This window comes from Triturus cristatus, chromosome 10 (genome assembly GCF_964204655.1).
Source record: "Triturus cristatus chromosome 10, aTriCri1.1, whole genome shotgun sequence".
Taxonomy (NCBI): domain Eukaryota; kingdom Metazoa; phylum Chordata; class Amphibia; order Caudata; family Salamandridae; genus Triturus; species Triturus cristatus.
The window spans coordinates 179095434-179167522 of NC_140593.1; positions in this window are offsets into that span (position 1 = coordinate 179095434).

Sequence of the window (72089 nt, forward strand, 5' to 3'; positions counted from 1 at the left end):
GCATTAAAAATGTGGTTTGTAAACTAGCGCTTTGACGTTATTCACACTATTTATGCAAAGCAAACAGAGTTACACTTTGAGACAGGTTATCCAATCACGTTTTTAGAGAAGATTTTTAGAGCTGGAGGGTCCTGATATTAAACCAGTTTCTCAAATGAGCAGCATCGCCTGTAGAACATGAAGCATCACACACTCTCAGATATGGTGTGGTCAGACCGAGGCAACATATTCGCAACATCAAATGGTCGTTTTCATTTCAATTCTGTTGTGTTTTAGAAATTATTTTAATGGAGATGATTCAAATAATTAAAACTAATATACAAGTTCGGATGAAACCTAAATTTAGCAACTAGCTTAGGTCTAGTACTTTTCCCCAAGTTATTCTCTGAATAAGACACAGTTGATGAAGCTCTCCCATTGTCCTTACTCCTGCAGCTAAAAGGTACCTAATTGAGGGGCATATCAGCAACAACCGGCGATAATTATCGCTAAGCGCACTTAGCGCTAGGATAATTATCGCCGGCTAGCGTGGATTTTTATCGCTGAATTAGCGTGTTATTAGCAACGCTTATCTCAAAAGCGATAAAAATCCTAGCGCTAACTGCCAAACGTGAGATTATCGCTGGAAACCCAGCGATAATCCCACGAAGAATGGCGATAGCTTGCTGATAGGGCCTCACATACTTAGCCATGATATCCACCTTCCATAGGATATCATGGCTAAGTCAGTTTCCAAGCAGGCGTAAGGAAAGTAGCGATAACAGAGGTTATCGCTACTTTTCTTGTTGCTATGCTGCTTTGCGTGAGGCTTGATAATAGTTGAAATGTCGCTTAGTGACATTTCTCCCATTATCCTGGGGAGGAACGCCCACTTTGCATCTCATTAGAGATGCAAAGTTGGGCGTTAAGGGAAACGGCGATAAGGCAAGGTTTCACGCGATAGCGTGACCTTGCTGATAAGGCGATAAAATTATCGCTGCTTTTCGTCCGAAAACGGACCCAAAAGCAGCGATAATTTTCTATCGCCTGCTTGCTGATATGCCCCTTAGTACGATGTAAATTGCTATTTCATTTATGTGTCCACTGACCTACACAACGCCTGGCAGAAAGAGTGTTGCCCCAAGCCCCTTCTACCTTCGATGTCAGCATACAAGGGCACTCATAGAAATGTCCATAGTATGTATGTCCTCTAAGCATTGGTGAGGTTGCTCATCAATACTTACAAGACATACTCGCTTTAGAAATCTCTAGTGTGGTTGTAATGGAGCCGTGCGTTATAGCTGGATCATCTCACCTCTCTAACTCCTTCAGGCAAATGAAGAAAAAAACCTCTCAATTTCTAAGCTTAAATCCAATCCTTAGGCTAAGCTATCTTATTTCCAGATGTGTTAGTTTCTTGAGCGGGTATTTGTGGTTGTCTGCTTTAGCTGTAATATCTTCATCTTATGAATTTTAATGAAATTAAAAGAGCTTTTGTCTACGGCAAACCGATTTTTCAGGAGCCTTGCTATTGCTTCATAAATTAAGATGCTCAAATCAAGTTGGAGTTAGATAATCATGGCGGGAGACAACAGTGTAATCGGAATAAAAGTTGCTTTGAAGAGCGCTGTCAAGGCCTGGACATTGCAGATAACTTAATGTAATTACCATTATGGTATTTTCATTATTCAGCCCCAGGAGTGCTGGGTGGTACAATAATTCCTTGCTTCGTTCATTCCTCACTGCACGGAATGAGGAATTCTTGCTCTGCAGTCATCACACCTTCATTTAATCTTTTTTAATGTGGGGCAAGTGGATGCGAAACCATGGGAAATGGGGCATTACCCTCAGTTCCTCACCTGAATTTTTATTCGTCAACTGCTGCATGTCATGTTCTTCTTATATTGCCAGTTCAAGATCTTATGTCTCACCCTGAACAAAGAGATTACCTGATGTAACTGGAAAAATAACTCATCCAGTGTATCTGTGACTGCAGCTTTAAAAAAAAATGCATAAACAAAATATTGCTATTACAATATGGATGGATTGCTGCCATCTTTTGGTCATTCGGGGAAAAACACCGACAAGCTTCCAGTTGCAGAACACTACAGCATTAAACTCATTTTCATATGTAACTGTACACCTACGCTTTCCATGTGTGGTTTGCTTTTATAGGTTTCTTAAGCATTCTTCCCAGCTCATTTATTTTCCCATTTAGCTGCTAAGAGGCACAGTCCTATTTCTGCATCTAAACAAGCAGAACAGAAGCACTTATTTTACTCACGATAAAGTGTCCAGGACAGCAGATTCTTTTCAGCTTCCCCAAGAAGCTGGAAATGCATTTATCATCGCAATTAAACACTCCCGGCGGCCGTATTCTGGCATTCTAAACATGCTCCCGGAAAGAAACGGTATATTTCTATTTGGTGTGTAAGAGGAAAGTGGGCAGATTTCTAGGGCAAGTTGCAATCGACAGATGGAAAGAGCTCAGTGGGTTAAGAGCTGTCAGCAAACATTTTACTTGACCTGCAAGCTGGAAGTTCAAAGCTGGCAGGGCAAATGAAGCACTACACGCAAACGAAGCATTGCTGTTGAAATGCAGCTAATAGCAATAAAATCAGAACTGTAGCGTCTTTAATTCGACACATAATCGTACACTATGACCCCAATTCTCAAAGTTTTTTTTATATGACTCACTCTTATAAGACTCTTGACTTTCTGATAACTTTCAGGAGCAAACCAGGAGAACACCTGGCTTACAACTGGAATTCAGTATTTAGGCAGACGTACCACAAAAGTAAGTCACACCTATTGATAGCCGAATCTTTGTGAATCGGACCCATGTAGGTGAACTGTGGACTTCCATCTTAAAGTGGCCATGGTCGTTCGCTGATTTAAGGACTGCAAATGGCATGTACCTCTCAAGATACGTCACAGATAACACGACAATATTCTTTTCAGCAGATTAGTGCTGATGTCTGCCGGAGGGGCTTATGCAACCATCTGAAATGTTAGCAAGCACGCTTCATCGAACTATTCATTCATTAATAACCCCCTCTAATGATCTGGAGAGAAAAGGACTAATCTTAGGGCAACTTTAGTATGAAGAAAGCCAGACTGGTAATAGTGGTGGTGTTAACTGGGCAATATAGCAGATGCTAAAGTAGTACAAAGCTTAACTACCACCAAGCTCTACATTTCACTCCACTACATTACCACTCATTATAAAACCCAGCAAGCACAGCTCCAAACGCCACCACCCGAGCACCTGCGCAAGCCTTATTAATAATATGTCACAGCAGAGCTGTTGCTTTGAAATGTGTGGTAGAAACATTAACACTGAGGTGATGAAGGAAGACAGGTTCGTGCTGCTGAGACACCCACATCGTTGCAATATTCAAATATGAAACTTGTGGTATATATATACCTCACACAGTATTTGTTTAACTGCTGGAAAGACAATCTGCCAGCTGCACATCAATACTATGATCATTTATATAATTTATTCAGAGGTAAATATACTCAACAGAAAAATGTGTCTGTCAACACATGCAGAATTATAAAAACAGGTTCCAAGTTAAATTGCAGAACTTTAAGGTCTGATGATTATGAGTTCAGTCGTCCCAAGAAGACTGCCGCAGTCTCCTGCCCGCCGTATTACAATATCACCGCTAGGCCAATGGCAGTGTTTCTGATGGCGGGCAATATTTTTTCTTGTGTGACAATTCATGTGTGTATATTTTGACTTCACAAGTGTTAAATGTACACATATGCATGACGGATGAAAAATACCTACTATTATTATTATTATTTTTACTTATAAGGCACACAAATCATCCCCAGGGGGATCTCTCGGCGCCTGGGCGGCAGGCTTCTACAGTAACATGTCTCAGTTGAATAGCCAGGTTTATAAAAGTTTCTTAAAACTGGTTAGCGAGGGGCAGGAGCGCAGTTCTAGAGGTAATGCATTCCAATGTTTTGGAGCCATATAGGAAAAGGCACGGCCCCCTGTCTTTGCTTTTTTTATTTTGGGCACTAGGAGAAGCTTTTGGCTGCTAGACCTTAAGAATCGCGATGGAGTGTACCATTCCAGCTTTTCCAAAAGGTATTTAGGTCCCTGTCCATGGAGTGCCTTAAATACTATGCACAGAAGTTTGAAGAGTGCCCTTTTTCTGATGGGCAGCCAATGTAGCTCTTTTAGTAGTGGCATGGATGCCGTCCGTGGAGGTTTAAGGTTAAACGGCGGCCATGTTTTGCACTACTTGTAGCCTGGAAAGTAGGTCTTCCCTAGCCCCCACCAGGAGAGCATTCCCATAGTCCAGTCTGCTTACTAGAAGTGCCTGGATCAGGGCCCTTCTGGAGGAAATGGGAATCCATGGGAAGACCTTCCTTAACATACGCATCAGTCCAAAACATTTACCCGAGAGGGTTTTAGTCTGTTCTTCCATGGATAGATTGTTATCCATTAAGATACCTAGGTTTTTTACACTGTTTTTGGGGAGGAGGGCTGATCCTAGTTCCTCTGGCCACCACTCATCTGTCCAAATCTCTGCTGCTTTGCCAAACAATAAGATCTCCGATTTGTTGGAATTGAGCTGCAGATAGTTGTTTTTCATCCATGCCGAGATTTTCATCATGCAGCTCTTAAATCTGTCTCTGGTCACCCTGGGGTCCTTCTCTATGGGAATTATCACCTGGGTGTCATCCGCATAGGAGATGGTTTGGAACCCACAAGATTTTATAATGGTGGCCAGGGAGGAGACATAGATATTGAACAGGGTGGGCTTAAAATTGAGCTCTGAGGAACCCCCTTATCTACCTCCGAGGTCTGTGAGACGTAGGCGTCCAATTGAACACATTGCGATCTGTCCGATAGGAAACTCTGCAGCCACTCTAAAGCCCTTCCCATGACACCAATCTCTCGCAGTCTCTTCAACAGAATTTTGTGAGAGATGGTGTCAAAGGCTGCTGACAGATCTAGGAGTACTAGAATCACAGGGGTCCCTTCGTCAAGCAGTATTTACGAGAGTACGAGTACTTTCCCATTGTTGGAGTCTGCATCATATGTGCCCAGTCCAGTCAATGGTTAAAAACTGCAAAACAGACTTACCTGGATTTCAGCACCAACAGGGTACATTTGTGGGGGTCTAGATGCTGCTGTGAAAGGGGGACCTCGAGGAAGGGATCCATGTGAGAGACTAAAGGTAAGAAAAGTAAATGGGTGAGTATGCATCCAAATTCCTTTGATTCCACCGACTTAAATCAGGCAGTCTTTCCACCATGGTCGGATCTATGGAAAGCCAACTCATAATTCCGACTGCAATTAACTTGTCAGTACCGCCCTCTGACAGTTGCTTTGCACATGCAGCTATCGAGGTGGTCGGCAGCTGGTTGAAGGGGGCAGCGGTGCGCTAGTGGTCTTTCATTGTCCAAACTGGCAAAGTCATAATACAGCAGGTGGACCGCCAACTAGGTGGTGGGGTTTCCGAAGCTATTTCAATGGCGGTTCCCTTACCGACAAACTCATAATCAGGCGCCTAATATTGTCCAGTGAGAACTAAAATGTATTTGCTATAGAATGATGCGCCCATCCAATGTTAAAATGCACTATTTGATTTTACATATGTTTCTTACTACTGACACAAAATTTGCAATACACAAACAATACAAATTACAACTAATATTAACCTTCATTGGTCTATGGTCCATTATATATTAAACCGACATTCCTTTTCCAAAAACATGTGGCATGTAGCAAGCACTGGACAACTGCACAAAAATTACTTCTATGTTGCACAATATTGAAATAACATTTCCAAACAAAACAAGAATGTACCAACGCCAGAGGTTGAGCCTTGCCCAACCCTCTACCAAAGCCATGCATGGGCAGAAATATACCTATCATACTAATGTACACATTATAAATTTAATATATTTTCACTTCAATTGGTTCCTCTCTTCTATGAGCCTTCTTAAATGTTAATGTATTCAAAATGTATTACATTTGTGCCTTAGCACTCTCATTCCACAACTACCCACAAGATATCAGAAATTCCCACAATTGCCACAGTGCCTGCGATGAAGCTATCTTATAAGATAATCTAAAGATAAAGCACCCTATGCAGGATCAGGGTGATGTTGTCCTCAAGAACATTAGAGTTAATGTGCCCAATCATAGATTAGATTGTCAGCAAATCAAATGGCATAAACCTTCTATAGACAAGATATAAGTTCCAAACCATAATGGTGTCCTACGCTACACTCTTTTGTGGCTGTCTTCCCATTGGGTACACGCTATTGGGCACCGGCATCTACCTTCCCTCTGTAATATACACGTGGGCACCCTCCTCAATACATAGTGATATCTCATCTGCCATCTCGGAACCAAACCCTCTGTGTCGTGTCCATGAATTTTAATGGCCTGTCCAGTTTTGTTAAACATAAAAGGATCCTTAATTACTTCCACCACCACAATTCTAATTGGGCATTCCTACAGGAATTGCACCTGCCCACAGGAGAGGGGGAAAAGTTACACAGGGACTGGGTGGGAAAGCGGTGGGGAGTAGCCGCACTATAGCTTTGGATACTGGGTCCCCTACTCGCTAGACTTCTTCCCGATAATACAGAAAACATGGGGTTCCTATCTTGATACATAAATTACTTCCACATATCCTATTGAAAACCTTGACAGATCCTGCTGGCAGATACATATTTGCGAAATTGAAACTAAGAACACACATCATTGTCTTGGGTTTAGCATATGAAACTGCAAGCAAAGGGGCTGCTGACTTTAGCCGCCTGACCGTCTGACCGTTCGGCATGGTGAAACTGATAGTGGAGGTTGACTGGAATGTGACACCTGATACTATCCTCAATAGGACTGGTCTAACTGACCGACACAATGCCTTCGACAGGGCTCAGCTCATGGACTTGCTGGCTGACTGTGGCCTAGTGGATGTTTGGCACCTTGCCCACGCCTCAGATGAGGACTACATTTACACTTCGACGATCCATAATGCTTCCTCTAGGCTTGATTATTTCCTACTGAACCACTCAATTCTCTCCCACCCACTTTACTCTAAGATCCTATCAGGGGGCCTCTCAGATCATAGCCTAATAGTACTGGAGGTGAGGTTAGGTTCTAGGCTGCTGGCAACCGGTTTCTGGTATATGCAGGGCTCCAGATATAACGTTCTGGAGGACAAGCAGCGCTGAATGCTCCTGTTAGAATCTACTGAGTGGAAAATGAGTACTCAGTAGCCTCGCCCCAGGTGGTTTGGGCAGCAGGGAAGGCCACTCGGAGTGGCCTCTTGATGAGAGACAGTGCATTGACGAAGCACCGCGGAGCTGGCAATAGTACTTGTCTGGGAATGCTGGTGTCCTCCCATATGTCATCCCAAAACAAGACACCCTCGCTTGTCAATCGTCACAGGCCAGAGGCTGCTAAATTTGAATTTACTACACTCTACAGCTCGGCGATGGATAAGGCGCTCACTAAACTCAAATGAAAGCACAACGAGAGGGGAGAAAAGGCAGGCCACATTTTAGTCTTTGAATTGCACCAATGAGAGGCCCAACTCTCCATACCGATTATTCACTACCCTCAAGGGCTACCTTCTTATGCACCCCGTGGACATTACAGAGGCATTTGCCTCCTTTTATGACCATCTCTCTTACTCTGAAAGTCACTATCTCACTTCCATGGCAGACCGGTTCCTAAACTCCATTCAGTTGCTGGTGTTGTAGGACAAAGTCAGAGCTCTTTTGGCAGGGGACATCACCCTCAATGAAGTTGAAGATGCTATAGACAGTTTGCCAACATGCGAATCACCGGGTGAAGATACCTTCCTTGTGGAATTTTATAAGACATGTTCACTTCAACACTCCATCCATCATCCCCTTTGGTTTTGCTTTGTTCACCCTAAGTTGGCAGGATATGCCCAGACGTGGGTCCCTTGCTCACTTTGTCACTGGATTCAAGTTAGCCTGGCTGATGACGGCTGATTAGCCAGAAACTGGTCCCAGGATGCTTGTTTCCGGTCCAGGGAAGACATGGCTTGGCAGTTCGGGCTGGGCTGTTCCCATGGGGCACAGAGTCAGACTGATTTGCATAGGGCCATGTCTGAACTGGGGTGGCGGAGTGAGCTAAAGAATGATGATGGATTAAACCTAGATCAGTTGACTGGGGGTGAGTGCTTGCAATGTTCAACACTCCGTCCATCATCCCCTTCGGTTTTGCTTTGTTCGCCCTAAGTTGGCAGGGTATGCCCAGACGTGGGTCCCTTGCTCACTTTGCCACTGGATTCAAGCTAGCCTGGCTGATGATGGCTGATTAGCCAGAAACCGGTCCCAGGATGCTTGTTTCTGGTCCAGGGAAGACATGGCTTGGCAATTCGGGCTGGACTTTTCCCATGAGGCACAGGGTCAGACTGATTTGCATATGGCCATGTCTGAACTGGGGTGGCAGAGTGAGCTAAAAAATGATGATGGATTCAACCCAGATCAGTTGACTGGGGGTGAATGCTTGCAATGTTCAACACTCCGTCCATCATCCCCTTTGGTTTTGCTATGTTCACTTCAACTGGCACAGATGTTACACCAAGCGTTTCAGGAGGCATCCACATCTGGTATCATGGGCCCCCCTTTCCAATAAGGCTCTCATCAGGGTACTTTTTAAAGACGGGAAGGACCCTCCCGCCTGTGGTTGCCGTTGCTCTATCTCTCTTTTGAATGTTTCCAAGTAGATTCTGGCCAAGGTCCTTGCTAACCAACTACGAAGGTTTATACTATCCCTGACCCACATGTTACACGGGGGCTTCGGGCCTTGACACTCCTCTCTGAATCATATGTGCATATTGGCCCACCTTCTCTGAGACTTGTAAAATGCTGATGCTGAACAGGTGGTGCTGTTGCTGGACGTATAGAAGGCATTCAACTGTGTTGAATGGAGTTATTTTCCATATACAGGTACCCTAATATAGGCCCGGGTAATATCATACACCTTTACCTACAAAACCTCCCCTACACTACACAGTAACAAGCCTTTTAGGATTGAACCTTTACCTAATTCTAGTCCTGGGCGTAGAAGGAGGGTTTTCCCTGAACATTACCGCCCTATAACTCCATCAATAGACTCACACAGTATGAATGAAAATTCATAAGGGTTCTTGGAAACCAGGCAGGGGCTACACCACTTGCATAATATCTACGTGCAATATTCCTCCCATACGTCATCCTCAAATCGAACAATGTCTAATTTAAAGAAACAAGGGACAAAGAAACCCTAGATACTTTCTGTATAAATACAGCACTTCGTACTAGTGTTACTTAGCAGTAAATGAGACTTCCAGGCCGACACACTGACCAGAGATGCTGAGGCTCCTGCATGCAGATGCTCCAGCTGACAGTGGTCTGACACATCCCTAGTGGGGTGTCCAACTCGAGACTAAGATGGGGTTCCACACTTTCACTTCAGGTAATGGGGTTAGACTAAATCCTAGAGGGATTCTTGGCTTCACACCTACTTACATTGCTAAGTGCACTAAGGTACATCTAGATAGGCATCGAAGGAGTACGCGCTTTCCTTTTATCATGCATTTTATATTCATGTATGTATTCATGATAATTGCAAGATGGTAGAACTGTACTATCCTTTTATATTCACTGTACTGCTGATCATATATATCTGCTACTGTCTAACGGTTGTTGCAGCACATCTGTTTTATACTAGAAGAACAACTGTGCAATAAATTCTTATTGTAACACGCCCGACTATTTCTTCTGTATAACTCTCTGAGACCGAATAAGTGAGCACAAGTGACTGAGCGAAAGGTAGTACAATGTTTCACGATTCTGAGGGATCAAGGTTATCATGTTCTAAGCTTGCCAGAAACTATTCTCTCCCAGATAAAAGGTGATTCTAGTGGCACTGTGAGCTAGCTAATGCAAACAGGGTAACATTCTCGGTGGGGGTGCTCGGAACCAGTACGCCACCAAACCCACAGTTTATGTTATCCGAACGCGCAGATTCTGTATAGGAATATATAGGAACTACACGACAATGGTTCTACGTGCTTTGGGTTATGAGGCACTTTGGCATCTACCGGAACTTTATTTCTAAAGTTAAATGTCTCAGTGAAGGGCAGACTGAGCAGGTTAACTGTAGATGCCACATATCTTGTACTATTTGCATCAAGAGGAGCACATGGCAGGGTTGTCTGCTCTCCCCCTTACTTTTTATTTTGGCCCTTGAGCCTTTAGCTATTGCCATCAGGATATCACCCCTTATACATGGCATTCCAACTGTGGCGGGACCCCCAACCAAGGACGTCCATACTGCCTCTAATGTCATCAGGCTTTTTCAGTTACAGGGTGAATTTGGGGAAATTGCATACGGGGTGTGGGAGGGAATGGATTCTGAAAGACCTGAAATATCTAGGCATTTATCTATCCAGGGGACTGCACCGTCTAGAACAAGACAACCTATCCACTATGTTGGCTTCCTCCCAACTAGACTTTGCGAAATAGACCAACCCCCATTTATCTCTCTGGGGCAGAGTGCAGGCCATAAAGATGGTGACAGCACCACAGTTCAACTATGTACTTGGGGTGCTACCGATTCGCGTTCCCTGTTTCCTCTTGACCTCCATCGATTCTCTGAGCAAAGATTTCATATGGGGGGCCAATAAACCCCAGATTCGAATGCCCAAACTTTATACTTATACGGGAGAGGAGGGTTATGCCTACCCCACATTGGTACGTACTATGTGGCCAACTACCTCATGCAAATGGCCAGCTGGTTGGAAACGAATGCGGACCCACCAATCTGGCGTAGGATCAAAAGTATTATAATGCAGTGCAGGGCCACTCTCAATGCCCTTTATGCTACACAATCAGAGACTCGATGGATTGACCACTCCATCCTTACCCACGTTTTCATTACTTGGAACCAGACCCATGAGTCCTTGAAGGTGAATTTGTGGATCCATACAGCTGCTTCTATATAGAACAATGCTAGGGTGCGTGTTGGTGGCCGGATGATCAACTGGAAGGTGTGGAGAGAGTAAGATATCCTCACGCTTGACCATTTGCTTGCTAATGCTCCTTTAAGTCCTTTGATGATCTTTCCCAGGAATATGGTCTCCTGAACATATCTTGCTGGCAATTCCTTCAGCTTCACCCCAGCCTCTGGGGAATACCTGGTAGGGATCTGATTCCCTTAGACACTTCGCCAATCCAAGCGTATCTAACTAAGTGAGATATGGCCCCAGGAGCAATATCTCGACTTTAAATTCCGCTTTTAAACAATTTTCACTTTAGGCATCTCAGCTTTTCTGGCAAGGAATGGTGTGCCATGCTACACCCACCCACCCATGCCCCCACTGACTCTTCAAACTCAGAAGCAACAAGATCAGCCTCCATCTCACCAACATCCTCAATGCCTCCATAACCACAGCCACCTCCCTGATGCATGTAAGCATGTGGAGGTTACATCCCTCCTCAAGGAAAATCCGGCAGATCCCAGAGAGCTCCAGAACTACAGTCCCATCTCCCTCCTCCCATCCTCTATAAAAGTCCTTGAGAAGGTCATCCACTTCCAACTCAGCGACCATTTGGAAAGAAACAAACTGCGGAACCAATCCCAATCAGGGTTCAGAGCAAACCACAACCCCAAGACAGACCTTAATGCAGCAATAGATGACATCCGAGCCCTACTCAACACAGGAGTATCAGCCGCCCTCATCCTCCTGGATCTCTCTGCAAGTTACAACACCGTCTCCCACTACACACTTATTGACCGCCTGCACCAGACTAAAATCACAGACAATGCACTCAGATGGATGGCATCCTTCCTCACAGCTTCACCCAGAGAGTTTGCCTCCCTCCCTTCTCTTCGCAATCCAAACACACCATCTGCAGAATTCCCCAAGGCTCATCCCTCAGCCCCACCCTCTTCAACATCTACATGACGCCACTCATCGACACCGTCAAATAGCACGCCATCAAAATCATCTCCTACACCGGCGGCACTCAACTCGTCCTCTCACTCGACATGGATACAAGACAACTGCCTGACACTCAACACAGACAAAACAAAGTGCTGATTTTTGGCAGACACACTGCCCTTTGGAATGTCTACTGATGGCCAGGGGAGCACAGACCCACCCCCATGCCGAAAGACCATGACCGCATCCTCAGCATTATACTGGACAGTGAACTCTCCATGAAATGTCAGGTTAACGTTGTCACCTAAGCCTGCTTCAACATGACCTGTATGCTCCTCAAATTCTTCAGAGTGCACCCCATCAGCACAAGGAAAACTGTTATGCATGCCCTCATCTCCAGCCGGCTCCACTATGGCAACTCACTCTATGCTGGCACCTCCAACGAACTCTTGCAAAGACTCCAGATACACCACACCATAGCAGCAAGACTGATTCTCAACCTTCCCAAGAGAACACACATCACCCAGCACCTGAAAGTCCTCCACTAGCTCCCCATCCAGAAGAGATGCCAGTTCAAGCTCCTGACTCACGCATTCAAAGTCCTTCACAACCAAGGACCAGACTATATGAACCACCACCTGGTCTTCAGCCAACCCTCCAGAAACCTCAGCTCTGCACACATCACCCTTACTCAGACACCTAGGGCCTCATTACGATGGCGGAGGACCTCCACCGACATGCTGTTGGTGGCGGTCCCTCCGCCATCACAATGCAGTTTTCCCCAGCCATATAATGATGGTCAGGGGAACCATGGTGGTCTGAAAGACCGACTGCCACGGTCCAGACATGTGCAACTTATCCAACTGCCCATTGGACCTACTGCTAATCCCTGCATTGCGACGGTGCCTGGCAGGCACCGCCGTAAGGATTATGATATCCCTTTAACTCTGTCGTTCTGTGGCGGTCAACCCACCGCAAAACGGCTGATGGAAACGGATTTGGGTGTCTGTAGCGGGCCCCCCTTAATCCCTGGGTCAGGGACATGTACCCTAGGGGGCAGGGACATGTACCCTCGGGGGCATCTATGGTGCCCCCCACCTATTGTGCCCCCCTACATATCCCTGCACCATTTGGCAGGCACCACATGGTGCCTGACACATAGTACAGGGATATCCGTGCACCCTATTTTTTGTATTGCGGTGGGGGCTGCTGACTGCATCCCTGCCACAATACAAAATAAATGTATAGCGGCTGCCACGGTGTCGGGCGCTTCATAATTCAGATGGTAGGTAGGCTGCTTCGTAGACAGCCGGTCCCAAATCTGATACAATGGCAGATGGACTGAAGTCCGTCTGCCATCGTAATGACCCTTCAAGTATCTGTTGCAGCCACTCCAGAGGACGCTCCTTCTCCCATTTCACAGCCAAACTCTGGAACACCCTTCCCCTCCACTTTCGCACTTCTCCTCCACTGAACCACTTCAGGAAGGGACTAGAGACCTGGCTCTTCAACTGATACCTACAGACAGCACAGTGCCTGGATATCCCCCAGGGTGATCAGATGCACTATACAAATACTACTTGAACGATTGATTGATTGACTGATTGATTAATTGATTGAATGATTGACTGGTTATTCAATTCTAGATGATTTCTGGCATTCCTTTGTTTCCGTAACCTTCTAACATGCCAATAAAAGGATCAATGGCATAGACACAGCACACATCAATTACCCTATCATAGGCCATACCAGGGGTTATGGTAAACAAATATAGATTGTAAAATTTTGTGACATCATATTACCATGGTTTAAATATTGTGAGTGCCAAATTATTGTGGGATATATTATTGAAGGTAAGTGTATAGAGTTTTTATGATTTTTATTAATGTTATTGTTATTCACAAGAACGTGTGCTAAACATCACCAAAAAATGCTAACACAACTTTACACATCGCAGCCCATCGCGGGAAAATAACCCCGTGTTAACATAGAATTCACAACATGGCGGTAGCATGCGATAGTCCGCCGAAAACGTGGTCAATGTCCGCGATACAGCCACCCGGACAGAAATAAAAACACAAATCACAACACCAGAAAACGTGCGATGAGCCTATTCGCGGTGAGGAAAGCAGGGATAAGCACCGCCAGGACCGCAAAACACACGTCAGGCGGGAATAAGCACAGCAAAAGCCTTAAAAAGTAAGACAGACCAAACAGAAAACAACAGCCAACTACAATGGAGGCGACCATAGCCAGCAGACAACCCCACCAAACCCATTGGCAACAAAACATTGTACATGACAGGCCATCTTGGACAAGATGAATGCAGCCTGAGAGCGGAGGAGGACAATGGCAGAAAACCAGAACTCCTGCAATGATGCGAAAGGCACAAACAAGCAGAAACACGCCAACAACAAGAAGGCAGCAATGCACACCGGAGGTGGGAGTCCAGCGCCACACCGGAAGCTGGATGACATGGAGGAAATGGTGACCACCACATCAGTCTGGAGATGTTGCCAAGACTCGGGGACCGGAAACTGCTCCGAACAATAGACACAACAGCAACAGGGAGAGGAGCCAGCAGGGACTGAGGGACGAGGGGAGATGGGCACAATGGCACACATTAGTTTAGTTTAGTTTATAGTTTATAAAGCGCGTGAATCACCCCCGCAGGGGTCTCTCAGCGCTGGACACCGAGTGCAAAAGTGGTAAAGTATGGTCATTCTGAGAAGAGAGTGGTCTTAAGAGCCTTTCTGAAGCCGAGATAGTCGGGACATTGTCTGAGTGGGAGAGGCAATTGATTCCATACCGAAGGAGCTTGGTAGGAAAAAGATCTACCTCCCAAACGTATTCTCTTAATCCTCGGAACAAGAAGCAGCGCTTTGGATCCAGACCTCAAATCACGGTTTGGAATATACCTATGGAGCCTTTCAGTCAGGTAGAGAGGACCGGGACCCCACAGTGCTTTGTGGGTCAAGCAGCAAAGTTTGAACTTCACACGCTTCCTCACTGGCAGCCAGTGCAGTTGCCGGAGTAGCGGAATAGAAGCAGATCTGCTAGGAGCTTTCATAACCAGTCGTGCAGCGGTGTTTTGCACCACTTGCAGACGGTTAAAAGCAGATTCATTGGCAGCAACCAGTAATGCATTACAATAATCCAGCCTGTTCAATACCAAGGCCTGGACCAGAGTCCTACGAAAAGGGTCTGGAAGAAATGGCAAGGCTTTCTTCAGAAGGCGCAAGGTGAAGAAACATGTGCTGACGGTGTGAGAAACATGCTCCTTCATAGACAAGGCCTGATCCAGACGGATGCCCAGATTTTTTGCTGTCTGCTTAGGTAATGGAACAGGCCCCAACTCAGTAGGCCACCAGGTGGGAGACCACGAAATGGTAGCGTCTCCAAAGAGAATAATTTCTGTTTTACTGGTGTTGAGCTGTAAAAAATTACTACTCATCCACTCAGAGATGGCAAGCATACCATGTGAGAAACGGGTTTGAGCAGAAGATGAAAATTTGTCAAATGGAAAGATTAGTTGAGTATCATCCGCATAAGAAATGGGGATGAACCCAAGAGATCTTAGAAGAGAGGCAAGGGGAGCCACATAAATATTAAACAGTATAGGGCTCAAGCATGAGCCCTGCGGGACACCCTTGGACAGACACTCGGTGGGCGAACGAAAAGGGCCAAGGTTCAGCGTCTGAGTACGGTCAGTGAGGAAGCTGGCTACCCAGCTAAACGCCGTACCTCCAAGTCCTGCCCCTTTTAATCTTTCGAGCAAGGTCCGATGGTCTACCGTATCAAATGCGGCAGAGAGATCTAAAAGGACCAAGATAGCAGACTGTCCCCGATCTAACGTCCGTCTGATACAGTCGGTTACTGCAACCAAGGCCGTCTCAGTGCTATAGTTAGCACGGAATCCTGATTGTGACGGATCCAGATAGCCGGTGGATTCAATGTGGTTAGAGATATGTTTCTTCACATATTTCTCTAGGACCTTGCTCAAATGAGGGAGGAGGGAGATGGGTCGAAGGTTTGTAAGATCCTCCATGGGAAGCTTATTATTTTTTCGTAGAGGTATAACCTGAGCAGCTTTCCAAGAGAGGGGAACTAAGCCCGTACTTAGGGAAACGTTAAACAGCGTGGAAACAGAATCCGCAAGTGCGTGTGCCAGAGATGCTCCTAATTTTGCCGGCATAACATCAGCAGGAGAGCCAGAGGTAACATTATGTAATAATGTAATAGTCTCCTCTCGAAGGATAGGGGGAAAGGACATCAATGGTGCTGGATTAACGATGGAAGGTTTAACAGTGTCATCCGACATTGAGGGGTGGCGGATATTCGGAAATTTATCGTAGATAGTGTCAATTTTTTGAACAAGGAAAGAGCTAATTTTATTACAGAGGGCTTGAGAGTGCAGGTTGTCCAACTCGCAGGCTTTAGGGCAAGTGAAATCCTTCAGGATTTGATGCAGGATTTTTGGCGCATTACCCGCTGATCTCAATTGAGCAGCTATGTATAGTCTACGTGCTTGTTTAATTTCTTTGTGATAGAGCAAAAGTGCTGCTCTAAAATTTCCTTTCTCAGTGTCTAAGTTAGTTCGTCTCCACTTTCTTTCAAGATTTTTACATTTACTTTTCATTATTCGCAATTCAGGGGTAAACCACACCGCCAAATTTTTCCTAGGGGCTTTGGAGCAGAACTTTTCGGGGGCGATTAAGTTAATGGCTGATGAAACAGTAGTATTAAAAAGAGTGAGATTGTCTTCTATATTATTACTCGGAGGAAACTTAGGAGGTATAAAGGCTGATGCAAAAGACTCATGATTTATTTTCGCCCATTGTCTATAAGGGAATTGAATATGAGCAGCCATCTTCAAAGATGTAGAGGGGTACTGCACTTGAAAATTAATGAGGGCATGCACAAATAAGCACAGCACAACTGCAGACAAACCATGCCCAAAATTAACAACACCAACCAGGAGCCCAAGTCACACAACCCGGCAATGTAATAGCACTGAACAAGCACAGAAGTGAAAACAACACCGCCTGAGGGGGAGAAAGGTGAGCCAAATCAGAGCTGAAGGGTCATCTCACACACAATGCAGCACACACACATAGGAAGCAGAGCACCCCAACATCGAACAAAATGTGGTACAAACACTAACTTGTGCACAACAAAACACAGGACACAAGTGCACCTGCCTGTGGACGGTTAACGGCCATACGCAACTGGCAAAGCATGAAACAGGTACATGATAATGCACAAGTACAAACACACAGTCCTGATGGGGTAGCAATGCACGAATGGCAGGGAGCCAGAGAGTCCATGACACACACATTGGCATACAAATCATGTCCCAACACAGTTGGAGACAAGTGAAAGTGTGGAAACTTTATCAACGAGTGTGAGTCAGTACCGCCAAGAGAAGTGCCACGATATGCAGCAGCATGTCTGAATGAGGAACGTAGGAAAGTGCCCATGTCCACCTTGGGGGAGTCACTCACCAACACACGTCAGTGCCAATCTGCATTGGTTGTCCGCGCCTGGAACATGAGTCCTGGTCAATGCAGCCATGTCCACTGTTGTCTTGGGACAAGTGACCATAGCCACACAATGCAACCATGTGTCAGGACACGTGTAATGGCTCACGTCCAGTTGTGGCTGCAGGTATCTTGTCACTTGTCCATCAACACGAGTGCAGCTGCGTAGGCCAACATCTCCAATGAGCGATCGTCGTCCAGCACATCTGACATGTCATCGCCGTAATCCATCAGCTGAGCCGGACAGATGTGCTGACTCCAACCACTGGACCCAATGTGCACCAAAGCCCAATCGGGTAGAGGCTCAATGTGCTCTTTGCACACGACGACTCGTGCAATCTCCCAGGTCCAGTTTCCAGCCTGCATGCCAAACATCCATGCATGTCATAAGCGGTCATTCTGGTGGCACTCCTGGTTGTGGGCGCACACACACGCCGCAATCCAGGTCAGCTACCGTTACGTATGAGAGGCAGACATCCATGGACCACTCGACTATGCACGAGCGACAATGCAACACAGGCTGCATGCAGGTGACGTGCGCAAAGCGGAAGATCAGCCGGTAACTGATCCACAGCACTGCCAACGGCAGTGCCCCCAGTACATGCATGGTACAGCTCCACGTGACTGGAGTCGAGCATGTGTCCGGGATGGTCTGCCATTGCGTCAGTGGCTCTGCTTGAAGCGGCACTGGCTTGCCCTGAGACAGTCCGGTGGATGAAATGGCACAGCTCTGTGCAATGAGCAGTGTTTGTGTGCAACGGGTGCAGGCCTTGAGTGGGGTGGGAGTACATGTGAAGGGCATTTCATGCACGCCACCTACGACCAAGGACTACTGCATGTGGGATGTGTACACATTGGTCTCACGTCGGGCAGTGCATAGTGTGTGAGTCGCAAGCAAATGCTATCATATCTGTCAGGTGGTGCTGGACACATGCAAGTTCCTGCTCGGAGCTGCAGATGTGCTACCGCCTGATAGTACAGACAAAGGACCTTTCATCCCTACAGTAAATTCACCAGTTGCATCCATACAGGTGACGTACAGAGGCCGGTCGTGGGTGTGGTGTGAGGTCTGTGACCCCGGGAATCATGGATGATATGCCCAGCACGATGCACATGAGAGGACTCACTGTGTATCATGTTGCCACACAGCTGCTCCTCCCTGCCATGGGCCCCCACACTTGTGTGCGCTGCGCGGTTGCATCATGTGCACTCCTACGGGACACCATTCTAATGCCTGTCCGCGCATGTCCAGTGCCATGCCAACAACACCGCGATGCTGGCCTTCGAAGGTGTGCGACCACTTGGGTGTAGGCCAATGGTCCAGACAGGGCGGACACAGGTGTTCACCCCATGGCTGGCAGGGGTCGCGCTGCGAATTAGGCCAGGCAACAGACTCATGCATCCGCAAGACTGATACACATAACACCTGGCAAGCATTGTACCAAGACCATGAGAGTTCTTGCGCCCCTACATGTCCCTGTGGGCCCGTCCTCCTGGTACATGTCACTTTGCAACATCATGTACTGTGGCCCTGGTGGTGACAACACCCCAATACAGAGACACACTTACCGCACTTCCTGCACGGGGCCAGGTCTGGACCACGCCCTGCCCCCGCCGAACCAGTACATGCAGCCTGTGCATGCAGGGTGGTAGGTGCGGGGCTACATATCCAGGGTCACTGCCAATGCTGAGGTGACATGGCAACGTCCGCAGAAGACAGCACACTCTGATGTTGCAGGGCCCATGCCCATCATGCTGATACAATGAACACAAGGACACACTTCCTCAGATGGTGTAAATGGCTACGGGCAAGTGCTCATGACCATATTTATTATCAGGCACACTTACCGAGTAACACCTGTTTTGAAAGTGTGTGGGGTGTGTGCACACCAGCCGGCAAGGGCTGCCTGGTGCAGCCAGAAATCAACAACAGTGTACATCGTAAAGGACACAACCATTCAACCATAAAGGCCCCATGATTTATTTGTGCTGCACAGAGTTAGTGGTCCCAGATGCACTGCATCCTGCACAGACCTAACGTCACGGGCTTCCAACTTGTGGTGCACTGGGGCAGGGTGACAGGTGCAGAGCAGCACGTTCACGGTATGACAAGGGGCCTTGTCGCGGAGTGTCTCGATGGACTGTGAAAGGTGTACCCCCAGGGCAGGATGCAGAGGGCAGGCCCGCGCTGACAGTCACTATGGTGGAGATTAATGGAACAGACATATGTCGGATACCAAGTCTGGTCCAGCCAGAAGAAGATGCAGAAAACCACCGGGCCGTGGGCTCTGACGCCACCAAGGTCCAACCAGATGGTGCCCATGACTCATTGCGCAGAGAGTTAGTGGCACCAGTGCTGTTAGGGGGTGCCACCTACGATGAGGCGTGTCTAATGATGTGGATTCCTCCACATCTTACCCAAGACACAGTTCCACATGTGTGACCTACTGGACCGCAGTGTAGGCCTGAGGCAGCGGCCAGCAGGGGCTATTCACAGAGTGTCGCCGGCATAGGTTGGATGGCCCCACCAGCCTGCCTAGTTCAGGTTCAGTAGCACCACGGGACGCGGACTTGCGATGAACAGGGTTGCTGGCACCACGTCAGTTGTTGATAGTATTCGGTCACCTCCGTAACTGTGACCCGGCTTTCGTCCGGAGTGAGCCGCATCTTCCGCTTCCTCCTCTCTGTGCGACCACTGGAGTGGACTCTGCCATTTGTGATTCACGACTAGGTGCTGGATGTGAGACCTACTGGTCTGCAGGGTAGTCCTGGTCCCTCATCCATGTGTCGCTGGCTGGCGCTGAACAGGGTTAGTGGCACCACATGTCACCAGCTGGCGTTGAACAGGGTTAGTGGCACCAAATGTCGCAAAATGCCCATATGCAACTATGCCTCACTGATCAGGGGATCTGGTGCTGTGGCTGCTGCCCCGGCTTTGGGGTCACTGCCATTCAGGACTCAGGACACAGTTTCACATATGGGACCTACTGGGCCGAAGAGGATGCTGGTGTAGTATGTGAATGAGAAAGGAGTAATGTGGGCCAGCGTTGGGGTGCTAGCGATGGTCTGAGAGGCTGCCAGGGTCGCGGCCCTAGGGCTTGGAGCTTGCACCTGCACGTGGTGGGCCCTCCGTGACACATGCCAGTATTTGCAGGTGATCAGTGTGGCCTGGCTTCGCAGGGGCGGGCCTGACGGGTTTGGGGTTCAGCGGGCCAGGGTACTGCAGGTGCACAGGATTGCAGGCAACTCCACTCACAAGGACGGCGTCGGCCTCATGGCGTGGTGAGAGCCGCCAATCTGGCAGAGATGTTGGGCTTTCCGGAAGAGGACCATGCCCAGGGCTATGTGCTTTTTATTCACACTCCTAGGCTGGCCTGGCGTACGCCGGGCCATCTCACTCCACTCACGCTTGCGGGGGGGACATAACAGGCAACATTTCCATGAACTACCTGACTGGTCGGGGTGACATGGTTACTTCCACTGTCCACTACACTCCATACACCAGAGGTGTATGTCGCCACGGATATGGGTGTGTTCTGCATACTGCAGTTTGTCCAGCACATCTCTGCCACTCTTGGCATTGTGTACTTTTCCAATCATGGTTCTCCTGCCTCCTTCACACATGCCTGGTTGCCACCTCTCCCCACATTCGGCTAGTGTGTGGCAGAGGTGCCATGCCGTTGATGGCTCATGTTCAGGGCTTGCCCAGGCTACCATTGTGAGTTGGTCTGTCTTGTCTGGTGGGTGAGCATGTTGTTTTGCATGTTGGTTTGTGACGTGTGCATTGCCAGAGTTATGAGTTGCATGGTTGTGGAGTTGAGGTGAGTGGGGTGTTCATTTGGAACTTGCCAAGGGGCTGTGCATTTCCCTTGGTGCCATCCTGGGAACGCTGGTTGCTAATGGACTGTCGGAGGATGGAGGAATCATGCACACTGGCTGGGTATTTGGAGGCGACATTGGTGGAAATTCCACGGTGTTCGGTTGTTGCCTGCATATTGATGTGACACGTGTGCTTTCTGTTGTGGCGATTGTGTGCTGTGTCAGCAGGGGGCACAGGTATGACATGCGTGCTATGGATTGCCACCAACATGTGCGTGCATCCAGCTATGGTGTATGGTCCTTGCATGGTGTCCAGCGGATCCTGCGCATTGTGTTGGACGTATAGGGACTGGGGTACCAGGCTGATGGTGATGTCCAGGACAGGAGTGAGGGACTTGGATGTGGCTGGCTGTGTAACTCCTCCAACTCTCGCGGGTGTTGGTTGGGGGTACCAGGGGCCAACTGGTGCAGCACAGCCAGCAGCTTTGTGTGGGGTGGGGTGTTGGTTGTCCGCTGTGTTAGTGCCATTGGCCTGTTGGACGTTGTTGGTCAGGATGCCTAGGATGGTTGTCCTTTTGAGCCTGTAGTGGACAATGACATTGTCAGGTGTTGGGTCTGTGAGGCTGGTGCGTTTCCTGGGGGGCCGCTGTTTTTGTCTGCGCTGCCTCTGTGGTGGTCTGGGGGGGTTCTGGGTGGGGGTTGGGGTCCTGGGGTGGTGGCGGAGGGTGTTGTGCCCCTCTTGGGTGTCCGGGCAGCATGACCAGTGGCTCCATGGAATCTGTTGCCCTTCTGATGTGGCTGTGGGCTGTGCTCCCTTTTGTGGTGCAGGCTGTAGTCCAACTTTGCACCAGGTCAGAGCAGGTGTTATTTTCCTGCTGCTAACGCGTCTTATCACCTGTTTTGTGTTCTTATCGCAGTTCTGGCTGGTCGTTGTGAATGTTGTGGAGTGGTGTTGTCGCGGCTTTTGGCACGGGAACGCCTACTCTGAATCTCATTAGCAATAGTTGCGGGGGTCTTCTTTGGTGATGTTTTTTGCGGCTGCTATTGCGGGTAAACTGGTGCTGGGGGCTGTTAACACCAGCTTGTGAATGGGGCGATAAATTTATCGCAACTTTGGCGGCGCTAAAGTGCCATAACTCGGCGATAAATCCTTGTGAATATCCCCCATAGTATACTAAAACATCATGATAGCTAATATTGATATTTTTAGTTTTAATTTTATGTGTAAATATATGTTACATTTATTGGCCTTTTTTGTTTTGGGATGCACTGGAGCATTGGGTTTTATTTTAAATACAATAACAATAAATACATACGTATTTCTGTTATAATTTTAGTAGTTTTTATTAAAATTCTATATTACAATATTGTTTAACAAATTATGTTAATTTTTGGGGGGAAGTGAGTTTATTAGGGAATGTGGTACATAGTCTTTTATTTATAGATCTAATAATTAATATGACAGTCTTTCTATTATTATTATTATTATTATTATTATTACTAGTGGTGATGTTATTATCAACACATTTAAAATATGATAGGATAAAATATTGGAGTTTCTTAATTTTGTATTTTTTGAATATTCAAAATAAAAAGAAACAGGTGTAAACTTTGAGGGGGAATTGGTTTAATAGTTTAGAAATATTATTGTGCGTAGATATTGGGTATTATTGTTTATTGTAATGATAATTCATTTATTTTTATTGTGTTTCAACATTTTAAATAATAATCTATGTAAAGAATAGTGTTCAGTATTGATGTTAATATCTGTATATTTGTTGAGGTTTAAAACTTTATAAAATAAAAAATAATTATTAATCAAACGAAAAGAATCTTTAAAAATTAAATACACCTCATTTGTAAATTATTTTTTCATTCTTTTTGATTATTTATTAATAATGATAAATAGTAGTATTGTTGTCAGTATAGGTATTATTTCTTACCCAACATAAATTAAAATTGTATACATTTTGTGTGCTTGGATTTAAGTTTGACCTCCCCATATATCTACATTGCCCAATGTTTGTGAGGCTGGTGATAAAGCAGTAAATACTCCACTCCCACAATAAATATTTCCATATGCTGGTTTTTAAAACGTTAATTGAACTGTAGTTATAATCGTACATCTGACCCATCCTAATCCCAAAGGAACTTTCCCCATTGAATCTGACTAAAGTTAGAATGATAAATCACACCTTCTCAAATATGTAAACATATCACAATGTTTGTGGGGCTCGGGTTAGAATAGTATATCTGATCACCATAAACATATGCACTTTACTCAATCTTTGCAGGACTGGAGATAGAATAGTAAATCTCATCTCTTCTCCCAAAATATATGCCCTTTCCTAAAATGTTTGCTTGACTGCATAGTAACTAAAACCTCTCCAAATATATGAAGTCTCTACAATGTTTGTGTGAGTGGAGTTAGAATAGTAAATTATGCATCACAAAATATAAATGTCCAACTTTTCACAGTGTTTCTTGGATTAAAGTTAGATGAGTACATCTCACGCATGTCTTCCTACCACATATATGCACATTCTATAAAATAATGGGGTTGGGGCTAGAATAGTAAATCCAACCCATCCAAATATATGAACTTTCCCCAATGTTTCAGAGATTAGAGATAAATTGGTAACACTAACCCCACCAACCCCAGAAATGTATGCACCTCGCACAATGTTTCTTGAGCTGCAGATATAATATTTATTGATTGTAAATAAAACACAGTTACTTCTAATTACATAATCATTTAGGTACAATAAACAGAGAACATATTGTTAAATATCATATAGAAACATCTGAAAAAATATTTCTAACCATATGAAAACAAATGCATTCGTAAAAATTAATATAATATTTAAAAAACATAAAAATATAGACATATTTTATTTAGAGTTCAATGTAATTAAATTCTATTTTCATTTATTTTTTGCCACCATTTTATTTTCCCGCAAACTCCATACTACAGCCTTTTTCCACGTTTGTGTTCAGTGGTCAGCAATGGAAGAAAATGGATGCAAGTTTCTGGTTCTTTGTTTCAGGTAAGTGAACAATATTTATATGTTTCGGCTAGCAATGGGTAAGATGGGTCTCCGCTATTGCTCTTCAGGGAGTCAGGTAGTAAATCTATATCCTTGATTCAGTTTATAAAAACCAAAAAAGAATTAAACAATTAATGCATAAACATAAGACATTAAATTATTATATAATACATTTGCCATACAAATACATATACAGATGTATTACACTTAAAAGAACCAGATAGTTCCACATTGATTTCCTACAATTTATTTAAATAATAGATCAATAACAGACACGTAAATCTAGTTTCTAATCGCTGCAGGAAAATAAGTGCTGGTCTACATTGTTTAAAATATGCACTAAGGGCTTAACGTACCGACCGCCCGGATTTCCGTAGAATTTACAAAATAAAATAAAGTGCAAAGTGCTTTATTTTGAAGTCCGATCACTAGGAAAGGGCTCGAGAGCCTTTGCGCATGACAACAATCGCAGGAAATGCTGCTATATGATCGATCAAATTTAGACAAAAGTGGGCCAATACAAAGAGCTGATGCATGTTTGTCACAAACAGTAGGTAAATTCGTGCAGCTTCCTTTGTTAGTAGCAGCTTACGTGCAACTACTGTTCTTTCACTATATTCAGTACACCGTCTTATCTCTTCAAGCACAAATTTACACTTATATTTCAATTCTAATTGAACATTTTAACAGTAGCCCCAGGGTCAATGACACCCAAAGGAATACCAATAATGTGATCCATGCTCCTTGTAGGAGCTAACCATGAGATGTTATAAGCATTGTCTAATTTTAGACAATCTACTATTAGTGATCTGTTAAAACTTGTTTTTCCTTGCAGCAAATGGAATGCGATAACAGTAATGAGTGAATGACTGCCTCTGTGTGTATGCCATTACTTCTTGTGATACTCTTCATGGGTGAGACCAAACTTATGCATCCTTCATGTGGGCATAGGCCTCTGCTACCTCCTAATCTAAAGTTAGGAATAAATTCCTGCCCTGTTTAGGCACCAACCCGTACAAAAATGGATTAAAAATGTTACAGAATAGACTGTTGCCGAAGGGGTGGGACTTCAGCAATGTAGGAGAGAGGACCATGGTGTGGAGCACCTGCAAACATGGCAGGTGACATTTGATAGTTTCAGGGAAATACCCAGAGTCACGGAAGAGAATGCACAGGATTTGTGGGGTTGACATACAGGGAAGAAGAGTTAGCGGGTAATGATTCCTATTGTTAATTTTTGTATGCAATAGTCCCTTTGTGCCGACATAATGCTATTTTACGACATGCCTGGGAAGTTGAATCAAAACTGTGGAATTATTTTTATTACACTGTTTTTACTGTACTAATTTAATAAAATAAAACATTATTTAAAAAAAAAATGTCCCATGGCTCTGCTCTGCTCTTGTCAAAAATTCCAAGCCATTGTCACTGCTCTGAGAGCTGTTTTCACACTTCATCTAGAGGAAATCTCTTATAGGGAGGCAGCTGCAGATAGGTTAAAGCTAATTAGCCGACTGTACCAAAATTTCTAAAAATCTTATTTTAATTGTATTTATGTATTTTTCCCATGGAAACACCTGCGACTATCTATATACAATGAAAATATGTTTTGGGGGCTAGTCACTGTAGGAACATTCCACCATAATCTTTTATAAGCCCTAATATTTAAATATGTGCCACCCTACTTTGTGGGCTGCCAAGCCTACTTATGGTGACTTACTAAAAATGAAAAAGGGTTATGTCTGCAGGTTTAAAAGCTGCAGCAGTCCAGCTAATCATGGAGTTGTGACAATAGGTTTTCCTTGTCAGCTTAGTAGGTTTCATAATATGTGCTTCGGTCCACAGATGAAATTTAAATCTCCATGCCATTTTAACTTCTTGTCATTATTGTATTTTCAGTTCCCTATATGGCCATAATGCAAAGTTAACTAGGCCAGTTGGGGTTTAATCATATGCTAAATTTATATCCAGCTCACTCAAGAATGGTTCGGATAGCCCACATAGAGAGTTGGCTGTATGTTTAGTGAAAGCTGGTATAATTTTGTATTAGACGTTTACAGTCATGGATAAATGATTTAGAAACATAATGCCAGAAAATACATTTCACTTGTTTGAGTTTCAATACAGATTACAGAAAGCACGTGACCAGCAAAATACCACTGCTATTACTTACAAGATGCCAGTTTAAACAGCTAACTTCAAGAGCTAATGATCCATAAATGGACAAAAAGGTATCCAGTCTATAGCTTTGATTTCCTAGAGCCAACAAAAGCACAGAAGCATTGCAGCAATGAACGCAAGGTACTTCTTGCAAGTGTACTTCAACACTCCAGCAGAGATGCAGGCAGGCGAGCTTTGCAAAACCAACGACCTTATGTAGATACATTAGGCCTAAACTTAGAGAATAAAAACGCATATGATGGAAGGGTTTACAAAGTAAGTTGAAACATGCTTGGGGTAAGGAAGTTAGATAATCTTCAAACACATTTCCCAAATTGGTGTACAGAAAACACAAATCTTGGTGGGTTGATGAGAAGACACACTGGGCATATTAACAAGCCAGGCGATAAAATTACCGCCGCTTTAGCGCCAGAAAACTGCCGCTAAAACGGCGATAATGGGCTTGATAATATGTTCTATGGAATTCCAATTGAAGCCCATGTTAGATGTGAAGGACATCTAACACGGACTTCAGCTAAAGCGGCGGTAATTTTATCGCCTGGCTTGTTGCCCCACTGAGTCCTAAAGGGTGCTATAACAATTGCATATCTGTAGTTATGGCGTATTATTGCTAGGAGTGTATATTGCTTTTGCAAGATTGTGCAAAAGTTCAGCAACATTACGTGAAATGACGCATAATTACATGAAATGCTACTCCGTCTTTTCACGCTACATAGTAGCGCGCAATGCATCCTCGTGTCAATATTTGGCTTGAGGAGGCTTTTAAACAAAAGCAGGGCATACAAGAGCTGCTAGTGATCTTTTGTTCATATGCAGTAGCAGAAAATTGTACTATGATGTTTGCTGTAAGATTTTACTCTGAACAGCGTGTCCTGAAGTAGCCTAGTGGTGTGATTTTCAGGAATGTCGCCTAACGAGCGAAACGCAAATTTCATTTCATTTCCCTTAAAACCAATTATATATTTGGATTCTACTACATGTCCATGAGCAACCTTTCCCACAAATGTCCCCAGCTGATCAAATGTCTTTGACTGTTCGGTTATATTATGTATTTTGCATATTGTCCAACCAAAATTGTATCCTGACGAATTAAGAGTCCCTTATATTCGCTGTTGTCCAGGAGTCAGGCCTTAAATGTCACCTTACTCTCAAATGTTTCAGTGGACCTTCACACATTGGGGAAGATTTATGTTTCCTGGCGCATCCCTGCAAATCAGCAAGGATGCGCCAGGAAAGATGCGTCACGCAAGTTTACCCTTGCGCCACCCATGATGCGCCGCATTTACAATGCGGCGCATCATGGCGCAGGAATAAACAGATGCGTGACGCATCCGATGGCGTAAGGTTGGCGCAGTGCTTAAGTTGTGTCGCAAGCGCGACGCAACTCCAGCACTGTTCCAACCTGCCCCATCCCTAACATGGCGCCTCAAGCCTTACGCCTGCTTCAAGCAGGCGCAGGGTTTTGACGCATCAGTGTCGGAAAAGTGACTCAGTCAAATCTTATAGATTTGACTGAGTCACTTTTCCGAGGCTTTTTCCGCCGTAACGCCCACCCTGCATACATTAAACCTGACGCAGGTTTAATGTAGCGCAGAGCTTTACAGCGTGACGCATCTCCATAGATGCGTCACGATGTAAATAAGGTGCAAAGTGGCGCAGGGTTTACGCTGCCGCTGCGTCACAAAAGTGACGCAACGGTGGCGTAAAAGGGGCGCAAGTCCCTCATAAATCTGCCCCATTGTCTCCATTATCGCAACAAAGGTGTATCATCACTAATCAAGCAAACAAGGTTCACTTGTTTATTCTTTGCTTCCAGCAACAAATCTCTCCTGTCTTCACCAAAATATCTCCGTTTGACGCAAGAAATGTCCTTGATTAATCTGAACAAAACTTGTCAAAATGAAAGTCTATCACAGAGAAGTGGGCAGTTAAAAACTTTCTTAGCCTGAATTGTAAAATCCTTTTTCTTGGAGGGTCTGCACCACTTTGGTCCCATGCCTGGTCCGTCTTCAGTGGGAGCCCAGTTATCAAAGTTTAACAATACAATATGAAACATTTAAGTGTAAGCTTAAGATATATTTTAATGTAATTGTTGCTGTTCTCTAGAATGCTAGATTAGTCAGCAAGTTAAAATCATTTTAAATGTGGGTTAATGATCATCTTAACAGTATTGCTTTTTGCTGGAGTCTTCACCAGTCTTATAATAAACAGAAGTAGTGCAAGTTGCAATAAAGATTTCATCGCGTATAGCTCTTCCACTAGATCTTCTAGACTTAATACCTGCAATGTTGGATTTTAAATTTTTATTAGACAGAGTTTCAGCCCTAACAAACCACAGAACACTTTGCATCTTTTCACTGAGGATAGGTGATGTGTCAAATATCACACATATTGCAAATGTGAAGCTATGACTTAATTCCAGGAACGTTCCTGTTTCAATGAGTTTCTGTATGAAGACACACACCTGCCTTCATGTTTTTATGATCGTGTGGTGCTTACATATATGATTGGCTGGATATTTCGAAAACAAGATCTATATATTAGTTGCAGAGGGGGAGATTTTGCATTGCAAAGCATTAATACAGCATATTGTGGAATATGCACACTGGTTTGGTGTAAACAATAGCCTTACATCGTCATCACTAGATTATCACTGAACTGTGTATTTATCAATCAAACAACTATTTTATTGTTATCATTCCCCAGATTCAAACAACCTTGCATTGTCACAGGGTATGGTATTGTTTATTTAAATTAAACTGTGCATTTCACTGGCACGGCACATTTTGTTAACAGCTGTGGGGGTCTAACAGGTATCAAAAATAAACTGCAGCACGGTTGGGACAGACTTTATTTTCCTGAATTCTTTGTGCTGCGAAAGACAGAACAAGGGGGGAGGGAAAAATCAAACCCCATTTCCAGGAGGTGCAGCAGGGAGCTTTCTGTGCAAGCTGGCAGCGGCAGAAGAGCCATTGTTTTGTAGATATTATTGTTGATAGGTTTGATATACAGCATGGTTTGTGGGAGCCAATGGGATATCGCCTCCTTAACAAATCTCATCACAGCAGCAGTGCTGCTTCAATGGGGTGGCTTATCAGCGCCAGCCAGAGTCGGCCGCTCTTGCACGCGCCTTCGTAGCCTGAGAGGAAAATAAATTGTACCCAAGCAGTTAATAAGAAAGAATTATTGTGAGTGAGATGCATGACAGTACGAGAAAGCATCGTGTTTTACTGACTAGGTGTTGCTCTGCAAAAAAGACAGGTTTTATTTTTTAAAAAACGGAGCATTTTTCATTTCTGCAGTAGGCACGCGTTTTTACCTTTCTATAGACATAAAAAGAATAATTACAACAACGGTAATAAAAGGGGGTCGAGTGTTTTTTTTTTCTTTTTTCGCTTGGACTTTCGGTACCACTGAAGCCGTTTTGTTTCGTGCAGAAACAAAAAAACACAAATGCTTTGTCCATTCAGACCTTATTGAGCCAGATGAATAGAAACGTAAGAAACATTAAAATGGCTGCCACACGGTGCAACCTTATTGACGTCCGGAGCGTTCCAGAATGTAGCTCTGGGTGCAAGGGGCAGTTCATATTCGGTTCCCAGGGGAGTCTGCCTGCTCGAATGACTTTAGCAGACCCTATCCTAACATTTTAATTACAAACACAGGCACCACATTTCCTGTATAAAGCACGCGCGCAGAACAGTGAGATTGGCAAACGTGCCAGCATTCTTTGGACTTAGAATTGGTTGCACCCTGGCAGCCTGTCCTCTTGCATTCAGCAAATGTAAATATATGGGCAAGGGCCCAATGCCACCGGAATATATTATTCTGAATGTGGCCTGTGGACAGCTTCCATGATGTGCTTTGACTGATAAGCAAGCGAGGGAAACAGCGCTCATCATTTGAATTTGAAAACATCGCTCAAGTGTCTCCTTTCGGAATATCTAGGCTAAAACAGGTATGATCACTTTCAAAAGGAAATGCTGCTATGCACCAGCGCCATTCCTGCACCTGCTGCTGCTGTGCAACCACATTGCCATTGCTAGCCTCATCTTTAAGGCAGTTTCAACTTTGGGGATGTATAAATAAAGTGTTTCAATGCCTCAACCGTGGATTCAAATGTTTCCAATGTTAGCCATTGTCCTAACATTCCTAATAAACTGAAAACATTTGTTGATAAACAGAATTGCTTATATCAAGTGGTCTTTACATTTACGTAGGCCTTAAATGCATGCCACCTCATGCACATCTTTGTGCTTCCAGATTTATCATACATAGGTTGTTATAGAAATTTGTATTCATTAATTCTTGGAGATGGCAGAGAAGTGACTTTCTTGGAACTAACAGAGAAATCAGCTTTCGGAGCGCAGGATACCGCACACATGGGTGTGCAGAAGCCAGCAATCTTTGCTGCCAATTGCTGTCAAGCAAAAGACACACAATTGATGGACAGAATGCAGAACAAATCAAAACATTCACCCCCAGTCTGGAGATCTGGGTTAAATTCATCGTTATTTTGCTCACCACACCACACCACCCCAGTTTATACCTGGCCATATGCAAATCAGTCTTGAACCTGTGCCTCATGTGAACAGTCCAGCCGAACTGCCAAGCCGGGTCCTCCCTGGACTGGAAACAAGCATCCTAGGAGCAGTTTTGGAGTTTCACCCCTCATCAGCCAGGATAGCTTGAATCCAGTGGCACAGTGAGCCTGGGACCCACGTCTGGGCATACCTGGCGCACTGAGGGTGAGAAAGTAAAAGACACACAATTGATGGACGGAATGCAGAACAAATCAAAACATTCACCCCCAGTCAGGAGATCTGGTTTAAATCTATCATTCTTTTGCTCACCATACCACCCCAGTTTAAACCTGGCCATATGCAAATCAGTCTTGACCCTTTTCCTCATGGGAACAGTCCAGCCCGAACTGCCAAGCCAGGTCTTCCCTGGACCAGAAACAAGCATCCTAGGACCGGATTCGGGGCTTCCCCCTCATCAGCCAGGATAGCTTGAATCCAACTGTCAAGCATGCTTGGAGTAGGTGTGGAGAGTAAAGTGGGTGGCAGCTGCCGTTTAGACCCAGTCAACCTGCCTGAATTCAGGCAGACAGTGTCAGGGCTGGCTTTAGCGCTGGTGGCGCCAGGTGTGACAATGTTTGTTGGTGCCCATCCATCCATGGGAGAGGTGGTGACCACCTCCACCACGGATTCCCTCCCCACCACCTTTTAACAGTGCCCCTCAAGACTCCACAACCACTCACTTTCAGATGCATTTAATTAGTTATATAGTGCCACTCATATCAGTGTAGGGTGTCAGAGCAGTTTGCATCACACACACATTACTCAGAGACAATCAATCACACAGGTGTAAATCAGTGTATAGGAAATGTTACATAAGACTGCAAGGTGTAGGAGTGACATGTCATTTTTACTGGTAGGCAGTATTGTTTAAGAGTGCTTGGTCTGGAGAAGCACAAGGTTGTCTCTTAGAAAAGCAGTAACCCACTGACCAATTTACATTATATGCACCTTGTGATCTGCATGGTCCATGTCCTTTGCAGCAGGCATATTAACCCTCTGTGCTATTTTATGATCAGTCAAAACCTCAACTAGACAAAACTCTGATCTCTCTCCAGGAAGAACATTAATCACTGGAGTCATCTTAACATTTTTATTGTTGCCTGGAAATTGCTGGAGGTAAGGAATGTAGTAGGTGCTTTTAAAACCAAAATAAACTTGCAAACTCAGCGCCCCCTGAAGTCAGCTCCCTGTGGGTTGGCATCGGTCGCACCGCCCCAGAGCCGGCCCTGGACAGTATTCAACAAGTACTCTGGAGGGCTTAAGTGATCAGACCAGCTAGGGGGAGTATTTCAGACTGGATTTCTTCGTAGTGTTATGGGAAGAATGAACAAATTAGTCTGATGTGAGGCACAATTTCCCTTCTAGCAGCACACCCTCTCTTTTTTACCTTTCATATTGTGCAGTGGACCTGCAGGTGGTACAGCAAAGAGAAAATATTGTTTTAACATTTTCAACTGCTTTTAACCTCAACATTGATCCTAAATTCACTCTTTAAACTTAAGATGTAGAAAAATATGTATCTTTAATGAGCAGCACAGCATTGCACGTCTTGCCTTCATCCGTGCAGCAGGAAACTCTCATTAGGGCATTCTACATTATAAACAGTCCTTAGCAACAGAGAAACACATTCAAAGCATAAAAGGAATGCCTATGAACAAAACATAAACCATAGGCAAATAAATAAATACAAAACAGAACACAACACATCGTGTTTTTTAAAACACAAACAGATTAATAAACAGTGAAATCCTTAAACCTGCAAGGTGTACGTCTCATTCTGCAGGTCCCCTTGACTCTAGATGCCACAGACTCACATCGTACATTTTCCCTTCTACAATCCAACCCGAAATTACCATTCCCATGTTCCTCTTCCACATCATGACCATAGTCTTCAAACAGTTTACCACCTTTGATGTCTTTACATTTTGCCACACATCTGACATTCCAAACTGTACCATCGTGTGGGACTACACTGCTAATATTCACCATTACAAAACAGAATATAACAACTTACTTTCTACCTCTGCCTTTTTATTCCAAATGAAGGTCAGAATCAAGCTCCCTCTCAAGAATTTCAAAACCTCCAGATCACCCTGCCTGTCAGTGTCTGTCTGTGTTCAAACTAAGGAAAGAAAAAGACCGGAGGAGCGAGGAAGAAGGAAGGGTCTGTGCGGCTAGTTGAAAAAGGTAAGGATGGGGGAAAAGAAAGGCGACTATTCTAAGTCAGATAATGAGACACCAACACTAATGTGGCAGCATATTGCCCCCCCTACCAGGTAACAACCATACATATCAGACACCAAATAACGGACAAAGTGGAGAATTTGCCAATTGTTTGTGAGGAAAAACAAACATCCTAGAATGAATATGCCAGCTAAACAGGGAACTAGAGGCCAGATGTACAATCATGTGTAACATTCGCAAACCATACAGTGAATTTAATTAGCAGTTTTGCAACGCTAAAAAGTTTTGACATATTTACTGAATCACACAAGTATTTGCAATTTAGTAAAGAAGTTCAGAAATGGTTTATAAATCAGTACTTGGAAGGGGCGTGTTGTGGAAGGGCTTTCCAGACAGGAATTAGGTACCATTTGTATCAATGGTCTATACCTGCTATCCCAGTCACAGACAATTGAATTTACCGACTCTTCAAAGGAGGTGGTAACCATTCTCAAAGGGAACAGGGACCCTTTGGGACCCCTTTGTGAACTTTTGAATACATTCATTGGTAAGTATTTAGCTGTACCAGGGGGTTGTGTGATGGAACCCCACATGTATTTACCCCGCATGCCTTCACAACGCAGTCACTACCCCGACTGCAACGAAGGTATGACGTTACAACACATACATTTACAACGCTAGCCTTTACAATGCCGTTTTTAAATTGCAGCATCCTTTACAACGCATACATTTACATCGCATACCACTACAACAAATTTTTAAAAACTACACTTACAACGCATTCCATTACATCGCATTACACCTTTACAACGCATACCATTACAACGCATACCATTACATTGCCTTTAGGTAAGTGCTGGATAGGGTAGGGGTAAAAATTACTATTCTAACTCCAGGGGGTGCAACAGTATGGTAAGTGTTGGATAGTGTAGGGGTAAAAATTACTATTCTAACTCCAGGTGGTGTAACAGTAGGGTAAGTGTTCGATAGTATAGGGGTAAAAATTACTATTCTAACTCTAGGGGGTGCATCAGTGGGGTAAGTGTTGGATAGTGTAGGGGTACTTTGCGTTGTAATGGTATGCGTTGTAATGACATGCGATGTAATGCCTGCGTTGTGGTGACATGCGATGTAGTGTCATGTGATGTAGGGACATGCACTGTAGTGGATGCGTTGTAGTGACATTCGTTGTAAAGTATGTTGCGATGTAATGACTGCGTTGTAAATGTAGTGCGCTGTAATGACTGCATTGTAAAGGTTGTGTCCCGTGCCATGGGTGTTGCTGTGGGTGTTCCCATGGAACACTCATGGATTCTGCCGCATTCCCAGAATTACGTTTCGTAAACCTGGAAATACATCAGAATTTACACCTCCCCAGGGAAGAAGTAAGGAGGTGCAAAGAGGAGAAATACTTTTATTTCTCCTAGTTTTTTTCTCTTTATATGTGTGCTGCATACCGAAGCACACATAGAAAGAGGAAAACACCTCTTGTGAATGAGGAGAGCTCAGAGATACATCATATTGTTGACGAATCCCTTTGCTTCGGAAGTAATGCAGCGTGGCATACCCAACTGGATTGCAGCACTGCACTGCATTAATTCCTTGTAAAAATGGCCCTTAGTATACTTAACTCTACATCGATGCACCTTGACTACATATAAACCTTTGGAATAATATATCTATACTTACCTATATATACTTACCTTCAGAATATTATGGTAGGCCATTTTCTGCCTATGATGTTTTTCTTGCATAATGTTTTTTGCTTGCAATTCTTAAATAAAGTTGTGTTACCCTGGCCGCACTTTCATCCCCTGCTTTGTCTTCTGTTTCTATGTTTCTCTCTCTGATTGTGTATTGCCCTCAGTGATCAGGCATGGAAAGCGGTCAATGAATGAACTTCAGGAGCTGCACAGGCCAGAAAAGAATCGATAAACTGAGAGAGAGGGTGCTATAGATGAGACGGAAAGAAGGAGGGAGGAGAAGAGGTGTTGCCAGCATGTCTGCTTAAGTGAACAGGCTAAATTGATTTGAGAGTGATGCCACCTTTGTGGGTGAGTGGATTTAGTATGCAATTCCAGTATCCCCAATGTTCCAGTTTAAATGACTTAAAGGACATGGAAAGATGAAATAGCATTTATAATATTTGATATCATGCACGGCAGAGTATGAAAACTTCATAGAAGTGCATTGAAATATATGTGTTCTGCAAAAAAATCTAATTAGTAAATTGAGTTGCGATATCGAAAATCACTGAAAGGTGTGCCAATTATACCAGAGTCGGTTACTGCACTAGTGTGCAAGAAGTGATAGAAAGACCCATTTAAGTCATTCAAAATAAACAAAAAAGGTTTTCACCCAATGCAAAAATCTCATTTCATTAAGCTCTATAGAAATAATGTAAAATCACAAATAACCATAAGAAGTGCACTGAGCACTAGGGGTTATTAGAGACTGCCCAGCACAAATGGTATCCTCCTCAAAAAATGGTAAAGGCCTTATTTACAGTTTGGCAGACAACATGATCCATCTAAACGCCATATTATAAGTGGTGTAGACCATAATGCACTTGTAGTAGGGTGGACGAGACATCTGCCATGTTTGTGACAGAGCAGGGGCGTAACATGCGGTGCGGGGGGGGGCCAGCTGCAGGGGTCCCCCCTTAGCACAGTACTCAGTTCTGAGCGCTCCAGATAAAATCCGGAGCGGCCCCCTCCATGTACATTGCAGGTGGTCCCCTTAAACTTTTGTTACGCCACTATGACAGAGTATCCCATCTGGCAAACTCTAACTAAGGTCCTACTTCTGGAGCAGACATCTAAGATCAAACATAGCAATCGCACCAACTAAAAAAGCCTACATTTCAAACGCTCCACTGGCAAATGGAAAAATTGATTGAAATTACTGAAATTGTGACATGGAAGACAAAACACATGGCCATGAGAGGTGGGGAAAGATGCTCAGTGACAATGTATTGAGCCCTTAGAAGAAGGAGGGGATTCAATGAATTAATTGCTTCAAAAGCTGGCATGGGCAGAAATGTGTCAAGAGGAAACCTTGAAAAAAAAGTACACAATAAAAGTTGCCATAAACACCATTCAAATCAGAGAAGATCAAGAAGCACCCTAAAATGTTTATTTGGCAACTGCTGATCACATTTGAGAGGAGTGTTAAACTAAATATGGGTCAAGCCAAAATGAAGCAAGTTGTACTCTCACATACTTTGTGATAGCTGCAAGAGATATTCTGCCCTCTGCACCATGTTGATATGAGTTCCTTCTCATGTCGAGCAATTACATAAAGGTCAAAATACATTCTATGAGAGTGAGCAGCATTGACCACAGTGAAACTAAGAGCAGGGTAGTATCATGGATTGGAAAGTTGTTCTGCATTGATTTGTTGAAGTCAACAGAAGGTCAATGTCTCTTCAGGATATGACTTTAAAGAGCCCATGTGCAGGAACAGGGCAGATCTTGCTGTTGTACAGGTAGTACTGAATCTCTATTTGGAACCCGAGAGACAAGGACGATCCAATAATTAACTTGCTTTGGAGTAGTGGAAAAATCTAGGCTGAAAGACACAACTGGGCTTTGAAAGAGTGGAAAGGGAAAATAGACTCACACAATTTGGTAGTTCTAGCATTTAGGAGAAATGCTTTCTAGGACCTTGACGACTGCAAAGGGAGTGAAGCTCAGTTTGTGCTTGGGCCTGCACGATGGCAACCATACCATTTAGAGTGCAAACACATTACTTCATTTGTTAAAGATTTGAAGACATCAAGGGAAGTAATGGAATCAAGAGAGTCCCAGTAGACCAATGGGATGAAGAATGGCTGAAGGCTGAGACTCTCCTATTGTAACAGGTTCAGTAATATGCTAATGGACAGTGACCGTTTTCAATATATTTCAGAAAACTATGGACAACAGTATTGCATAGGCGCTCAATGTGAGCCTGACAACTCAAACATATTACCATTTGGAAAGTTTGTGAGTAGTTGTAATACCCTAGAAGGTAGGGCTTCTGACTTTAGTCGTAAGTGTAAATAAAATGAGCTTCATAAGGAAAGATGAATACAAGCAATATTTTGCTTTTTGCAGAGTGATGCCTATCATTACAGACACCTTTAAACTCTTCACATGTGGAATCTAATAATGAAGAAAAAAAGATCATTAGAAATCAGTAGTGGCCAGGATGCAATCTGCATGCAATCTCTACTTATAAGTGTGAAGAATAATGATGAAAGTGCTCGCAAACTGCTTAAAAAGTGGCCCATTTGGGAATGCAAATACAGCAATGGTGCCATGTGCCGGGTGTCTGTAGCCAATTGCTGGTGTCACAAAAAGCGAGCTTCCTAATAATATTCAATAGGCAGCTCACTCTGCAACCCTCTGCGACTGGAGATTTTGGAATTTGACCTCTTAGTGTGTAGATTGCTCCTCAAAATAAAGACTGGTTGCAAAACGTTAGTGCAAAGTTTGCAACCAATTTTGGGGACCAGTCTTTTAATACAGTGGACTCGTAGTGCCTGAACTGGGTAAAACAAATGCAGTGCAAGTTTTAGGCAACTGACTGGTTCGGCAAGTCAAAGAGCAGAGGATGGAGATTCACAGTGAATACACAAATCTAACTCTAGACCTACAGGAAAAGCTGAGCTTTCCAACTCCTGATTTTAAGAAAATCATTTTGAAGCCTTAATTGAAGTTTTAAAGAGTTCCACAGTGATAAAGTCTGGACAACTGGATGTTATCAAATTTGTACTGCCAGCATGGCTGTATGGTGAATAAGTTCAAGTTTGCTAATTGAATGTTTATAGCTTCAAATGGCGAAATAGTTCAGGAGAATATTCTGCTCAAGAGCCATGTAACATGTTATGCATGAAACCCAGGCTTTTGAAATTGTATTTTTCCATAATGGGGGATCAATGGAGGGATCTCAATGTTGATGTGATATGTTTGTGCATCTCAGACGTAGTAGGACAAGAGCAGCATTATGAGTTGTATGATGCAAAAAATATGTCTATAGTACAACACATCTATCAATTGTTTTGGCAACAAACAAAACAAATACACACTGAGACACATAGAGGCTGCTACAATGCTATTGGTTTGGTAACTATGCTATTTAAGCCACAACTGAGATGGCCCTATATCTAGCTTTCACAGATATCAAAGGCAGATTGACCAAAAGGGAAGGCTAGCTGGTGTGAGATCTGGGTTGGCAAACTGTTTCTTAAACTTGACTGTACCAAATGTAGAGGAGTTTGCAAAAACGATGCTGTGGCCTACTATTAGTAACAGGGGAAAGATGAAAGTGATACATTTGCTTCCAGACACATGTAATCGGCTTTGCAGCAACTATTTGCAAAATCCACACTCGACTGAATTAATGCATATGCCACTGTACTGTGAAGCTGGAGGTCCATAATTGGCACTTTGTCTGAGTTTCCAGAGACAGTTTTTGGTGATTAAACAAAATCAGGTATTTTACACTGAGGCATCTGGCCAGAGAATAGCATCCCATTATGAAAGGTATGTGGTTGTAGGAAGATGATTAGTTTTGTTGGAATTTAACTTTACAAATATGGCAAACCTCCTTCATCTTGTTGTGGGCAGGCTGTTGGTAAGTGAGACAGCCCCATGATCAATGATGATGACACCTTACGCCTTATTTGAAGCCAAATAAAAGCTGGTAGCCATCCAGGCCCATATGTAAATAGTTCCCACCTTTCTGAAGTAGGGATGCCAAGGGTCATATATAGATGTTGAACAGATAGGGTGATAAAATTGAACACCGTGGAACATCCCACTTCAAGACTTACAGGCTTGACTTGGAAGGGGCAGAGAGGCTCCTGAGATCTGTTAGATAAGAAAAATGTAAACCAGTTCCTCACCGTCAGTTTAAAATCAGCTTGGTCTAGTCTCATAGCTAGGAGGTTATGATCGATAGTGTTAAATGGCACCAATAGTTTAAAGAAAATTAAGGCTCAATACCATCCACATCCACGCAACAAGGAAGAGGGTGAAGGCTAAAGAAACCGCACTTGACAAATGAATAGTGTTTTCTTATTCTTGAATTCTGTAGTGCAATGAACCGAGGAGCACTTCCCTCTGAACTCCTCAATAGGAAAATCCCATCATAAACATAAGCACAAAAGGGTTCATCACTTAACAATGAAGAGTCAACAAATATATAAAGGAATGTCCAAAACGTAGAAGTGTTCTTTCATACAAGATTCTTTTCTTTATTCCATATATTCACAGATATAGAAGATCAAAACTTCATGATCGTGAAAAAGCCATAGCCGACGCGTTTCGTCTCTTATAACGAGACTTCTTCAGGGCTATTGAGAAAACATATATAAAATGTGATTAATTCCCAAAATTACTAACAAATATACAAATACAAAATCAGAACAATAAAAAGCCATCAATCTAGTAATACAAGATTGCTGCATAATTGCCATATGTAATCAGTGGCCAATGATTGATTAGTATCATAGAAAAGAGGGCCTATATAGCAACAAAAATTTCCTTGAAGGTGACAGGCATCTTCGCACATTGGTTTGTTTCCATTGTGCGAAGATGCCTATCACCTTCACAATTGTTTTATTCATCCTGAATCACGAATGCTTGATGTGTGTTTATTATACCACACTTTGTCAGCATTAATAATATCTTTCGGATCTAGCTATAATCTCATTATAGAGCTCACCTCAATAAATTTTGTACGTTTTCAATTCATTTTAGAACTCCTTACAATGCTCACCACTGATACGGTTTGTGGTTCTCTTACTCAATCCATTATAATTCTGAGTGACTCTTTAGATCTGGCATTATGATGGACTCAGTGATAAATGCCATTTATTATCTATCGATGTTATTTTTATAATGGCCTTTAATCATGGCACCTCTGCATTCATATTCCATACGTTTCAAGACTTAAATTTTACCCATTTTCATCAACTATGGTTTTTTGCTAAAGTATTGCTTTTTTAGGTTATGCGCACTATTAACATCTGCCGATATAATTTTAAGGGGTTTGTTGCGTTTGTTTTTGCCCTACGTGATACTTTTTAAATGACATCATCCATTGGCAACTCATCTTCAAATGCTTGCAATATGAAGCTATTGGCTTCGTACATTAGATTTACGCGTCATACTATTAACATGACGCGATCGGTGGATATGATTTGCATGAATATTGATGGATATGAACTCATTTTTTGACATTACAAGATGGCCGCTGCGTTTACTTACGTTTTTCACAGCTTAGGCCGTCCTTGATTTTTACCATCCATCAGGTGCTGCGTATTCCGCAGCGGGAGTTTAAAAACGACCGCGTTCGAGAGCTCGGTTTACACACTTGAGATCGAAGAGACCGAGGTGCCGATTACGATCCGGCAAAAACCGGGTACGAACCGTCGGACGGAGGCTTTTTTCCGTCCGACTCGTACCCGGTCGTAAAACTTTACAAACATGCAAGTACGATTCGCACGGAAACACCATTTCCGTACGAGTCGTACAAAACACCGACCGACGAAAAGATACATACAAATGGGATCCGGGGAATGCGCCGACGTGACGTCGGGACGCTCTCAGGCCGCGTTTCACGACCCAGGAATTACGATTCGAACCGACAGCAGTCCGGACGGCAATATTTTTACGGCACCCAAAAAGTGCCGGAAAAGCGAAGTACGGCGCGAAACGACCAGAGTAGGTGGCCCGGTAAGCGCCGTACCCCCCCCCAGCCCCCGCATGTACGCGCCGTACCCCCCCCAGCCCCCGCATGTACGCGCCGTACCCCCGTGTATGTACACCCGTGTACGTTCGAGTCGTACCCCCACCCGTGTATGTACACCCGAGTACGTATCGAACCCCCCGTGTATGTACACCCGAGTACGTGTCGAACCCCCCCGTGTATGTACACCCGAGTACGTGTCGAACCCCCCCGTGTATGTACACCCGAGTACGTTCGAGTCATACCCCCACCTGTGTATGTACACCCGAGTACGTGTCGAACCCCCCGTGTATGTACACCCGAGTACGTGTCGAACCCCCCCGTGTATGTACACCCGAGTACGTGTCGAACCCCCCCGTGTATGTACACCCGAGTACGTGTCGAACCCCCCCGTGTATGTACACCCGAGTACGTGTCGAACCCCCCGTGTATGTACGCGCTGGGGGTACGCACCGTACATACACGGGTGGGGGTACGACTCGAACGTACACGGGTGTACATACACGGGGGGTTCGACACGTACTCGGGTGTACATACACGGGGGGGTTTGACACGTACTCGGGTGTACATACACGGGGGGTACGGCGCGAACATGCGGGGGCTGGGGGGGGTACGGCGCGTACATGCGGGGGCTGGGGGGGGCTACGGCACGTACCGGGCACCTGTTTGGACGTCTCCATGGTTGCTATTGGAGTTCGGTGCGGACGGTCTTTTAACCATACGGTTGTACATTCGGACGCCTGGGACGGATCGTGATTCCCCGGTCGGACTTCGCTTTTCATGTTTGTACGGTAAATCATCCGAGGACGTGTCGGACACATTTTCCGACCCGAGGACGTGTGGGGAATAATTCCCAAGGCGGTTCGTATGGACTTTTTACCATGTGAATCGTGATTGCCAGTTTGTACGGCACTTGTACGATTCGTACGGTAAAAAGACCGGATACGAGTCGTACGGGAATTTTTTTTACCGGATCGTAATTGGCACCCGAGAAATACAGGCAACCATGCCGTTTGGGTGAGTTTATTGATGATAGAAAATCCTTTGATAGTATTATCCTTTTTACTTATACGTAAGGCAAGATGTAGATATTTCTTATTCTTAAAATATGATTTTGGTTACACTTATTCACAATGCGTATTAATTCTGTTAGCAAACAAGACATTGTGATTTAAACATGCATTAGACTCTATAGAGTTGGTCCCCTTTGTATGCTTCTAATTATTGAAAGATGAAAGAAGTGATTCTCATTTTTCGTTCCCTTGACAGATAATGCATAATAAAGAGTGGAGGCTTGAACATATCCTCGCTTAGGTGCTTCATTTACCTTTTGACCGTCGACATCGACAAAATAGGTCACTACGTTACTTTGGTGAGTCTTGTTCAGGAAATTTAATTATCATGTATCAGATTTTATAGAGCATATTCCCATCTTTTCCTTTTTTGATTTTTTCTTATTTATGGATATATTGACTCAATATGTATTGCCTTACACGTTTTCACAGCCAAGATTTCTCTGGTTGTCTCGTTTAAGTTAATTTTGAAATGTGCCTACTTTTTGCACGCCTTATTCTTCTTGTAACAGTTATTGCTTTCCAATCTTTTTAACAGATAGTGCATATTAAGAAATTGAGGCTTATTTGATTCCTCGAATAGTTGCTCGGTTTATTTTTGGCCGAAGACATTGAAAGAACCAGCTCACCGCGTTACTCTGGTGAGTTACATTGGGAAATATTATTACCCTGGTATACACAAAACTAGATAGCGAGATTCCTTTATCAAAAAATAGGATAATGTGCTTTCTAAATATTGTAAAAATAATAGGTGACCATATATTGATCAATGATCGATTTTAGCGACCTCAGATCAGTATAGGATATGCACATAAAACCTCTTTGGGGAATATGGTTCTTGTTAACAAGTCTTGGGATTAATATTGATATCCCTTTGGTCTTAACACTGCTAGTAGGGTTATCTGTGATAGCATTATGAAGATGCTGACCTAACGGTTTTGGATATATAAACTTTATTGTGTTCTTTTAGACCTTGCTCTCATTTCTGGTACTGTTTCAATCCTTCTAATTTTTAGTTTTGTTACAAAAGATGCAACTGAATATGAGTTTATGCCAAATTTGTTTTTTGATTACTGTATTAAATGTACATGTGACGAGATAATATAGCTTGTCTTCTTAGAAATGCATGTATATATCGTGTAAACATTGTTTGAAGCCATTTCATTAGTTGTATGTTTAATAAATTTTTAGCCAAACTCTTATAAGAAGGCTATTGAAGCTCTGGATTTTGATAACTAACCTGATTATACTTGTTATACTGTCTTTCGAAGGTATGATTTTAATCATTACATTACTGATTTTGACAATGTTTTTTTGATAAACAAATGAATATGTACATAGGATGCAAATATTTGTATTAGCATTTTTTGAGACCTATCTAGTTTTATTTAAAATACATATAATACATTCAAGGAAATTTTTGTTGATATATAGGCCCTCTTTTCTATGATAAGAATCAATCATTGGCCACTGATTACATATGGCAATTATGCAGCAATCTAGTATTACTAAATTGATGGCTTTTTAATGTTCTGATTTTGTATTTGTATATTTGTTAGTAATTTTGGGAATTAAATCACATTTTATATATGTTTTCTCAATAGCCCTGAAGAAGTCTCGTTATAAGAGACGAAACGTGTCGGCTATGGCTTTTTCACGATCATGAAGTTTTGATCTTCTATATCTGTGAATATATGGAATAAAGAAAAGAATCTTGTATGAAAGAACACTTCTACGTTTTGGACATTCCTTTATATATTTGTTGACTCTTCATTGTTAAGTGCTGAACCCTTTTGTGCTTACCATCCACATCCACCACCGATCTTAGTTCATAATGCACCGGGAAAACCACCAGCATGTTGCTCAATCGTAGCTAGAAATCCAGGTGACGATAATTAAACAAGCCAACTTAACTAAGTACAAGCAAACTTAACTAAGTAACTCCTTTTTAAAGTAGCCTTCCCGAACACGTAAACAATAAAATCACATGAAATTTGTGAAGTGCTCAGGGGTGCAAAGAAAAACTTCTTTAACATTTTCAGTATAGTGGATTTTAGGTCGAATGGTATGGACTGCAGTTGAAGGGATTTAAAATATCCTTACTCCAGAGATGTGCCTTCTGGCTCAGGACCCTTATCAGAAATGACTATGATGGAAAATTCTCCCCCAAATTTGTTCAAAACCCCCAAAGGAGACATTTCATATGTATTTGGCACCAGAGAGACAGAATCCATTCAGGGAATGACTTGTTCCTTATACCCTGCCTAATTTTTAATTTGAAATAAAATTGGCTGTTAAGTCCTTGTAAACCTTCCAGGAGTGATTGTGGATTCATTGACACATGTAGTGAATAATACTGTAAAATGATTTTAAATTGTTCTTTGGAGGTTTTGGCTGTCCTAACTACATGCTTAGCAACATAAGCTTACATTGCCATGTCATTGTCATGTGGAGCTCTATGAAATTTCCAGAGTAAATAATATGGAAGGCGAGCATGTTAGACCTCCTGCCTTAGGAAGGTCTTCTCCCAAACCTTTTGCCTACCCCCCTCCTATTTTTGCTGATCTCGTTTTTGTTGGCCTTAAGACTTTGTGCACTTTACTACTGCTAGCCAGTGCTAAAGTGCTTGTGCTTTCTCCCCTAAACATGATAGAATTTGCTTGTACCCAATTTGCACATTTACTTTACTTGTAAGTCCCTAGTAAATTGGTGCCCCATGTACTAAGGACCTGTAAATTAAAGGCTGCTAGTGGGCCTGTGGCACTGATAGTGCCACCCATTGCAGCCTGTTAGTGCAGTTTTAAACTGTCATTTTGAACTGGAAAAATAAACCTTTTTTCCAGGCCCAAACCTTCCTTTTTACTGCATATAAGCTACCCCTAGGGTAGGCCCAAACAGCCTGGAGGGCTCAGTGCAGTGTGCTTAAAAAGATGGAGATGTACTTTTAAGTTTTATATGACCTGGTAGTTAAGAACTCTTACATGTGTCTTTCACTACTGCAAGGCATACCTTTCCTATAGGATAACATTGGGCTTCCTCATTACATTAAACACGTGATCACTTTCAATCGGGAGCAGGTGGAAAGCTCACAATTGCTGTTTAAAGAATTGTAACTAAAAAAAGCCATCTTTAATGGTAAAGTTGAATTTGAAGTCAAAATTCAGAAAATGCCACTTTTAGAAAGTTGGCATTTTCTTGTCCAAACTATCTGGTGCCTGCAGCCTGTGCCTGGGCCACAAGACTAGGTGTAACTGCCAGTTGGTGCTTATACATTGCTACCAGACAGTGAGACAAAGGGAATCTAAGTATTGGCAGGGTGGAACAATTTGAGTTAACAAGAGGGTAGAGTTGTAACCTACCACACTTGCAAAAAGACCCATCCTGAACACACTCAAAAAGGGTTTGTAACTAGTGTTATTTTGTCCCCAGACAATGTACGGCCAGGGCAGGGAGTAAGGGGATGCCTGACTCCTCAGGGGTGTGGAAACCTCCATAACCACTCCCTAAATGAAAATGGTCACCAGGTATAAGTAAAGGACCTTCAGGCCAAACTCTTCACTACACATCTGGACCTGTGGAAGACTCCGAAGAAGGACTGCTGTGCTGCTTTGCTGCTTTGCTGCAAGGACTGCTACTCTGCTGTCCTGCTATGCTGCCCTGCTGCCTTCCTGCCTGAGTGAGAAGGACTGGACCTGCATCTTGAACTCAGGGTCACCAGAGTGACTCCAAGGGCTAGTTGGCTGGCCTCCTGATCAGAGTCTTAGGGACCAAACAGACTCCAAAAACCTTGAATCCAGCACCTGGACTCTGCCTATTGTGAGTCCTGCCTTCGATTTGGACCCAGCAGAAGTGCTGGAGCGCAACACCTCACCTTGAAAAACCCCTCATTAGAACCACTGCGTAACGCATCATTTATGCACGACTGCGCATTGCGTCTCATCAACTCATCAGAACCACCGCCCTGTGACACATCCTCTATGCAGACCTTCGCACTACAAGCCCCTCGTCAACAGCATCCTCGATGATAAACCAGGACTTCTCATCGTAGCCTCAGAGCTTCCCAGAATCACGGCTGCACAATGCGTCTCCATACCAGAACTTCACATTGCCTCTGCTGAACTACGCATCCTGACGCTTAAGTCCGCATTGCTCCACAACCAGGATTTAAGGTACTTTGTTCAGAGTGCCTAACTGTGACCCGCACTCCAATGCAGTGGGACTGAACTTGTGACTGTGTCCCTGGCTAGCGGAACCAGATGACGGCAGTTTGCACCATTTTCTGCATATCTCGTGTTCTACTGATTGGATTTTTGTCATTTGGTCTCAAAGTATTTATTAAACGGTGAGCAGCCAAAATATCGAAAATGAAATATCGAGATACACTAATATCGAGTTTTAAATATCGAAGGGACACAATATCGATGTCAAGAATATCGATGGACAGAATATCGACCCTAAGGTAAGTAATATCGATTTTTTTATATCGATGTTAGTAATATCGAAGTTAGTAATATCGATATCAAATATATCGATGTTACTAATATCGATGTCACTAATATCGATATTTATAATATTGCTATGTATTTTATTATGTATTTAATATGTATGTGTTAATTATTGTTTGATAAGTGTTCTATTGGTTTTAAAATATATGTATACAATTTTTATATGTTAATAATGGTTTTTTTAAGTTAATTTTGTGTTTTAGTACCATAGCGGGTTGTGGATTTATAGGGGAATAGGGTGGGAAGTAATTTAAATATATGAATTTTATAATACATTTTTGGGAATTATAAATTCATTTAAAATAATTTTTGAGTTTAAATTCTGTAGCGGGTTGTGGGTTTATAGGGGAACAGGGTGGGAAGTAATTTAATTATATAAAATTAATTATAAAATTTTAGGAATTATAAATTAATTTTAAATAATTTTTGCGTTTAAATTCTGTAGCGGGTTGTGAGTTTATAGGGGATTACGGTGGGAAGTAATTTAATTATATGAAATTAATTATACATTTTTAGGAATTATAAATTTATTTTAAATACATTTTGCGTTTAAATTCTGTAGCGGGTTGTGGGTTTATAGGGGAATAGGGTGGGAAGTAATTTAATTGTAATTAAGTAATATTTTTATTTATTTATTGGTATTGATAATTATATTATTAATAATTAAGTATTAATTGGTAATTATTTTTTATTAATTGGTAATTAGTTTTTATTAATTGATTAATTGATAATTATGTTAACTGTATTATTTTATTATTTGAGTGTTTTGTGCGTTTATAGGGGAATAGTGTTGGAAGAAATTGAAATCTAATTAAGTAATTATTAAATTTGTTGTTGGGTATTGATAATTAATTAATTGGAGATTAATTTATTAATTGGTAAATATTTTAAATTATAATATTTTAGTTATGAAAAATAATTTATTGTTGATTAATAATCAATTGGTAATTAAATATGTTTAAATATTATGTATTGATATTTTTAATTAATATAGTAATAAGTAATTATTAATTGATAATTAATGTATAATAATTATGATTTTGGTTATAAAAAATATGTAATTGTTTAATTTTTTTTAATTGGTAATTAATGTTTGATAAATATTTTTTTGTATAAAATATGTAATTGTTCAATAATTTTTAATTGGTAATTAATAATCATTAATTATTATTTATTGGTATTTATTAATAATTTATTGCTAATTAATTATTTATTGGTAGTTATGTTTTTAATAAATATTGATATTTGTAAGTAATTTTGAGTTATTTAATAATTAAATTATTAATTATTTTAAATAATTATTTTATTTATAAGTATGTTATTTTTAACTTCTAAGCAATCCAACACTTTCCCTACTGTTGCACTTTCTGGAGTTGGAATAGTAATTTTTACCCCTACGCTATCCAACACTTTCCCTACTGTTGCACTCTCTGGAGTTGGAATAGTAATTTTTACCCCTACGCTATCCAACACTTTCCCTACTGTTCAACTCTCTGGAGTTGGAATAGTAATTTTTACCCCTACTCTATCCAACACTTTCCCTACTGTTGCACTCTCTGGAGTTGGAATAGTATTTTTTACCCCTACGCTATCCAACACTTTCCCTACTGTTGCACTCCCTGGAGTTGGAATAGTAATTTTTACCCTTACGTTATCCAACACTTTCCCTACGGTTGCACTGTCTGGAGTGGGAATACTAATTTTTACCTCTACGCTATCCAACACTTTCCCTACTGTTGCACTCTCTGGAGTTGGAATAATAATTTTTAACTCTACGCTATCCAACATTTTCCCTACTGTTGCACTCTCTGGAGTGGGAGTAGTAATTTTTACCCTGATGCTGTCCAACACTTTCCATACTGTTGCACTCTCTGGAGTGGGAATAGTAATTTTTACCCCTACGCTATCCAACACTTTCCCTATGTTGCACTGTTTGGAGTTGGAATAGATTATGTTACCCCTACGCAATCCAACACTTTCCTTACTTTTGCAGTCCCTGGAGTCGGAATAGTAATTTATATCTCTACGTTATCCAACACTTTCTCTACTGTTACACTATCTGGAGTGGATATAGTAATTTTTTGATATCCGCTATCCAACATTTTCCTTTCTGTTGTTTTTTTTGGAGCTGGAGTAGTAGTTTTATTCTATCTGCTATTTAGGTGCCGATTCGGATCCTGGAAAAATTTCCCCCGTCCGAATAGAATCTGGACTTTTTTCCGTCCGAATCGTACAAGTAGCGTACAAACTGCCAAGTACGATTCGCATGGGAAAAACTCCATACGAATCACATCCGGAAAAGTTCCCCACACGTCCTCGGGTCGGAAATGGTGTCCGACACATCCCCGGATGATATACCGTACGAATCGGAAAAATGAAGTCCGACCGCGCAAGTACGATCACTCCCGTCCTTTCGATTTCACAACTGTATGGAAAAAACACCGTACGGACCGAACTCCCATAGCAACCATGGAGACACGTGCCCGCATACGCGCCGAACACCCCACCACAGACCCCGCATGTACGCGCAAAATGCCCGCCAGCCGCGGATGTACGCGCCGAACCCCCACCAGTGTATGCATGGAGCGTACCCCCACCCGTGTATGCATGCAGCGTACCAACTCCCCACCCGTGTATGTACAGACCGTACCCCCACCCCACCCGTGTATGTACGGACCGTAACCCCACCCCAGCCGTGTATGTACGGACCGTACCCCCACCCCACCAGTGTATGTACGGACCGTACCCCCACCCGTGTATGCATGCAGCGTACCAACTCCCAACCCGTGTATGTACAGACTGTACCCCCACCCCACCAGTGTATGTACGGACCGTACCCCCACCCCACCCGTGTATGTACGGCCATACCCCCACCCCACCAGTGTATGTACGGACCGTACCCCCACCCCACCAGTGTATGTACGGACCGTACCCCCACCCGTGTATGCATGCAGTGTACCAACTCCCCACCCGTGTATGTACGGACCGTACCCCCACCCCACCCGTGTATGTACGGACCGTACCCCCACCCCAGCCGTGTATGTACGGACTGTACCCCCACCCCACCAGTGTATTTACGGACCGTACCCCCACCCGTGTATGCATGCAGCATACCAACTCCCCACCTGTGTATGTACGGACCGTACCCCCACCCCACCAGTGTATGTACGGACCGTACCCCCACCCCACCCATGTATGTACGGACCATACCCCCACCCCACCAGTGTATGTACGGACCGTACCCCCACCCCACCAGTGTATGTACGGACCGTACCCCCACCCATGTATGCATGCAGCGTACCAACTCCCCACCCGGGTATGTACGGACCGTACCCCCACCCCACCCGTGTATGTACGGACCGTACCCCCACCCCACCAGTGTATGTACAGACCGTACCCCCACCCCACCAGTGTATGTACAGACCGTACCCCCACCCATGTATGCATGCAGCGTACCAACTCCCCACCCGTGTATGTACGGACCGTACCCCCACCCCACCCGTGTATGTATGGACCGTACCCCCACCCCACCAGTGTATGTACGGACCGTACCCCCACCCCACCAGTGTATGTACGGACCGTACCCCCACCCCACCAGTGTATGTACGGACCGTACCCCCACCCCACCAGTGTATGTACGGACCGTACCCCCACCCCACCAGTATATGTACGGACCGTACCCCCACCCGTATATGCATGCAGCGTACCAACTCCCCACCTGTGTATGTACGGACTGTACCCCCACCCGACCTGTGTATGTACGGACCGTACCCCCACCCCACCAGTGTATGTACAGACCGTACCCCCACCCCACCAGTGTATGTACGGACCGTACCCCCACCCGTGTATGCATGCAGCGTACCAACTCCCCACCCGTGTATGTACGGACCGTACCCCCACCCCACCTATGTATGTACGGACCGTACCCCCACCCCACCAGTGTATGTACGGACCGTACCCCCACCCGTGTATGCATGCAGCGTACCAACTCCCCACCCGTGTATGTACGGACCGTACCCCCACCCCACCCGTGTATGTACGGACCGTACCCCCACCCGTGTATGCATGGAGCGTACCAACTCCCCACCCGTGTATGTAAGGACCCTACACCCAGCCCCCCCTGTATGTACAGTGCAAAACACCACCACCGATGGACGGTGCGGACCAACACCCTGCCCGTGTTCGTACGCACCCTACCCCAGGCCCACACACCAGCACCCTCACCCAACATCGGGCATGTTCGAGTCGTACTAAGCCATAGCAAAGGACAGCACTGTACAACAACATGGCCCATGTACGCACCGTACAGACGCTAAAAACACTCCTACTGAACCAGGACTAACCAAAAAAACACAAGGACAGTCAATCCGAGGCCCACAACACCACAAAACATATCAAACAAGGCCAAATACATCCTATACACTGACCTGCAACTGACAAACAGATAAACAGAGGCCCAAACCACTACCACTCCTTATAACACACCCACCCAAAGTTCAAACACAGCCACACCCACAAATGGACCAATAAAAAGGCCCAACACACACAAACCATGATCCTTTGCAACAGATCCACTGCTGCCAGACCCCAGAGACAACGCACTGCACCATACTTCAACCATCAATACACCTTACACTTGCACTCTTTCACACAACCACCATCACAAACACACCCTCATCACATTCACACACACACCCACACACCCACAACCATCCACACCCCCACAACCATCCAAACCCACACCCCACACCATGCCCACCAACAAGAATCCAAAGTTCACAAAGGTCGAGCTGGAGTCCCTTGTCGACGAAATCATCAGAGTCGAGCCACAGCTCTTTGGAACATTGGTCAGACGGACCAGCATATCAGAAAAAACTGCCATGTGGGAGAGGATAGTCAATTCCGTGAATGCTGTTGGGGCCACCAGAAGGACCAGGCATGAGTGCCAAGCCAGGTGGTACGATCTGCGGAGGACGGTTCACCGCAAAATGATGGATGAGCACAACCAGGCCAACATCACTGGAGGAGGTCCGTCCTGCAGACCGGTACACTACCATCCCTGGGACGAGAAGGTGATGGCCACGCTGCCGCCGTTGGGAGTAGACGGACTAGAAGGAGTCCGAGAGCCTGGTGAGTACACAAACAACTCATCTCACATAGGGGGAACGCCATATACAACCCAAATACCAATCATGCACGCAACCCCCACAAAGCCAGCACCGGACACAACCACACTCCAAAAACACACACATGCCACTAGCGCCTCCATGCCCCATGCCCCAAGCAAGGCCATGCCAAGTCACAGGCCACACAAAACACCAACACAAGACAGGATGTCCCCGATGCCGGGAGGGTGGGCCTCAAAACTAACATACAGCAACTCTGAAGCACACAACAATGCCCTCAGCCCATATGGCTTAGGGCAAAGCCATACCAACAGTGTGTCCCCACACAATACTGTTTTGCCTGCTAATGGTGGCCGCGTTGCAGGACGACATGGGTATGAAGGCAAAATTTGCACATAACAGCAGCCAATGAAGACGCAGCACACTGAAAGAGTGTCAGCACACACCGCCACAGCAGCAGCGCAGACTCAGACACTCCGCCCAATGGGTGCCCGCAGAGAAGAAACAAACCCACATGAACAAGCCAATGGCCTTTGCAAGACCTGCAAACTGTGTGTGCCCAGGAAGCTGGGCTGAGGTGACAGAGGGTGACACACAGAGGGAGGGAGAGGGGCAGAGAGAGGGACACAGACAGAGGTGGACACAGGGAGACAGACAGAGGGAGGGAGGAGGCTGACAGAGGGAGGCAGAAAGGGAGATGAACAGAGGGAGGAGGCTGACAGAGGGAGGGAGAAAGGGAGACGGACAGTGGGAGGAGGCTGACAGAGGGAGGGAGAAAGGGAGACAAGGTTTGGCAGTGCCTTAACCCCCCCTTCAACCTTTGATAAACACTAGGCCATGTGTCAATCTGTGCACGAGTACATCTGTGCTGCAGGCACAAACAGAACCTTACACCCAGTATACCTACCCACTGTGTTCGTCAGAACCCTGTCACAAATTGTTAAGTTACCTACCTGCATTCTCAAATAGCATGGGATAAACACCTTTTGGCCACGTACAGTGCAACACGTAAGGCGGCTCTGCATGGCTTGCTACGCCCGCTCACTACACTGCTGACTGCGTTCCCAAAATATGCATCAACTAAGATTGTGTCACACATAGGTAAAGTGTCGAAAGCTGTGGCCAAGGGACATACCCATGCACAAGTGCACTGTGTGAGGAATGCTAGCCAAATCCAACCACCCAGAGGAACTGTGCCAAATCAAAAAAGAATGAAACATGGATGTTGCATGTAACACAATTAAAACTGTCTCTCTCATACACAGGTCAACGTCATCGATCCTTCCCCAACACTGGGGGGGAAGACTCACAGGACCAGGCTCTGCGTGAAGAGAACACCACCGGCAGCGACGACTCTCACCACTCCGTGGATGACCCAGACCAACCTGGCCCCTCTGGTGTCCAACCACCTGCAGCACCTGCATCAGGTACAACTGTGCCAACCACCTCCCCCATTCCTGCCACATCCCAGGAGACACCCAGGAGCCCTGCCCGCACACAAGAACACAGCCAGTCTGTTCACGAGGGACAAGGTTCTCCGGGCACCCAGGAGGAGGCAGGCGACACCGCAAATGCCATTCCTCAGGGGTCCCGGAGACCCAATGTGCCCACAACGGCAGGCCAGGCACAAGTGGGCAGGGGTGGTGGGAGTGGAGGACGGTGGAGGCGTGAACCTGCCCAGTTGGCTCAGGACCCAGCTATGGCACATGTCAGAACCATCCTGGACGCATACCGGCACAACCTATGTGCACGTCAGAACGCCTTTTTAAATATGGATTTTTATGATCAGTTATGTCCCCTATCTTGGACCCCAACGGTTTCATGTATAAATCACAAGTACATGTATGTTCCCTCCAGTTCCAGTTATGAAGACGCAAACACATGTGCGTCCACCGTCAACATGTCCTCTTTCAGATCCGCCATGAATGGGCCGGATATTCTATTCCTAAGTACGAAAGGCCACCGGCTTTATATGGTTCATTTATCCCATTTTACAGTCCAGGCGAGTAGGCCCTGATTCTGCCATTAAGCCTTTTCCTGCCTTCTGCCTCTGAAAGCTCCAGTCTGAGCTCGCATCTGTATCCATGAACTTTGTCCTACTCCCTGCGCGGCTAACGGTGCCTGACTCGGCCTGTCTGCTTGCCAAAAACTGTATTTCACCTTCGAGATTATCTGCTCCGCTCCCCATCCAATGCATTCCTGTCTAGTAGTTTAAGTAAACATTCTTCCAGCTACCGAGCAAAAGGCCCGGCTTCTCTGTCTTTATGCAAGTAATTCATAGCCCTGTTACTATGGAAGATTTCTGCCCTTGCATCTAGTGTAGACACTTAGACGCTTGTACACGCACACACAGTCAGTATAGAATAGATTTTATTCGAGAGACCTTTCCTTTTGGATAACATAGTTCTTTAAACATAGGATGTTAGATATGATTTGGGATTAGGTTGACTTGACCCCCCCAGACTTCTGTCTCCACATGTAGAGCTAAATGTCAAGTCCCCTTCACCCCCTAGTTGCACGTCAATCACACGTCATGCTGCTGCGCGCGCATCTCTGCCAAGTATTTCTGCTGACATTGCGAAATTCTTTCATGGAAACACCCATTTATGACATCATACCTGATGACGTTCTTTAGTTACGCCTCGTTACACCCATTTTAGTTACGCATGTATGTTTTTATCTTTGTTATCAACTGTTACGCCTCCTGCATCTGTTTCACTATAATGCCTCTTGTATAAAAATGATTACCTGTCAATAAAGTATGTTCCTTCACTTCCTGAACCTTCGTGGTGATGGAATATGGAGTCCTCAATTCGAATTGATTTTGGAATAAAGCCCGTTCCGAACCTCTAATACCACGGATTCTGCCTCTTATTTTACTGAGCTATTATTATAGATTTTCTGCATCAAATTAAGTACCGGTAATTAAATTATTTACCACAGATATGGCGCCCGAATAGGGACACTTTCTCATCTCACGCGCCGGAGGTGCGTTGCAGGCCCGGTCTCCTGCCACAGCTGGACGGACAACAACGCGTACCCACAGGATTTCCTGTATCTCCCTCCTGCCGAGCGGGGATAACTGAGGCTGCGATCAACACCCAGACGAGGCGGTGAGAAGTGCGAAGTATCCCGACCAGAGCCTAGCTGAGAGAGCAAGATCCGAGGTATACAGAGGCCCACCAGTTTCCGAGGTTCCGAAGTTTCGAGTCGAGTCCAGTCCGGTTCAAGTCCAGTTCAGTTCAGTTCCGAGGCCTTCCGTTCCGAGCTACCCGGTGAGTACCATTGTCGGGGAGGCGTTCTGACGTGCACATAGGTTGTTCCGGTCAAGACGGGTTTGGGTACACAAATCCGGTCTGCACTGTTTCAGCAGTGTATCTGTACTGTTCAGCAGTATATCTAGTATGTCTAGTATATAATTCAGAATTACCTAGTTAGTGCCGAGTATTATGCTTAGTGACTAGTTCCCTAAATGGCCATCATTGTTGTTCATTAAATGTTAAATGTTAAATGTTTTAAATACGTTCTGCATATTGTGGTATGAATGACTGTTCCTTATTGTGTTTTGTTGTATTAAACGTGTTCAAAATTAGGTATCAGATCAGTTCTCAATATGCCGCTCTTTTCGAAATTAAAACAAATCAAAACCAGAAAAGGGGTACTCGAAGAAGCTGTTCCCATTCCTCCTAGGGACACTCCAGGGTACTTCATGTATCATAAACATGGCCTAGACGCCATATTATTTCTTGATTTATGGGTAGACTACACCAAGGAATTACCCGAAAGTCAGAGGTGGCCCGCAGCTGGGACCTGGGATGCAGATTGCATCATGAAAGTAGAGGAAGAATTATGGAAAAAGAAAGCTAGACAGTCACAGAAAGATGCCATTGAATTATGGCGTAAAGAATCATATAGACGTACAGAAAAAGCGCTCAGACAGGAAGAGAAAAGTAAGGAGAATTCAAATAAAGTCCGAGAAAATGTATTAATTGAAGAAGGTACTCGAGTAAAATCAGAACAAGTAGACAGACAAAGAAATGCCCTTATGAATAGTATGTATCCTCTTCTGGCCGAAGGGTTACCTAAGGCTACTCCGGAGATACCAAAAGACTTGCCACCCCCATTGTTTCCGATAAAAGCACATCCCAAAGGGCATCCCAGAACCGCAGAAGATGTTTTCCTTTCCTCTTATTTAGACGACGCAGCTCCCGAGTATGCTAATACTGCACCACATAGACCGCCTGCCGAGGAGGTTCAACGCCAAGACCCTCCTCCGTCTGTACCTCCGCAACAACAAACTCCGACACAAGTTCCAGCAAGCACATCTGTTTCTACAGCTGTATCCACACCTATGGTTGCTATATCACGTTCAACGAATCCTTTCACATCTAGCACCCCAGGTGGTGCTACAGGAGGTACATCAAACATTTTTTCCACGCCACCCAGAGTAAATAAACTTTCCTTTCAAGAATTAGCCCACCAACGTACGCCCAAACTAGTAACTCCCGACATGCTTAAGGAACTTCTAGTAGATTGTAGATATGACCCTGTGCCCGGCAAAGAGGACGAAATGCTGCTGGCATCATTACGTATCCGACGAGCTGCAATATATTTAGGGAGGCTACCAGGAATGACTACACATTTAGAAAATATATATCATTTTGTCCAGTCAGGGCGAGATTCTGAAAGTATTAATCGAGCAATGGAATACCAGAAAGTGGAGATACAGGGGGAACTGTTACGTTTCCTCATAAATTGTGTGATCAGAAATCAAGACCGACCAGGGGTAAATCCGGAAGAAATGCGAATTCTTACCACATGGAGTCGGAATATATCAGAGGGGAGACATGATAAACGATTAAGTATAGTAGCTATGTGCCGAAAGATCCGCAAAGAAGTAGAACGAATACACGAAGAAAGATTAGCAGTAGACCAGCCTGAACAAACCGAGGAGGAGGAAGAATTAGAACTGCCCGCAGGACAGTTAGAAACCATGGCCTATGTAGGTAGAGGAAGATCTTGTAATAATACTAGATGCTTTACTGATCCGATACGTCCGATATGTCCAGATAATAACAGAAATTTCCAAACACCTATAATAAATATAAGGTCCCCCGAACATTCGTTCCAAGCCGCTGACAAATTACTCCGAGAACGAAGGGGTTATCATATACTCGATTCTATGGACGAACAAGAATTAGCCAGGTCAGCCGTTCACTGGGTTGATAGTCCCGGAAAATATAGTGATGATACACTAGCGCATACGTTTTTGAACCTCACCCCAGATGAACAGCGTTTAGCTGGTATCTATATGATTCAACAACTCCTTATATTATATAAAAGCCAACACTCCGATCCTGGTCCCTTACCTAATATATTGACTGAATTACTCACGAATAAATGGAGAGGTTCAGGTATTGAGTTAATTAGAGAAATACTAGAATCCAGAAAGCAGTACATTCTTTTTGTATGCCCCGAACATGTCTCACTGCCCATCAAGGAAAGAATGACGTATTACATGGATAGACAGAATCCCTTACGCGAAGTGCACCCGATAAAAGGTGATGACAACCAGTTTAAACGTGTGTTTGTATACACACCCATATCTAAAATAGAACTATTAGAAATGAAGAAAGTGGTACCCAGTCATGATAAAGATCCAGCGGGTTTCCACCGAGAAATTAAAGACATGTTGCTCATGGGAGAATATACCTATCCCGACATTATGAAAATATTGAAAGTATTAATGCCTACGGGCATTTACGAAAAACTCAAGGAAAAGGATTGGGAGGTGGGAGACCAAAAGATAGATTGGACAGCATTAGAAAACGAAGAAAAGGCTCGAGGTCCAGGTTCAGGGCTTGGGGACAAGACCAAAACACTACCAGGTTTACTAGTACAGGTACTGCCACGTTTATTAACTACGAAAAAGGAAGACTGGGGTGCAATCTCAGCCTGTAAACAAAAGCAAGATGAAGACACTAGTGATTTCTATGCCCGATTCGAAAAATGTTTTGGTATAAATAGTGGAATAAAAGCAAGTAGCGAATCGTATCCACATCTGTTTGTGACAAAATTAGTTGAAAATTCCTTGCCCCAAGTTAAGAATAGAGTATTGAAATTCGAGAGTACCTGGCAAGGTAACACTCCGTCACAAATGTTACAAATGCTACAGTACCATCACAATAGAATTAGAGAGGAACAAGAACATGAACACAGACGCATGAAAGACACGAAAATAAAAATGCTAGTTTCCCAGACAGTTCCAGCTGACGGTCATAAAAAGGGTATGACACAGTCCAGTGTTTCAGCAGGTCCTGTAAAAGGGACATGCAACTATTGTAAACAGCCAGGTCATTATGTACACGATTGTCCAGTTTTAAAACATAATATCGCCATAGGTAATACAAAAGAAAGACCACGGCCACTTAGACAGGATCAGAACCAACAAGGAGCCCCGCAGCATGCACAGTCCATGCCAGCTCTGCAACAGTCTATGCCAGCTCCCCCACCGCAGCCTATTGCTGCCACACAAACAACGACACAACAGATGTACCAGACCGCACAGTATGACTATCCTGATTATCAACGATACTCATGAAACAGCCTAGAGAGGGAAGTTGGCTTACCCCTTATCGAGGTCCCTGTGGATCAAGAAGGACCTTATGTACACAGTGAACTATTAGGCCAAGATAGAAAGTTTTTACTTGATACAGGGGCAAGCCGAACAACCATAAAACGTAGTGAAGCTCCAGGGGCACCCCTCTCAGGCTCACAGAATATTTCCCTTGGCTTTTCAGGAAAACCTATCATTAACGAAGTATCACAGCCTCTTCCACTTACGATTGGTCCCTTGACACGAATTACAGATTTATTGCTTACTAAATCATGTCCAGAAAACCTGTTAGGTATAAAAACATTGAAAGCTCTAGGAGCTATAATATGTTGTTCTCCGGAAGGAATAAGATTGTTTCTACGTGATTTCAAAGGGCACTATGTGTCCCGAGACATGGATCACCGACTGCAGACTTTACCCACACATTTATGGGCACAAGGCCCTACAGATGTTGGTTGCATGAACATTACACCATATCGAGTCACACTAAAGACAGGAGTGGTATTACCACGAATGCGACAATACAAGTTACCCCCAGATGCTGTAGTGGCTTTACTACAAATCATTGACGAGCTTATTACCCAAGGAGTGGTTGTGGAAACCGACTCCAATGTATGTAATTCCCCGATAATTCCGATTCTTAAACGAACTGATCCAAAAGCCCCGCCAGTATATCGATTGGTTATTGATCTGCGCGAATTAAATAAATGCATTATACCACAATACCCCGTAGTCCCAGACATTTCTTCATTACTGACAGCCATTGATTCCGAAGCAACTTTCTTTACTGTAATTGATCTCAAGAATGCCTTTTTCAGCGTCCCAATAGATCCGGAAAGCCAATACTTGTTCGGATTTAGTTTAAATGGACGAAGCTTTAAATTCACACGCGCACCTCAAGGATTCACAGAAAGCCCCAGCATCTACAGCCAAGCACTGAAACGAGAACTTGACAGTATACACATGCCAGTCAACACTGCCCTGCTTCAATATGTCGATGATCTGCTGATCACCGCTAGAAGCGAACTTGAATGTGAAAAAACCTCACTGACGGTTTTACAATTTTTGGCCGAAAAGGGGCACAAGGTGTCCCCTTCTAAGCTGCAATTCTGTGTCCAGCGAGTTGTTTACCTTGGGCACTCGCTGTCCAAGTAGGGAAGGCAGCTTACACCAGATCGCATCCAGTTAATTGCTAACATGCCAATACCCAAGACACAAAAGGAGGTACGGGCTTTCATAGGCCTCACTTCATACTGTAGGCAGTGGATCCCTCAGTATGCATTTCTAGCAAAACCACTCATTCAGTTGACAACGCAGGAGGCAGCCACATCGACTGTTCTCCCTTGGACTCAGGAACATGCACAAGCTTTTGAAAGCCTAAAGAAAGCTTTATGTCAAGCACCTGTTTTAGCAACACCATGTTACAATAAACAGTTTACACTCTTTGTTACAGAACGCGAAGGTACTGCCTTGTCAGTACTCACACAGGAACAAGCAGGATCACATAAACCATGTGCTTATTTTTCTAGTACATTAGATCCCGTAGCTCAGGCTCTGCCTGCGTGCCTGAAATCAGTGGCAGCGACAGCTTTGGCAATCCGACAAAGCGATGCCATAGTGTTAGGACACCAATTGACAGTACAAGTACCACATGCAGTAGAGGTTCTCTTGAACCGCACACAAACACAACACTTGACTATAGCAAGACTCACCGGTTACGAATTAACATTGTTCCAGCCACACATAGAAATCAGACGTTGTAGTACATTGAATCCCGCCACACTGTTACCAGTAAACGGAACAGACCCACTAGCACATGATTGTATTGAAGTTATCACTATCACGACGAAACCCAGACAAGACTTGACAGACGTCCCATTGTCAGATCCAGACCTGACGTTGTATGTAGATGGTTCATGTATGAGAACAAGTAAAGGAGAGTTAGTGGCCGCGTATGCAGTCACAACAGACACTGAAGTCATTGAAACAAATTGCATAAATACCTTGTCAGCTCAAGCAGCAGAGCTTATCGCTCTGACACAAGCCTGTATTCAAGCTACAAATAAGAAAGTCAACATATACACTGATTCACGTTATGCATTCGGAGTTGTACATGACTTCGGCGTGCTGTGGCGAGAGAGAGGTTATTTAACTTCTCACGGTGCCCATATTCAGCACGGACCCCTCATTCATGCCTTATTAGATGCCATACATCTACCCACTGCAATATCAATTATGAAATGTAAAGCTCATACGAAAGTTACTGATATCATTTCCCAAGGCAATGATCTAGCTGACAGAACAGCTAAACGGACTGCTCAAACTCACACATCTGACATGACAAAGACAATAGTCCCGACACCAACACATTGCATGACGGTTAAGGATCCCGCTCTTGACGTAATTGACATCCAGACACATGCTACACCAGATGAAATAAAGAAGTGGACTGAATTAGGAGGGATCCAAACGGATCAAGGATGGATGACGAAGGAAAAATCTGTGTGGTTCCTTCCTGATTCAATGGTCCAAGTTATCATTAATACAATACATAGTCCAGCGCACCTAGGAGAAAAAGCTATGCTAGACAGCATTCAACACATTTGGTTCAACAAACATTTACGAGCAGCAGCTAAACAAAAAGTTCGTACCTGTATGATCTGTTGTCAGTTTAACCCAGGTAAAAGCATTCCCGTAGAACAGGGTGGATTTCAGCCTCCTGAGCACCCTTTTGAAGTCCTCCAGATGGATTATATCCAGATGGAACGATGTCGAGGATTCAAATATGTTCTTGTAGTTGTCTGTGCTCTTTCCCGTTGGACAGAGGCATACCCGGTTTCAGATTACACTGCCCCGACTACTGCCAAACAGTTGGTTCGAGAATTCTTCCCACGGCACGGTTTACCACGTGTTGTCTACTCAGATAACGGCCAGCCGTTCTCATCCGAACTAATGAAACACGTTTCACTTTTGTTAGGCTATCAGTGGAAATTTCACTGTGTTCGACACCCCGAGGCAGCAGGTCTCGTGGAACGACATAATCAAACTCTGAAAATTAGATTGTCCAAGATATGTAGAGAGAAAGGTGTCGACTGGGTAGTAGCCTTACCCGTTGCACTCTTTTACATGAGAATGGTAGCGCACTCTCGAACAGGGCTATCCCCTTATGAGGTGATCTTCGGTAGACCACCAAATATGTGGGGGACGCCTATACCACGCAAAATAACTGATGTTGACTGTAATATGCTGACAGATTACTTGGCTTCCTTGATGTCTGCACTACAATCTTGTCGTTCACAGGTAGCTGCAGCCTTTCCCGACAACACCGAGGTGAAACCCCATGACGTAGTTCCCGGGGACCTGGTGTTAGTGAGAAATTTTGACCGGAAGACTCAGCTGGATCCTAGGTGGAAATCGCCTCAACTTGTACTGTTAACCACGAGGACAGCCGTGAAGATCGAAGGTCGCAAAGGCTGGATACATTCAAGTCATATCAAGAAATTTTATGGACTACCGTTCGATGTAAACGATACACCTCGCGTGTCTTCACCGATTGACTCAAAGCTTCCTTTGGTTGAACAGACTAATAAGGAACTATATAAACTAAAACTACGGTGTAACAAGTCAGACAATTTGATTGTTTAAGTCCTCTCCAAGGTGAATCGGTCGAATTTGTCTCTGACATGTATCCCTTAGACCTGAATAGAGAAAGAAACCGAAGGATGCAGTTGAAACAACATGCGTACTGTAAAACACTGCGTAGTCATTGCACAGTGACGTTATTAATTTTGTTTTTCTTAAATCTTTTAATAATCACTGCAAGTATATTGTTGCATATATATTATCCTATTTCTAAACATGTTTACAATGTTACTGCTGAACATTCTTTTAGTGAATTACCCCTGCATGAGTTGTCCTATAGATTTGCGCTGCGCAATAACACTTTTATTAGTATGTTACATCATTCCCATCAGGCTAGCAATGCTACAAATTGTTGGATATGTGGCCGACTCCCTCCCTATCAGAACTATAAGGGAATTCTGCCTCTCTTTCCATATCCGTTCACACACAATGGCTCCTGTGGAGCATGGTTTAGTTTAATTAATTCCTTCAATTCAAACTCAGTAACTTATCAAGACAATTGGGTATGGGGAAACCTGAACCTAGTTTTACTCAAAGCCTGCTACCCTAATAAGGAGGGACTTCCTAAAAGAACAGGAACTGATCTAGAAAATGAAGTATATGGATTAGGGAATTTCACGCTTAATCTCATGATCCTGAATGTTGAATCCGAAGCTGCCCCAATTTTGCCCGCTATGTCAGTATTTCCAGTTAAAGGTGAATTATGTGTAAGAAAGAATGGTTCCATACATATGGGCCATAGTAGATGCACCACTGTAATAGAATTCAGTGATCAAGGCAAGTCTACATTTAGAGCTTCTCGCCATTCCTACTTCGTATGTGGTCAGACTGCATATATACGTTTGCCTCTAGATTGGGATGGTACCTGCTACATCGGATTCCTTTTGCCACCCGTTTTCCTAGCTCCTCCTGATTATCACAGAAATACTCATTTAGTACACAATAGAGAACGGAGAGATCTCCCAATAGTCGATTACACTGAAACAGCATGGGAAAAATACACAGATTTCAATAAAGGTCTCTTTCCCTATATAGGTACAGTTACCAATAGTAAGCTGATACGTAGATTAACCAGAACCCTTGAAGCAGTAGTGAACGAAACTATTTCCGCCTTAGGCAATTTAACAGAAGAGCAGTCTGCTATGCGGATTGTTGTGCTTCAAAATCGTCTTGTCCTTGACGTCATCCTGGCCGATAGGGGCGGAGCTTGTAGGGTCATCGGATCAAGCTGTTGCATTTTCATACCAGAAAATTCGCCATCTGTATATAAAGCCATAACTCGCCTTCATAAGATTGTAAGCCAGATACACCAGAATTCAGGCACCTGGACTTGGTCCGGTTGGTTTTGGGGTGTATTGTCAGCCTGGGGATGGAGGGTCCTATCCTTCCTAGGTATTGGCTTTCTCATACTATTCAGTTGCTGCTTATGCCTACAATGTGGACCAGCGATTTGTGGTCTGTGTGCCACATCGTGTATTCCACCACCAAGATTTCATTCATCCCGGAAGAAGAAGGAAGAACAAATGATGCTATATGAACAGATCAACGGATTGATGAAGATTGATATCTCTTAAGGGCAAGTAGGGGACAAGGAGGGAATGTGGAAATATGGATTTTTATGATCAGTTATGTCCCCTATCTTGGACCCCAACGGTTTCATGTATAAATCACAAGTACATGTATGTTCCCTCCAGTTCCAGTTATGAAGACGCAAACACATGTGCGTCCACCGTCAACATGTCCTCTTTCAGATCCGCCATGAATGGGCCGGATATTCTATTCCTAAGTACGAAAGGCCACCGGCTTTATATGGTTCATTTATCCCATTTTACAGTCCAGGCGAGTAGGCCCTGATTCTGCCATTAAGCCTTTTCCTGCCTTCTGCCTCTGAAAGCTCCAGTCTGAGCTCGCATCTGTATCCATGAACTTTGTCCTACTCCCTGCGCGGCTAACGGTGCCTGACTCGGCCTGTCTGCTTGCCAAAAACTGTATTTCACCTTCGAGATTATCTGCTCCGCTCCCCATCCAATGCATTCCTGTCTAGTAGTTTAAGTAAACATTCTTCCAGCTACCGAGCAAAAGGCCCGGCTTCTCTGTCTTTATGCAAGTAATTCATAGCCCTGTTACTATGGAAGATTTCTGCCCTTGCATCTAGTGTAGACACTTAGACGCTTGTACACGCACGCACAGTCAGTATAGAATAGATTTTATTCGAGAGACCTTTCCTTTTGGATAACATAGTTCTTTAAACATAGGATGTTAGATATGATTTGGGATTAGGTTGACTTGACCCCCCCAGACTTCTGTCTCCACATGTAGAGCTAAATGTCAAGTCCCCTTCACCCCCTAGTTGCACGTCAATCACACGTCATGCTGCTGCGCGCGCATCTCTGCCAAGTATTTCTGCTGACATTGCGAAATTCTTTCATGGAAACACCCATTTATGACATCATACCTGATGACGTTCTTTAGTTACGCCTCGTTACACCCATTTTAGTTACGCATGTATGTTTTTATCTTTGTTATCAACTGTTACGCCTCCTGCATCTGTTTCATTATAATGCCTCTTGTATAAAAATGATTACCTGTCAATAAAGTATGTTCCTTCACTTCCTGAACCTTCGTGGTGATGGAATATGGAGTCCTCAATTCGAATTGATTTTGGAATAAAGCCCGTTCCGAACCTCTAATACCACGGATTCTGCCTCTTATTTTACTGAGCTATTATTATAGATTTTCTGCATCAAATTAAGTACCGGTAATTAAATTATTTACCACAGTGTGAGGAATGCTAGCCAAATCCAACCACCCAGAGGAACTGTGCCAAATCAAAAAAGAATGAAACATGGATGTTGCATGTAACACAATTAAAACTGTCTCTCTCATACACAGGTCAACGTCATCGATCCTTCCCCAAAACTGGGGGGGAAGACTCACAGGACCAGGCTCTGCGTGAAGAGAACACCACCGGCAGCGACGACTCTCACCACTCCGTGGATGACCCAGACCAACCTGGCCCCTCTGGTGTCCAACCACCTGCAGCACCTGCGTCAGGTACAACTGTGCCAACCACCTCCCCCATTCCTGCCACATCCCAGGAGACACCCAGGAGCCCTGCCCGCACACAAGAACACAGCCAGTCTGTTCACGAGGGACAAGGTTCTCCGGGCACCCAGGAGGAGGCAGGCGACACCGCAAATGCCATTCCTCAGGGGTCCCGGAGACCCGATGTGCCCACAACGGCAGGCCAGGCACAAGTGGGCAGGGGTGGTGGGAGTGGAGGACGGTGGAGGCGTGAACCTGCCCAGTTGGCTCAGGACCCAGCTATGGCACATGTCAGAACCATCCTGGACGCATACCGGCGTGACTCCAGAGGCATCGCCCAGGTAGTGGGACCCTCAATGAGATGAAGGCCCTGCAGGTTGAGCATCATGCCAGGATGGAGGCAAGACTTGCAGAGCTCTTGGCGGTGCACAGGGACGTGAGCCAATCCCTCCGTCAGATTGCCCAAAGCCTGGCAAACCCTCCCTGTGCCACCAGGCATAGAGCAGCACCAGACCCAGGGAGGGAGGAGGAGGAGGATTCATCTGACGGAGCGTCCCTTGCATCGTCAAGGCAGGCGTCTGAGGGTCCCCGCAGGAAGGTGGGTCATCCACGAAAAAGACCGTGAGAGTCAGCGGAACATCACCATATCCCAGGTCACCTGGCCTGGCACCTGGCACTCTGGCCCAACAGCAGCACAGCAGCAAAGGACATTCTCTGCCACATGGCCTTGCTGGTCACTGTCTGACCAATGTTGACAAAGACTGTGGCACAGACTCTGATGACTGTCAATGGCAAGGACACCAACTCCCCCTGTGAACTTTGGATTCTACACTCCCGCCAAGCACCTCTTGTCACCCCCCCAAACACGTACCCCACCACTAATAAAATTCATCACAAGATGATGCCGTCATTTTGCATTATTCCAATACATGTGTGTGTTGTAAAGTCAAACCATGCCTGATTTCAGAAGTAACTCCAAACATCCATACCCTGGGGTCTGAGTCTGGCACAGGACACACATGGGTCACAACGTACCATCCAAGACAGACATGGAGCACCATACTCACCCGTGATGGGCCCAACCAGCTGAGGGGGTGCCCGCACAACTGTGCCTACAGACCTATTTAGAAGAGCAACAGTCATGCACAGAGGTCAGGGATCATGTGGAGTGTCCTGGGGTGGGAGTCCCAGGTATGTGTAGACACGTGGCAGAACCATGTCCTGCATGCTTGAGTCAGGTGGATGTGGAGAATGGTGGGCCAGCCAAGGTTGGATGCATGGAGATGGCACAATTGGGTGTTGGATCACAGTGCCACAAGGTGGTGCTGTGGTTGTGGGCTGCATCCTGAGTGTGTGCGTGGATTGAGAAGGTCATCCTGCAGCTGGCAGTGATCCACTCCCCCCATTTCTTTTGGACGTTGATGTGGCCTGGTCGCCGGATGTAGTAGCAGAGCTGTGCAGATGCACCCTGGATGCGGACAAGTATCATGGGATTTCTAACGCACATATCCGTAGAGTGCAGGGTAGGATTAGACACGGATGTCGTAGTTGACCTGAGGGATGGTCTCCCTCTTGCCTTGAGGTGGATGGAACTGGGGATCTTGTGCATAATGCAGAGTGTGCTGCCGCATGAGGCACAGATGCTGCTGATCAGCATAGCACATGTCAGCAAGCAATCCATGATAAACACCATCTCGTTTGCGTGGACACTGGGTGCCCTTGCTGCAGGGCCTGCAGCAGCATGCGCCATGTCAAGGAAACAATGTCACAAGTAGCACACAAAGACAAGGATCTCAGGAAGGAACTATGTAAAAGGTGTATGTCAAGGAAGGAATGTCTGGTTCAACATGACACACACACACAATGGATTCACATGCAGCACAGTGGCCGTCGTGGAGACTGACATGCCACAATACCTACACAGCCATGGACATCATGCACAATACAGAATCTAATCCCTGACAAACAGCTTGCATCTTGCTACTCTACACATAGACTCATATGCACCATCTCTGAGAACAATGCCAGACATGCCGCATGCCCAGTGGCAACAGACCACCATTGACAGAGATGAGGCACCTTGGAGGCAGAGGGACACCTTTATTACTCGTGTGTCGGAATGCTAATGCAACTCTGTCAACACATACACAGGTCATGTGGATGAACACGTGGGTCCAACACTGGCACCCCCCTTACCGCCACAGATGCTGGAAATCCATGGCACTGGCACACAAGTGACGGGTTACAGCTAAACACCCCCTGCTGCTCACGGAGAGCCTGCTATACACCATTGAGCCCCTAATGGGAAATTCACACACAATGTCAACCCGGTGCAACCCGTATGTTTCCGAGGCCAGTGTTACACACATTGATGGCTCCATCACAATCCCATTACAGATGACTGTCACCAAGTCTGACCATCAATTCAGGTGAATTCTGCTCCAGGTCATGTGCCCCATGGTGATTCTACATGTATGCAAAGTAACCAAACATGAACAGGAGCAGTGCACACACATTCAAAACAAATACCACTCCCAAAAAGCCGTGCTGCATCCCTTACCCGAAGGAGATTTTCAAACTTGTCCGTGCATGTAACGCTGATTCAGCACAGGTTGCTGTGTTCATGAGGAATAGCAGGAGCACAACAATGCCACCAGCAGACAGCATGCGCAAGTACCTGTGGATGGGAGACACACCAGAAGTCAGCCAAAAGAAGCACATCCGCATGCATGTACTCGACACGTATTAGGTTGTCAACATGCTAGGTGACAATGATGACTCTGGAAAAACATTCTACTATTGCACCATCACTCGAGTGACACATCCAAACACTCCTCAGACTCACTTGGAAGACATGCAGATGGACACACACATTGCAACACATGCCACACACAGCCCAATGCATGCACACTCAGACACTGGAACTCACCACTAAGCAAAGAAGTCGCGTATGAGCCGACTCCGCATGTCCTCTACCGCCTCCTCCTCCTCCACATCACTTGCCTCGTGCCCAAGCCCTTCATCCTCCATGGGTGGATGGTCCTGCTCATCTGGATCCAGGATGAGTGGCACAGCTTTCTCCACTGCCATGTTGTGCAGCATGCAGCACACAAGGAATATCTTGCAGACCTTCACCGGTGCATATGGGAGTGCGCCACCGGTCTTGTGGAGGCAACGGAATCGGCTCTTCAGGAGGCCAAACGTCCTCTCTATCACTCGCCTGGTCCGCCCATGGGCGTTGTTGTAGCGGTGATCGGCAGCCGTGCTGGGGTTGCGGAGAGGCGTGATCAGCCATGGCATGTTGGGATAGCCAGCGTCCCCTACATGGAAACATCATGGACAAGAGTGGGTCAGGAGGAGCAGTAAGACAGGAAGATGACGTTAAATACAGGACTGCCAGAGTATACCCACCAACAATACATGCTCGTTCGTTGCGCAGCTGCAGCATCATTTCAGGCACCCTGCTACGCCTCATGATGTACGCATCGTGTGCTGATCCTGGAAAACGAGCACAGACATGTGAAATCACCATGTTGGCAAGACACACCGCAAGGGCATTAATGGAGTGGTAATGCTTGCGGTTACGGAAGGCTACCTCCTGTGCCTGTGGTGGTACCAAAGCCACATGTGTTCCATCTATGGACCCAATGACATGGGGCATCCCTCCCAGGGCATAGAACTCACGCTTGACAGCTGTCAACTGCTCAGGAGTTGGGAATTTAATGAACTCATCAAGGTGCTCCAACATGGCCTCTAAAAAATCATGCAGAACACGGCTGAACATGGTTTGGGACATCCCACCGACATGGGCAATGGTATGTTGAAAGGTACCCGTGGCCAAGAAATGTAGGGCTGCCATCACCTTCATCTTGGGTGTCAGTGCACCAGGATACCTGTGTAGCGGTTGGAGGTGTGCTGCCAGCCGTGTCGTCAAGTCCTCAATCAAACGTTGGGGGAAGCGGTAGCGGCGTATACAGTCATTTTCCTGCATGTCAGCCAAGTCCGGAATTGGTCGAAGGAGAGGCGGAGCCCTGCAGTGAATCAGAAGGGACAACGAAGAGTGAGTACAGTACACCACCAATGTCAATGTACAGAGCACATGCTCAACAGGCAATACACATATGCTACATACAGAGTCAGGTCTGTGCAATGTGCCCTGGACACGTATGCCAGGCATGTGACACTCCTACCAAGAGCCAGCTACAAACGTTGATTCTCAACCTTATTATGCCATGCAATGAAACTAGCTGTGGGCCAGTGTAAGTGAGCAGGCAGACGCATTACAGGAGTTACAGACATCCAAATATGTGCAGAAGAAGGCTGTTTATTGTACAGACAGGTTGCGGAACACTAGAGGCACAGGTGACATGTCATAGAAAAAGGACAGACCACACACCTTGCCATGAAGGATTGCATGTCAAGACTGATCACACATACATTGAGAGTATGCAGATATGTCCTTGTTTTGAAACTCCGTGTCGATGCATACATACACACCTTACGTCGGATTACACATGTGTGCTGGTGTGCGTAACAGTGTACCATGCCCATCTACACACAGACACATGTTGGTTGCAGCAACAGCAGATGCATTTGACCAAACACCTACAGCAAACCTATGGGAAGACATGACACACACATGACATAGCTACAGAGTGCAACACGGGCATTCACTTGTCAGGGGTAAAATTCCGTGTACCTGGCATCAGGGGACATTTGCGGGTGTCGGTGACTGTGCCATGCCAGTGATGCATGGCCAAACAAGTCAGTACTACATGCACACATGTCAAAGGAGTGAAGGGGATGTGTGGCACATAGGGCACCATCACACTTGACATGTGTACACAGCCCATCATACTGTAATTAGCTTCACAGCTCAGGAGTATGGTGCCACATCACAGCCTGACCCACCTGTGCCCGACACATGTAGTACTGCACAGACGATGCCTTGATGTCCAGCCCTGGCCATGTATGACAGCTCAATTCATTCCTGTGTGCCGCTTGTCACCACTGTCAGGTGTGAATCCCACCGTACATACGCTCCGAGGGCGTGTGTGGGGTCCCTATCACTATGGTGGTGCTGGCGTACGTGTACGCCATAGTAGTCCGGACCGTACACACGCGTGTACGGTCCCTATCACTATGGTGGTGCTGGCGTACGTGTACGCCATAGTAGTCCGGACCGTACACGCGTTTGTACGGTCCCTATCACTATGGTGGTGCTGGTGTACGTGTACGCCATAGTAGTCCGGACTGTACACACGCGTGTACGGTCCCTATCACTATGGTGGTGCTGGCGTACGTGTACGCCATAGTGATAGGGACCGTACACGCGTGTGTACGGTCCCTATCACTATGGTGGTGCTGGCGTACGTGTACGCCATAGTAGTCCGGACCGTACACATGCGTGTACGGTCCCTATCACTATGGTGGTGCTGGCGTACGTGTACGCCATAGTGATAGGGACCATACACGCGTGTGTACGGTCCGGACTACTATGGCGTACATGTACGCCAGCACCACCATAGTGATAGGGACCATACACGCGTGTGTACGGTCCGTTGCAATGCTTTTGGGGTGCCCTAGGGATGTGGGACGCACCGTACTTGTGTTGTGACATAGGATTGCCATAGGGGACACATGAGGGACAAGTATAGGGGCCTAAATGCATGCTGGTTGTCATGGAGACCGAGTTTCAGGTTTGAATTTTGCATCATGTGGCCAGCAGAAGTCGGTTGGAGACAATTTACTTTGTTGCAATGTGGTTGTTGACATTACATCATGCTCAATTTTAAAACCATGGATAGCCTGTCACTGGGGTAGTTTTAAATTGATTGGAGGACACGTAGGATGCTAATGTGACTGAGCCAATCACTCTGTACTTCTGTAAATGAAACAGGCCAGCAAGGAAGATATAAGGCAGCCAGGTACCTTGAGAGAGCACTTGCCTGCACATCCCTTCATTACACAACACTGCTGCTGCTTGTCATTCCTCTGGCACCATGTCCATGTCTGTGGAGAGGGCCCAGCCATTCACCATGGAGGAGAATATGGCGTTGCTGGATGTGATCCTCCCACAGTACACCATGCTGTATGGTCGACCAGGGGAGCAGGTGAGTGCAGACCCCACTAGCTTAAACTGTGCCCCTCATTTTTACTGTGACTTCTGGCATTGTGTCCAGGTGTGATAGACATGCAGGGTTCTTCAAAGTGGTTCCCGGGGGGGGGAAGGGCTCATGTCTCCCATGCAGAGCATGCTGTAGTTCCTGTGTGCACAACGCACTAGCATGGTGCTTACTGTGACGATCACTGCATGGTGCATGCCGCTTTCGGACTGCCTAATCCTCCTGGAAATGTTGTTCCTACAGTCCTGATGTGAGTCTGTGCTCCCCCCAGGGTGACAGGTGCCAGGACCCACAGATGTGTGTCTGTTCTGTGTACCTGTGGTGAGAGTGTCTAAATGATGTGTTCGTCCCCTGGACATTGGTGTGTGTGTGTGAGTCCCCTGTCATGTTGGTGTGTGCATATGTGGAGTGTTGCACCCCAGCTGCATGTGGGATGGACACACCCTGGCCATCTGATGTGAGCAGGGAGCTGTGCTGGATGTCTGCCGTGCTGAGACAGCCCCACATCTGTGACACCCCCAGTCTAGTGGCACATGTGCAGAGTGAGGTTTGTAGCGGCAGTTACCAATGCCAGGTGATTGTTCAGTGCCTGTGTGTGTCTGTGTACTCTGCTGAGGTGGCGTAAGTGGGCTGGGGCATGTGACTGCTTAGGGGTACTGTTCAGATTCCTGTTGTAGCTTGGGATGCACAGTGTGAGCCTGCATCATTGATTGTGTTGCACCCCTCATGCCACCTGTGTGCTTTCAATGGCACCTACTGCATTTGCCCATTCCCAGGAGGATGATGTCACTATGACAAAGGTGCAATGGGTTGGCTGCATACTGTGGCCAGTTCAAACATGCATGATTTGTAATATGTGTGTCTCTGTGTCATTGATAAGGTGGATTGATGTATTGTCACTTTTGCATCCTCACAGGTAGGCGTCTGTGCCAAGGGGGAGAT